Source organism: Papaver somniferum, chromosome 5 (assembly GCF_003573695.1).
Source record: "Papaver somniferum cultivar HN1 chromosome 5, ASM357369v1, whole genome shotgun sequence".
Classification (NCBI taxonomy): domain Eukaryota; kingdom Viridiplantae; phylum Streptophyta; class Magnoliopsida; order Ranunculales; family Papaveraceae; genus Papaver; species Papaver somniferum.
In genome coordinates, this window is record NC_039362.1 from 215,989,505 (window position 1) to 216,060,311 (window position 70,807).

The following is a 70,807-nucleotide window of genomic DNA, read 5'->3' on the forward strand; positions in this document are numbered from 1 at the left end:
GGTTTGTGAAAGTCCGGGAACCTTGTACCCATACCTGTACGCGTACTGGCGTGAGGTTCAGGTCCGGGAAATTCTGTTGAGTTTGGTGGTATGTGTACCCGTTCGCATACTGGAGAACCCAAACTTAGTCCGGCCACTAAGACATGCGTGCCCGTTTACATACTTGAGTGGATGATGTTCTAAAATCGGAATACATTTATATAATAGGGAATGCAATCTTTCGCAAACCGTGGCTATAATGTTTATGACTTGATTCGAGTGAATCGAAATCGATTTTTTTTTATTATGTCTTGTATACTTCTATGAGAATATAAACAATCGAACAACTCTAGAACTAGTTTCATTTGAGTCATTTGAACTAGTTATGGTTAACATAAATGAGGTTGATATGACAGTGTTCATATGACTAACTTCGGTTAACTATTGTTGAGCCAACAAAGGTGTACACGTTTAGTTACTCATATCTAAATGAAGTTACTTTTCATTTGTGTGTAACAAGCTAAGTTCGATCTAACGGTTGAAAGATATTAGCTTGAGTCTAATCAGGTTTTCATCTAACGGTGAATATTGAATGCTTTGCTACCAAGGTAACATTGATTGCAAACCCTAATTTGAAGCCTATATAAAGGAGAACTCTATCAACTGGGAAACCTAATATCCACACCTCATGTGTGATACTAGTTGCGACGAGAGTTGATTCTCCTTTAACCTTAGTTTTTCCTAAAATCCTATGGTCGTGTTTGGCCCCTTGGAAATGCCTATCCTAGGTTGGGTTATCAAGAAAATACATTTAAATTATGTTTGTCTTGTTATAATTCTAGTCTAGGATATGAAAAACTAAATCTTCCTTCATTTTAGGAAGCTAAAAAAGCAAGGTTATGTTATTCTCCAAAATAACCAGGATACCAATATCCTTGCCTGGGTTAGACGGTTATAGAGGTAGTTATTTTAATTAATCAAAATATTTTCAATTTTTTTAACTTTATTGTTATGTTTTTATTTTTTTCTCCGACAATTTTATCCATAATACATAATTATTTTATAAAAATACAGATTTAAAATATGGAGAGACAAACATAATACATGATAAACCCGTGATGGATATAACGGAAATACAAACATCATCTTTATTAATACATCTTGAGATAATCCTGCTCAAGTTAGAGAAAAAAATTCCCTAGCTAAGCTTTATGTAGTCAAAGCTCCCAAACACGGCCTATAGGTTAACGACTTGAAGACTTCATTGGGATTGTGAAGCCAGACCCAACTATTTCTCTGTAGTTGCGTGTTCTGATCTTGATTTTTTATATCATGATTGAGTATTATCTTCTCTAAGATTTTCTCGAAATTTAATCTCCGCAAGATAAAAAGTAGTCACAAACATCTTCGTCTCATCGTCTGTGATTCCACAATATCTTGTTCCGCTACCATACACTTAAGATTATTGTGAGGTGATTGATATTTCTAGATTGTTCTTCGGGAATATAAGTATGGTATATCAATTGGTTCCTGTTCACCTTGATTTTATCAAAACATGGAATAAAACTCATAGGTTTATCTGTGGGAGACATATTTATCTATTCAATAGACTTTTCTGTGTGAGACAGATTGGTTTATCAAGTCTTCGACTTTGGGTCGTAGAAACTCTTAGTTGTGAGTGAGTTCAGCTAAGGGAATCAAGTGCGTAGAGTCCTGCTGGGATTTAGAGACGTAAGGAGCGCAACTGTCCCTTTATCAGTGTGAGATTGGTTAGGGCTCAACCGCATTCCAATCCAAAGTTAACTTGGAGTAGGCTAGTGTCTGTAGCGGCTTAATACAATGTGGTGTTCAAATTTGGACTAGGTCCAGGGGGTTTTCCTGCATTTGCGGTTCCCTCGTTCACAAAAATTTTGGTGTATGTATTATTTCTTTTATGCATTATATTTTGTTATATAATAGAAATATCACAGGTTGTGCGTAAGTTCAATCAATTGTGAATCCAACCTTCGGTTGTTGATTAAATTGATTGACACTTGTATATTGGGTTTTGATACCGTCCAAATTATTTCTCATATTCATTCGGGCTCGCAAATTACTATTTGTTTGATTGCGGATTGAATTGAGGAATTGAGATATAACTCTTTGATATACTTTTATTAATATTGAGTATGACTGTCTAGTTGATTCTGTTGAAAGTATATTGGAGTTCGTCCATACAGATTGCTAAGAGAAATATTGGGTGCGGTTGTTAAACCCCCGCTTTTTCATTAGGCCAGTTGGGTAGATGGCCTTGGGCGTTGCTACGCAATTACTGCGTAATATGAGGGATAATGGCCTAGAGCGAATGTTGCAGAATCATTGTAAATCAGGCCAAAGGGGGATGGTCGAGTAATGTTGCGCAATTATTATGCAATAGCTAGACCGAGTGTTGCGCGATCATTGTGCAATAGTCATAACGAGTGGTGAGCAATCATTGTGCAATAGTCATACCGTGTTGTGCGCAATCATTGTGCATTACAGAACTGAACTCAGCAATCATTAAGGGTTATTCCGGGATGCATGATAACAGCCATGAGTGGTGAAGCAAGCATGTCCATCCTTTCCCCTCTCTTAAGTTGTACAAGTGGTAAGTTAACATATATGGGGAGGGGTAATTGGTTAAAGGTGTATATGCAGACTATGCACCAAGTAAGCATCATAGCTTAGCCGTAATTATATAAATGATGCTTATACCTCATTTATAGCTTCATAGCCTTGAGAATGGAGCATATGATGCGAACGGATCACTATGCCATGCCCTAGATTCGATAATGCGCAACCTTTTTGCATTTTGATGGAATGACCTATGGGGACTAGATTGTTATCATTATTGTTAGGCTGCAGCCTTGCAAATGAGTTTGCCTAAGTTGCTTGTCCATTAGAGGATGAACTACGGTCAGTGTTTGATCCCATTAGAGAAGGGAAGTGTACGTGGCATCCGCAATGAGTTTCAGCATTGCCAGTCCAACACTTTTTCGCTCGTATCATCTAATTGTGAGATGATTGCGACATACTGGATTCCCATATCATATAGCTCGATAACTAGACGGAAGATATGATTGTGGCCAAAATTGATGAAGAAAGTTGCATTCCATCCCTTGGATGCTCATACTTCCTATCAATGTGTTTGACTTAGGCATGTATCACTATTGCATTTGGCATGGCCTCGAAAGTAGGCTACATCGATATGCAAGTTAGCGGAGATTCCATAAGCCTTAGGTAAGTACGGCATGAGCATTATTGATGCACCCTTGGAACGATCAATACAAGTGTATTCTCTCAGCAACACCTAAGCTAAGTGAATAAGGGGTATTAGGCCTGGAACGGTCTATGCTTAAGCTAAAGGAATGTCATTATGCATGTACAAGACTCGGAAGCCAGTGATGCATGTAAGGTGCATCAGCCATAACCTTCATGGCTTTAAACCCCCCGTAGAATAATGGTAAGTTGGAAAGATGTGGAAGCTAAGTTATCTACATCATGCTCAAGGATCATGCTTTCAAGGGCAAATAAACGTGCATTTTCCTAGCTTTAAGACCGGTAGGTAGCATAATAATGGCGCACCGAGGAAGTTATGGCCTGCGCGCCCAGGCGCGCCAGGCTTAAGTTGATATCAGAGTAAGTTCCGAGATAACTCTAGGGACTGTGCGGAGTGGACTCGTCAACGAGTATTTTTCCTTGACTCGTCAACGAGAATAGTAGTAATTGTTTAGGGAAAATCAGACATTATACTGTTGCAGTAACCTATCATACAATAGAGTGATTCTAGAGACTAGTTGTAACACCCCAAATTTTTAGCATGGAGCATGCGCAAAGATGCATCATGGCATGAGATGAAGCTTCATCTCAATCTTATATCGCGTTAAGAGGAATATTGGCCTAGTGTCAATCTTGCATTATCATGATACATTAGGCTAGTAGGGTAGACGGCCTTGGGCGTTGCTGCGCAATCATTGCGAAATATGCGGGATATCGTCCTAGATCGAATGTTGCATAATCATTATGCATCAGGCCAGAGGGGGCTGGCCTAGTGAATGTTGTGCAATCATTGTGCAATAGCCAGAACGAGTGTTGCACAATCATTGTGCAATAGCCAGAACAAGTGGTGCACAATCATTATGCATTACAGAACAGAACTCAGCAATCATTACGGGTTATTCGGGGATACATGGAAACGGCCATGAATAATGAAGCCATCATGTCCATCCTCTCTCCTTTCCTAAGTTGTAGAAGTGGTAAGTTAATATATATAAGGAGGGGTAGTTGGTTAAAGGTGCATATGCGGACTATGCACCAAGTAAGCATCATAGCTTATCCATAATGATATAAATGAGCGAAGGCATCACTATGCCATGCTCTAGACTCGATAATGCGCAACCTTTGTGCATTTTGACGGAACGAACTATTGGGAGTAGACTTTACCATTATTGCTAGGCCGCAGCCTTTCAAATATTTTTTCCTAAGTTGCTTGTCCCTTCAAGGATGAAGTACGGTCAGTGTTTGATTCATTTAGGATAGTTGTAGAAAATATGATATCAACGACTTAATGAACACAAAAATGTAACTCAAACAATTCTTTCTATTGATTTAATTCAAACTCATGGCTCAACATCCTATATATATTGTTTAACAGACTTGACGACTAAGAAAACACTTTCCTAATATAACTCAAACTCTAAACATAGAATTCTTCTAGAAACTCAAAACTCTAAACAAATTCCTAAGCCAAACAAACTCATCGATAACAAAGTTTCCTAATAGTGCCACCTTCTGAATATAAACCAGTTTCCTAAAACTGGCACCTTCCGCATATAAACCAGTTTCCTAAAACTGGTACCTTCCATATATGAAACACTGTCTTCACACTATAAACCAGTTTTCTAAAGATGGTACCTTCCGTATATGAAACACCATGTTCACACTATCTTGGTTGAACCTTCAACATCCTCCCTTAAACCAAGATATTCTTTACTGATCATTCCAAGTTTTTCACGCAATTATATGAAAGTGTTAGACTTCAAAGACTTGGTCAAAATATCAGCTACTTGATTCTCACTTTCACAAAACTCCACAGTTATTTCTTTGTTACTGACAATCTCTCTAATGTAATGATACTTGATGTCAATGTGCTTAATCATTCCATGAAGCACTGGATTCTTTTCTAATGAAATTGAAGAATTATTATCACAAATTATTATTGTAGGTGTTATCTGCTCATGGAAAAGAGATTTCAGCATCATTCTCAACCATACAGCTTGTGTAGCACAATTTCCAGCAGCAATATATTCAGCTTCTGTTGTAGACAATACAACAACCTGTTGCTTCCTTGATGACCAGGAGAAAAATCATGTTCCTAAATGGAATGCATAACCTGAAGTACTCTTTCTTCCTTCTGTATCTCCAGCCAAATCACTATCTGTATAACCAACTAACTTTGGTTCTTATGAAACTGTGTAAAGAATTCCGATACTTTTTATAACTTTAACATACTTCAAAATATTTTTTGATATTGTAAGTGTGACTGTCTTGGTGATTCCATAAACCTACTAACCAATCCAACTGCATACATAATATCTGGTCTTGTAGCATTTAAGTATCTGAGACATCCAACCAGACACTTAAAGTCAGTAGGATTCACAAGCTCTCCTGATCCTTCTTTTGACAACTTCAACCTCTCCTATACTGGTGTTAAAATAGGATTGCAATTATCCATCTTGAACCTCTTTAGTATTCCATCTGCATATCTCTGCTGATTAATAAAGATACTTCTTTCTGTTTGTTGTACTTCAATACCAGGAAAATATGACATTAATCCCAAATATGTCATCTCAAAATCCATCACCATATCCTCCCTGAATTCATTGATCATCTCTGAACTATTACCAATAAATATAATATCATCCACATATAAACAAACTATAATATGATTTCCAAGAGAATCAACTTTCAAATACAGTGTATGTTCATATGGACATCTTGTAAAACCTTTCTCAATGAAGTACGTAGTGCTTGTTTTAAACCATACAAATCTTTATTTAGCTTGTATACTTGATTCTCCTTCCCCTACATAACATGACCTACTGGTTGTTCAACATAAACTTATTCTTCTACAACATTCAAGAATGCACTCTCCGCATCCATATGAAAAATCTTCCAATGTTTCTGAGCAGCTAAATCAATAATCATACGTACTGTATCTAATCTTGCAACTGGTGCAAACACTTTTGAGTAATATGTTCCTTTTTTTTGTCTATATCCCTTAGTAACTAATCTTGCTTTCAATCTATCTATTTCAACATCTGATTTATACTTAGTTTTGTAAACCCACTTAACACCTATTGCTTTATTTCCTTGTGAAAGTTCAGTAAGATCCCATGTATTACTCTTCTCAATAGACTTCAACTCTGCATCCATGTCTTGTATCCACCCTTGTCATTTAGAAGCTTCTTCATAATCTACAGGATCACAATCTCCAAATAAAGCAAAATTAATTACTTCTTCATCAGTATCATCATTTTCTCTTGTTAACACATAATCATTCATGCGTGCTGGTGTAACGATATTTCTTCTTGGTCTTGTATTTTCTTCTTGTTGTGGTGTAGCATCAATTCTAACTTCTTCTTGACGTTCTATAGCATCATTCTGAGTTCTTACTTCTTCTTCAACTGTAACCGGTACTGTTTTGACAGTTTCTTTTGTTGTTGTAACATTCCAATCCCATTGTGAATCTTCATCAAAAATCACATCTCTGTTAATAATTATTTTTCCTGTTTCTGGATTATAAAGCTTGTATCCTTTGGTTACTGAGCTATAACTAACAAGAATACACTTCTCACTCTTATCATCCAACTTCATCTTCAATTCTTTAGGTACATGTGCATATGCAATGCACCCAAAAATTCTCAAATGTCTTACACTTGGTCTTATTCATATCCAAGCTTCTTCTGGTGTCTTATTATTCAAGATATTTGCAGGACATCTGTTAAGTAAATACACCGCTGTATCAACTGCATAACTCCAAAAGTTCTTAGGTATTCTTTGTTCTTCTTATAGTTCTTGCCATCTCCATAATAGTTCTTTTTTTTTTTCTCTCAGCAACACCATTATGTTGAGGTGTATATCTAGCTGTTAACATATGTAGAATACCATGTTCTTCCATGAAACTATCAATAACAGTATATTTTGTTCCTCTATCAATTCTCAATATCTTGATGCTTTTACCAATTTGTTTCTCAGCATATGTTTTAAAACATCTAAAAGCATGAAAAGCATCACTTTTTTGTTTAAGTAGATACACCCAAGCCTTTCTACTAAAATCATCAATGAAAGTTATTACCTCAATGTGATGTAACTTCAATAGGACCACACAAGTCACTGTGTATTATCTCCAAATGCTGTTCAGCTCTTCTATCCTTGTTCACTGGGAATGGATTCCTGTGATGCTTGCCAAATATACAATTCTCAAATTTTGACCCTGGAAGCTATATAGTTGGTAAACCTGACACCATATCCTTCTTAGATAAAACTTGTAAACTATTAAAGTTTACATGACCCATTCTCTTGTGCCATAACCAACTATCATTATGCACATGAGTACTGAAACAATTCTCTTGTGTCATCTGTACTTTTGCTATCAGTCTTCTTCTTCTATCTCTAACGAAACAGATATCATTGTAATTGAAACAGATACCATTGATGATTTTAAGTATATACACCCAAGACTTTCTACTAAAATCATCAATGAAAGTTATGAAATAGTTATTACCTCCATGTGATGTAAATTCAACAGGACCACACAAGTCACTGTGTATTATCTCCAAATGTTGTTCAGCTCTTCTAGCTTTGTTCACTGGGAATGGATCTCTGTACTACTTGCCAAATATACAATCTCACATCTTGTATCTGGAAGCTCTATAATTGGTAGACCTGACACCATCTCCTTCTTAGATAAACTTGTAAACTATTAAAGTTTACATGACCCACTCTCTTGTGCCATAACCAATTATCATTATGCACATGAGTACTGAAACAACTTTCTTTCTGATGTTGAATATTCAAAGGAAATAATATGTTTTTGGTCATCCGTACTTTTGCTATCAGTCTTCTTCTTCTATCTCTAATGAAACAGATACTATTGTAAATGTTCATAGAGTATCCTCTCTCCGATAACTGCCCAGTGCTCAGAAAATTCTGATGTAAACCAGGTACATAGAATACATCCATTATGTATGCCTTTGAACCATTCGTAAGAGCAATTCTTATTCTTCCTTTCCCCATACACAAAATTCATTAGCTGCCTTGGGCGCCTACCCCTTAAGATGACCCTGTGCCATACCTTGTTTGCCAACGCCAAATACACAAAATTGTAACGCTGTACATTGTTTTTATTAATTTTTGAAGCAAAAGTTGATTACATTAATAAGAAAAGCAACAAAGTCCGCCACTTGCAAATGATCATCTACCATTATGGCCCGTGAAAACAACACAATGCTTAAGGGAAAATTGACTAGAACCACAAGCAGCACCCCTGCTATCAAAGTTAACACTGCAGTAGACATACTATCCACATGAACTCGCAAATCTTCATCTATGCCCAACTCCTATCTGTATTCTCTGAACTCGGTCGGATTGGGTCAAAAGTCCCCCCCTCTGCAGATGTAATTTTCCTTCTTATCAATGTATTTATTTCTTTCCATCAAAAAATTATAGTACAAAAGACTAGAACCACGTCTGTCTTTTCTAAGTTACTCACAACAAACACAATGAAACTCCGATCTGCTATTTTGACCTTCGATTAGTTCTTAGCATATAAATCTGAACTGCAAAATATATACAGCGTACATTTGTTTGTTGTTCCTGACCAGTCATCACTCTGATCTGACTCGTTGAGGGAGTACGAGAAATGGTTTGAAAGTCATGACTAATCCAATCACCAAATTTACATTTAGGATGAAGAATATCAGATCGGTACCTGCATTCAACAAGCAATAGAACACTACTCAAAATCTGATTAAAAGTGCAGTATATTCCATGATATCCAGTCTATGTCGTCAATGCAGAAAGAAACCAAACACACGGTCTTTAAAAGTTATAATTTCATACCAGGTAGAAAGGAAGCATTCATACGCTTTTCCGCCAATGAAAAGCTGCAAATACAAATAGCTTTTGTAATTGAATGAAAACTACTTATAACATGATTCTAAGAGGTAAATTATATACCAGAGGAAAATGACATCAGAAAATGGCTAACAAGTGTAAACTAGTTCTTGTTCAATATCCTTATACGACTTTGAGAATACGACAACATTAATATACTTACAGGACACCACCGCCAGCTGGACCGAATACTTTGAACAGAGACATTGCAGTTGATGCAATTCCATTTGCAGCTCCTCTTTGGCTCTGAGACTGTTACCAAAATATTGAAGTCACAAAACCATCTCATATAACAGTTAACTTTGAAAGCCAAAAAGAAAAAACATGATAGAAAGGGTGGACGAAAGACGTACAATTGTGCTGTTTTGTAGGATGACAAACCCAGTGAAGATAGATGTCTGTTTAGTCATTAAGAAAGAATAAGAACCCAAAGTTAGTCGTCGTCTTAAGGAAAGATTTTAAACATTCAACTTTCAGCTTGTACTTACCGATAAAATACTCTTCAGAAGTGATGCAATGTTTATACACAATAAAAGGCTTGTCCCGGAGAGTTTAGATATGGAAGGGTAACTTGCCAGAACCACAATAGATAAAACCTTCAAACAAAAATGCAGTTTCAAAGTAAATGAAACCAATAATCGGAATAGAAAACATTAACTTCTTCAAATCGTATACAGAGGGTGCTACTTAAATCATACATACCGCACAAACTCGAGCTACTTTGAGGGGTCCTAGGATCCTTTCGACCTTTGGGAATATTGCAAGTTGAAACAGGAAAAGACCGGCACCTAATAATATAGTTGACGTAGTACGCAAGTGAGTATAATTAAGATATTCAGAGATTCAAGTCCAGTGGAAGAGGATTGTGAGATATGTATATATATACCTGTGACTGAAAGAACTTCGCCGACATTGTCAGTGCTATAGTTCAATCCACCAAACTTTTTAGGACTCACAGCCCATAATGAGAAAATCTGTCGAAAATATTGAAATAACCTTAAATTTTACTAAGAAGTCACAATATAAACATAAAAACACATGACATTCATCTTACGGATCAGTTACCTCACTGTAGGCCATATTATGAAGTGAGAAAACACAATACACGATAATACATGACATTAACGGCCAATTCTTGAAAAGGTTTTCTGATTTTGTTGATCCTATCTCATCGCTTTCTTGTCTCTTTTCAGTGACACCGGTCCCGTGAGATTCTTCATTGGTTTCCTTATGCTTGTGCAATGTTTCCTGTCAAATATGAAATTATATTACACGAATTAAAAGGGTTCCGAGATTATCGATCGGTTTACCATGACTCAAACTAGGTTTCTTTCCTGAACTTTTAGAAGAGTTTCGTGAGTCAACTGTAATAGCATGAAAGCAAGGACTTAGAAACATACCGGAAGCCATAAACAAGCAATAGTCGCAGCTGCTGTCCATATAGATATACAGAGGCATGGTAAGAAGTACGGAAGTCTGCATGATTTATGTCCCGAACATTAAAATATATATGTTCGAAAAATCATAGCATTAATTAATTACTGAACTGGTTCAATAAATAATATGCATGCGGTAATTCGTACCTTGCAAACAGCGAATCCTTCGAAAATATATTCGGATATTTCACTGCAGGCTAAAAGAGCAATAATTCATTAAGATCGATGGCAACCAATGGTTTTTGCTAATATGTACCAACAAAAGAGGAAAAACATTTATGCGAGATTGCCAGGAAATATTCTTTCTAAGATACCTCAGCAAGGAAACCTCCCATAGCAGGACCAATTATCATCCCTATTGCCCATGCTGAACTAGTCTGAAAAAAATAAATATATATGTCCAGTGTAATCAATGGTCGAGATTATGGTAATGTTGATATACGTGAAAATTTTGGAAAAACTTACGAACGAAAGGGCCAAAGTTTGATGTTCTTCTCGGCAAACTTCGGTGGCATAAGCCTGCAAAACATTCATCATATGCCTTCAAATAAGTAAATTGTAAAACACAAGTGCAACAAATGAAGAAACAGAAACACATACCTGAATTGGACCAAATATTGCACTGGATGCCCCTAGAAGCAATCTGATTGAAACTGCCATCCAAAAGTTTGTACTGAGACCAAACAATGTGGTCAAAATAACCCTGGTACAGAATATCGTGCAATATATATTATCATGATTGATCTTGAAAAATATATCATGGTCGGAAATCTAAATTTGCAATGCAATACTAACATTGTTGTACAGCAGAAGATTATAACTGGTTTTCGACCATATCGGTCTGCTACAGCTCCCCATAGCACCGAAGTTAAACCTCTTCCAAGCATGTAAGCAGATGCTAAAACAAAAGAAACAAAAAAAGTAAAGCCACAAGTAAAATTGGTTATAAGCATTCATATATTGACGCAAACGCATTCGATACTTAATTAATGACAACTATAATGCTACTGACCTACACATCCTGCATAGTACCCAATATCTTCATCCCTTTTCGTGACATTGAAGTCTTTTACCTACAATGACAACATTGGCTATAAATTTCGGCATTCTCATTCGAATAAAACTCGTAACTTTCAAGTTTTGGAAGTTATATGAACGAAACCCTTGCTTACCAGAAAATACAGGTATGGATACAATGATGATATTGGAAGACCTGAAAAACAAAACCCAAAAAGAAAATGTTATTGCAGGCTTGAAGACATCATCCAAGGTTGTTATTACTTTCCAATGTCAATGTTTACTCGACATTAACATGGTCCCCGATCACTTACCAACACATAATGCGATAATCCAAATATAGAGTAATTCTTTGTAAGGTGCTCCTAAACATGTTTCCTTGCGAAGGTCCATTCTGCAACCTGGGCAATCCTTATCATAAAAAACATCTATCGTACTCTTTGGCAATAGTGGTTCCGTATTACTATTCTCTCCCGCCTTCGGTAAATCCTGCAATACCGACTTCATTTTTCTTTTCTTTTCTTTTAAAAGCAGTACTGTAGTAACAACTTCAACTTTGAACTTGGATATTAAGGTATCAAATCCCTACATATATATAGTACCTAACCAAGGTTTAACATGACAACACTTAGCTTGTCGCGCAGCACACACGCACACATATTTACATATATGGTTAATTCCTAACCACATACATATTTTAACAATATATGATCGGCTGGTATTGAAGTAGAATATGTCCAATTATTATATATCAAAATTGTTTCTATATATGGTATGTCGAAATTAGTGACATTATGTCTCCCAATCCACATTCCAAAGCTACATTTTGAAAAACAGTGGACATATGGGGGAGGGAGAATGGATATGGTGGCATGGTCTATTGGCAATTGCCGGTTTTGCACATTTAAACAGTGGTCAGCTGTAATACATACGTCTTATAAGAAAGAAAAATCTGATAGAACAGTAATCACGGCCGTGTTGGACTGTTATAAGGGTGCGAACTACGTCAAAATGGCTGTTCACAGCGCTAAATACAAAGACGTGGCAAAAGTCCTCCCTGGTCAAGGCACATGACCGTGGCCATTAAACAGCATTTTCCTGGACGATTTTAGAACACTGCAGATCCATAGTGTACTCGTTTAACTTTTTTTTTCTTCGTTTTGGGATGGCCATTGATACACAACTCGGAATCTTTCTGTTAAACAATACCGTAAAACCCAAGAATTTCATAGAGACAAACACAAAATTCCAATCGGACAATGGCCACATGTAATTAAATTGGATTAGTTTGTAATGTTGTCTCTATTAGGCTATGAAGGAGGTTTACAAATAAAGTGTCATAGATCTGTTGTCACTAAACCGACATAAATTAGAAATTATAAACAGTGTATAATGTCAAAACTATTGAATTGTAGTGGGTAAAATTTGTCCTAATGTATTCCATATACTATTTAATTGCAGAAGGTAGAGTTGAAACTGGTTAATTTATTAATTTTCCTTTTATTTTTGACGAAAAGGTTGAATTTGTATTACTTAAAAAGAGATGAGATATACAACCATCAGAAGTGTCCAACTTGATTCTGATAGGAAATTATATTGCTATTCAGTTGTCCTTTATTTAGTTTAATGATGCAACTTATTTAATCTTTGTTGATGCATCGCAAGTGGACTTTAATTGGTAAATCACAAGATAATAGTTTGTTTACGACTTGTGGTCAGAACTCATCTGCATCATAATTACAGATCAAATGCTACACTCTTCTGCATCTTAATCACAGATCAAATGCTGCAGATACATACCAAGTACTAAAGGAACCTTGTCCAAACTAAAAACAACCTAAGCTATATCTAAGATATAACCTTTGAAGTCCACCATTATGGCTAATAAGCAAGATAGATAAACAATTTGTGGAAACACTAATGATGCCATAGGAGAAACCTCTCCTACCTTACATCTTTCATTTTCAGAGATGGCTCTTGTCCGTGCTGCATTAAGATTCCTTTATGAGGTTCAGTTTCACTACCTTCACATCTCAACCAACAGAAAATGACAGTTATAAAGAACCTTATCAAGTACTATTCGAAGAAAAAAAAACACTAAATTATGAAAAGCTTAGAATCAGTGAAATAATATTCGGTACCCATCAATGAAGGAAGAATATTCAGTAAAAAGATAAAACAGAGTTAGATTTTAGACCTTCATTTCTCAAAATTTCTAATAAAGTTTCTATTCATGGCGACATACCCAAATTATTGTTACCAATTACTATACCCAAATTGTAATTTCGACAAACTAAAACGTCTTAAATTCATTAAAGGGATAAAAATAAAAAAAAATGTTTGAAGCAGTCAGGATGAGATAAAACCTGGGTGCTTCTCAACTCTGAGAGTAAGACAAACATATATATTTTTATGTCACGGAAGTGAAAGTCGTGCACCAAACGTGATAAGAAGGAAACGTGGAATACAGTTATATACAAGTCTTACGGAAAAGAAAAAATAACTAATTCTGTATCCCTGATAAACAAAATAAATAGTGTCCGCACTATAGTGTGTGGATACTAAGGCACATTCTACACAGTAAAGATGTTGTTGGGTTGACAGCCTTCCGCATAACCATGGGTCATCTTGAACCGTTAGCTTGGACCGCAGAAGAAGAAAGCTATCTTCGGTATGAGCCTGGTGAATAACAAGTTGGCTCAACGAGAGAATCAGTCATCAAAATATATGCAGGAGAATGCAATGCCACGAGTTCGCGAATCCCATCCTGAGCTCTAGTCACCAGGGGATGAATTCCAAGGAAAGCAGTGGTTGCAGGTGACAGGGGGACCAGGTTGTGGAAGAAATCTAGGTTCAGGAAGCGGGCAGGTTTCATTAAGAAATCTAATATAGGATGAACCTAAGCTATGGGACAATGGGCTTATAAATCTAGGTTCAGGAAATGGGCAGGTTGGTTTAGAAATCTAATATAGGATGGACCTAAGCTATGGGACAATGGGCTTATATGTAACCGTGTAGATAGGTTTAAATCTTTCTTTGTTTAATACGAAAACAAATATATTGAATTGAAAAAATTACACGTCGTTACCCTTATGGATACATTGTGTCCAAAACGGAATATTGTTTGACCATTCTTCAGCTGAAACACTATTTATATCATGTTTAGCCAGCGAGTGAGCAACATTATTTGCATCTCTATGCACATGTGTGCATTTCCAAGTTTTAAAGGAATTCAAAATAGTACTACAATCAATAATTAGATTTCTTGTTTTCCACTTGATCGCATCTAATCCACCATTCAAAGAAGTGATAATATTTTAACACACCCTCCAAATGCAATGCTTGTACTCCTTTATTTCTTGCCCAAAGTGCCGCTTCCAATAATGCTTTAGCTTTAGCCTGTTCAGGATCTATTGCTTTGGTCCTATAATATCTAACTCCATCTGTATTACCTGCAAAATTTCTTGAAATTAGACCTACGCCAACATCATCTGTTTCATCTTTATATGCTGCATCAAAATTCAGTTTAATGTAAGGATTTTCAAGCCTTTCCCAATCTCTATTATTCTGGTTTCTAGTTTGAGCACTAGGTATGGAATTTCTAGTATTCATTCTAATCCAATCTGAATAGTTTAACTGTATATGATGGACTACTTGGTTTATGTTAGGTTGTAAATTATCAAAAACATTCCGAAATCTATATTTCCAGACACTCCACATAACAAAACCAAACAAAACCATTTGAGCAGATTATCTTTTACTCCACTCTGATTGTTCACCTGAAACAAACCACAAAGCCAATCAATAAAATCAACATTAGCCAAACTTGCGCTAAACTAAGATGAATAGCATTCCAAATAGCCTTAGTGAAACTACAGTCTATGAAGATATGTTGCATTCTTTTATTATACATACTACGTTAAGGGCATATAAGATCAATCTTTTGACAAAATCTAGCTAACTTATCACCTACAGCCAAACAATTCTGGAGGCATTTACACAAAAAATGAAGTATATTGTTAGGAAGATTAGTTTTCCAGAAATGCTTCCATGAAATAGGAACAGTATTAGATAGGTTTAAATCAGGAACCGTTTTTTGGGCACATCCTTTTTTGGTGGGGTCATTATATGATAAAAATATCTACCTTATAATTATAAAGGGTGTCCTAAAGTGTGGAAATGATTAACCTATTCTTAACTTAATTTAATTTAAAACCAACTCAATAACCACTTATCAATACTTCTCTGTATAAAGGAGAATGTTTATGCTGACATATGGAAACCAGATTTACTTTCACGGCTCCAAGAAAGTTAAGAGTGCCATGTGGCAGGAACAATACGTGAAAAGATACGACTCTTAGCTTGGAGTCCCTTGAGAAGGAAACTTTTCGCACAATGCTTTTCAGTTTAAGTGTCACGATTCTTCGCTTTGAAAACCATGTATAGTCACCATAGATCTCTCGATATCATCAAAAAGAAGTTTGATATTTGATGACAACAGAGTTGGCCAGTCAACAACAAAATTTGTTGCAACTTCGTGATCAAGTTCTGAGATACATGTGCACTTCTGCAATCCGTTCATGTTGCAAGTAAGAACCTTTCCCAATTTTCTTTTTCCTATATATGAACCTGAACGTTTAGATCACATTGTTATAATATCTTTGTTCAAACTCTTCTCCCCGTTTGCATCTTACCTTCAATCTTTATCGAAAAGAAAGAAAAAAAAAATCACACTTGAGGATTTATGTTTATATTGTTAACAAAATTTCCAATGGTTGACTGTACTATTTTGCTTATATATAACAATTGAGTACAAGGATTGTAAAAATTTAGGTTAAACAAATTCATGAAAATCTATTAAGTAGAATTCATCTTTCTATTTATCTTTGATTTGATTTAGGAGTCTGATTTTGTTAAAGATCTAATTCGTTCCATATGTTTTTTATACTTTGGTCATTAAATTTTACAAATGGGGATGTGATAAGAAGGTTTAGGATTACTTCTCGATATCAGATAAGTTGTTAAGGTGTTTGCGAAAAAATCACCAAGAAGATAAATGTGGTAAGATAACTCAACGTTTGATCTTGGACGAGGGTACAAACTCGGTTATATGGTAAAAGAGATTAGGCAAGGGAAAATACCTCTGGTGGGAGCACATCCGAGCGTGCGTCCATCCAAAAATCGTGGAGGCTGCAAAACTTACAGTATGTTTCTCTTTATTATTACAAGAACGCAAATTCAACGTGTCATCTTTGAAGTTCTTTTCATGCACATGGTTGATTGTTAGGCTCTGTTTCTTATTAACAAAGTCTTCATCTGCATCATTGTCCAGTGAAAATTGCGAGAATGCGCTTGAAGAGCAATATCTTCTTGATGGTTATCAAGGTGTTGTTACACAAAAGAAGCTCAGAACGCCCACTTGGAAAATCTGCATTTTAAACACTCCCTTTGAAGTGAGCCCCTCAGTGTCATCTTCTTGCAGTTTTCATGGGTCGTTTATCTTATTTTCTTTTCTTGGTAACTAATGTAAGTATACAGGTGAATGGCGTTCTAGATTACCAGTGCTGTCATAGTGTCATTACTCCAAGTGGGGGCGGTACTGCTTGATCCTCTCCAAATGGTGTTGTCCTGATTCATATTTCATATTTACGTTTTTTCATTCTTACATGGCTGACTTATGTTCCAATTTTTTCTAAATGTTTTCTTCCGAGTTGTCTAAATCAAGCTATCAAGGATGCTGTTCGAATGTTTTTAAATAATCATGCTTGGGCTCCCTTCACATTTTATTTCCATTTTATATGTTTACTTAATATTTTGAATTCTGGTGTTCAGTCCAGTATCCCGACCTTTTTCTAAGTTGAAGTGCCCTTGAACTGATTTGTTCGGATTTTTCTTGCTTGGGTTTTACACTGTATTTGAAGGCGATGGAAGTTTGGGCGCATGAAGGGTGGATGAAGAGTTACATGTTTTGGATACCAGATACAAAGAAAAAGATAAATTAATGTGATCTTTCAAATAAATGTTGTTCAATCAGAAACCAGTAACTATATATTCCTGTAATATACTGTCATTCACCCAGACCTTGGCATTTTTTTTATCTGATGGAATGCGCACTATCATTCAATTTTGTTTTGGTACTTTTCCATCTTTCTGTCAAACCCTGGCAGAGATCAGAGTTGATTAGCATTATGTCCATTTACATCCAATAACCTTCGCATCTGTTTTGGAGAAGAAGTGATATGGGATTTATTCTTTTGGTTCACTTAATGAACTTGCCCGTCCATTTGGACGGGTTTGCTGAATTTGGGTATATTTATATAACCACCTCCTCCCACCACCAACGTCGCTCGCCACCACCGACCACCAACTACCACCACCACTGCATACGGAATCAGTCAGTTCTACGAGTTAAAGTTTGCGAGCATCCAACTGATCAATACCAATTGGCAATATGTGGAGTGTCCCTTCCAGATTATATTCAATGTTTATTAAGGGGATATTAGTAATATGAGACTATTATCCTTCACACGTCCCCTCACATGTAGGGAACTCTTTGTGGGACTCTAACACATGGACCATTGTTGTATGGGTGGCCGTTGGGCCTACTCACATACATTTCTGGCTATGCGGGGTGGTCTTTCCAGATTATATTCAATGTTTATTAACAGGGATGTCATTGGATGACTATCTGTGGGATATTTAGAAATCCGTATCCGATAGGTTAAGCGCTATCGGATATTCGATATCCGATAATATCCTATAGGATATCAAAAATCAAATATCGGATATCGAATATTTATCCGATAGGCTAATTAAGATATGAAAAATAATAAATACTCGATTGCCTGGGAAGATAAACAGATACGAATTTTACAAAATCAAAAAAAAAAACAATTGAGAAACCAATTAAGGTAAACAGTGTACCAAAGCATATAATTCCAAGTCTTCCACTACCTAATCAAAAAAAGAAAAGTGATAATGGATGCTGTTGTAAAATGGATACTCTTGCTTAATCAACTAAGCAATCAATTACATAATTAACTAAGCAATCAACTGAGCAGTAAGGTGTATAGCTACTGCTATTATATAGCTTGGGAAAACCAACTTAATATGGTGAGTAGATGCACAGTGAGTATATACGTGTATAAGAAGGAAATGGGAGAAGCATTTTTATTACTCTCTCTTAGCCATTTCTACTCATTACAAAGGAGACTGGCTATGTCCTTTTATAGTACTCGATTAATGATAAGTCGGTACAAGAACTGTCAAGACACTGTACATGTGGCAGGATATGAGAATAGAGGGACTTGAGCTATATCCGTAAACGAAATTATCTCCATGGATGTTTATCTCAATCTTGACCAGGTCAAGCGGTGGGTCAGCCACATCGAACCGGATGTATACACCACTCACTCTTGGATGACCACCGATTAAAATTATGTACTCGTTGAAGCTTTATAATGATGATGGTCTTTTCCCCTCCATAAAATTGTGCCCGAGAAACCATTGAGGAAAAATTTGATTTTAGAGCGAGGGCGGTTGCTGTCACGCAATATTTTCTTTGATAAAACTGCGTCAGGAAAACCACTTGGGAAAAAATCTGAACACCATGCGCTTTGAAAACCACTTTGGACAAAATCAGAGTGCCTGATGACCGCATTTCAAGAAAATCTATGGATATATACCCTTTTTAGGTGATGATCACCATTCTAAGATTATTATCCCATTAATAACCTAGTCAGGAAAACCCAAAGGGAAAAAACCTGAACGTAGGAAAACATGAGTTCTCAGAACAATGATAAACCCGCTGATGTTGCCTCGTTAAAACCTTGTCTGGAAAAACCCAGAGGGACAAAAACCAAGACGAAGGAAAAATAGTACAACATGTCGAACTGCGGATATCATTGGACTCGCATGCCTCGTTAAAACCTTGACAAGGAAAACCCAGCGGGACAAAACCTTGACTAAGGAAAAAGAGTACATGACGTAATGTCCAATGTGCCTATATCCATAATCTTCCATGGCTTTACTCCCCCTGATGAGTAGCCTACCTGGTTGATCATTGTGTCTGATAATACTTCATAGAGATCACGAACCATCCTTTATTGTCTTCAGCGGCTTCCTTTGCTTGAGAAACTTGGTCTGATTTTACTCTTTGCAATTTCTTAATGATCATCCGGTTGTATCAGCTTTTTATTCTCCACTAGCTTTGTCTGAACAATCATAATTGATCGGAGGTTGAACAAGTATCCTCTACTACCAGACTATTAGCTAGGAAAATGTTTTGCTTCTTTATCAAACCTGCCAAAAATCAAAACTTAAACAACATGATTAGATTTTCTCTATGGGAGACATCTAGCGATCTTTTATGCGAAAGATCAAGCTTAATGGTACCACGAAGATGAAGGGGTTTTCTTCGGACCAATGTCTCGATATTGGTGTTGGATAGAACCAGACTTACATGTTTCCTACAGACCCAATATCAGGTACCTATAACATATCTCAGTTAATGTACCATTAGTTTACACATCTCCTTGGTTGAGATGTAAGTCGATCAATCTTAAAAATAAGAGATCTGGTTAGCTTGTCCATTTAAACATGTCTAAACCTTTATGGTTGACGAAATTAAAGGACTTCTAGCTACAATGCTCAATCAAATTGAGCCCTTGTTTTACCGAGATTTTCCATCTCGAACTCCTGCTTTAAGCATTTTTTTGCTTTGGAGAATTCTTCAGGAATTCCAATAAAGTAGATGTTCTATATATCAAATCTAGTAAATGCACAGTTTATGAGCATATAAAATGGTTCACATATCTATGGGTAATATAAGCATTCACTTAGACGATTGATCACTTTCTTCCTTATTGAGTAAATGCTATGACATGGTAATTCTACTGGAAAAAAACTTCAGGAATTTACATGCAGTTTTTTGTATCTAGTCTTTCATACAGATCCGCAGTAACCACATCAACTAGATGCATATCGATTCCTTAAAGACTGCCAGAGAAATACCATAAAGGTATATGCATCCACAATATGGAATATGTTACAAAGAAATCCATCTCAAGTTCCTGTAAAAGACTTTGTGCCATTAGTTGACTTTACTTTTCTCACTATACACATGCACCCACCTGTAGCCATTAGGGGTTACATTATCGGATGTCGGAACTGCAAACACCCGTTTGTGGCCAAGAGTAGCTCACATTATCGAGAGTTCGGGCTACAATACCAAATTTATGCATTTTTTTTGCGAAAAACTGTTCTTCTGCTTTGATCTCTTCTGGTTTAACCAATCATACCTTTGATGACATTCCCATAGAGAGTGGTTCAAACCAACCAAACCTAAGGTAGTATCAGTGGATACTTTGACTATGTCATCAACAATTAGTGGATTATGACCGCAAATTTCTCTATTGCATGCATGCCTTATGGAAATCCTCTCATTTTGAGGTTTCACAGCCTTTGCAGAGACATTCTCTTATTAGGAGAACTATACTCATAGAAATTAGATCTTCCACTGATAGTCTCTTTGAGAGCACTATCTTTCAATGATTGTGACTGGCTCTTCCCTTTAAGAGGTGCAAAATATTTCAAGTTAACTAGTCATCCACGCTGAAAGTGTGTTTTAAATGACACACTTAATACTACATACACAGCTTCTCATGGAGAAACTTGATTTGCAATTTCAGAATATATCAAACCTTCTGCATGTCTTTCATTGATGAAAACATCAAGATGAGATACATCCTGGTTTATCTTGTGCAAACCAGAATGCTTCACGCCGTTTTTCAGGCGACATCCTTTCCTCCCCCAAACGGTGGGAAGACTTTCTCATCAAATTTGCAAATCTTGTAGTAGAGTCGTAGCAATATTGGAATGTGGCACGTCTTAAACAGAAAACATGACAATGGTTTCATAAGTTCAAAATTCTTTATGAGTGAAGTAACTAGACCATTCAATGAATGCACAAGAACATCAAATGTGCTCACCATGAATGCCCAAAGCATTACTAGGATGATACAACATCAACGGATGACAAACAAGAGTTTCATTTAAAATCTATATGAGTATAGATACACAACCACCAGGTGAGATGTCGAGTCATTTATGACTACCATACCGTACTTCCATCAACCTGGTTAGTGTCTGCGGAAACTCACTTTCAAGGGGTGGCGCTGCATAACAAGCGACCTCAATTAGTGTTCTCACTACTCTTTCACATAAGCATCAAATTTGTGACTGATGCTAAGACTAAGTTTCAAGAGCGTACACAAGGGAGAAAACACTTCAATATGAACTAAGGTCCATATCTTCCAATCATATAAACTTTTTCGATAATTCTTTTGCAAAGGGGATATCTATCCTTCAGTAGCTACTCTGAATATTATCGACAACCAGTTAACAATCAGTTAATAATGATCTCACATCATTCTTTCGAGTATGAGGATACTCCAATCCATTGGTACCAAATCTGAACATGCAGATATCCTTCTCCTTGAGATATCGACGCAGACTTTCATGGATGTGCTCCTCGTCAGGAGAGATATCAACTCACAACTCAAAGAAAATATGGGCGTTATCTGATTAGATTGGCATACCTCGTACAAGAGATTTTTCGTCTATGCTTCTAAACATTTGAACGAAATAATCGTTCGATTCTATGGCATGCCTTGTAGGGACTTTAATTTATACCGCATCAAGCAAGCGTCATCTTGCTAAATCTAGCAACAGAGTAATCTCCAACACCTCAGGCATTTCTCGGTGTGAGAATTTAGATAAGACATAATTGGAGTTAACCAATATCGTCGACGATTCTCCCCCTGATCCTTAGGAGGGATGTCTCATCAACGGAACATCCAGTTCCGCATTACTCTACCTATCAAGGGAGCAACTGGGTGTAGAAAGCGATAATAATACGCAACCAATGAGAGATAACTGATCAAGTTTCCTCTCTCGTTTACTGTCCAGCTAGAATAAATTAAAGAATTTACATTTCCATGTAAAATTAACAGTAAACTGTAAACGAATTCTGTGATCATAGGCATTATCTCAATATCAGTACCAGTCCTGCCAAGACGACCGATAGAGATCAACAACAATGAACGACATTTCAAATGCGCGTATCGTGTCTTTTATGTCACAACTATAGAAGAGCTCTTCCAGGCTCAAAGATTGCTTATTCAAACCATTCATTATGCTACCGTCCCGTATATTTCCACTTCTGGTGGTCAGGGTTTTTACCAGATTCTCAAACCTGATAACTATTGTGGTTCTCATATTCAAAGATGCCTACCAAAAGTGTATTTTCCTTCTTCGCCAAAGATAAAGTTATTTGCATAGGTACTAGTGCAAATTTAATTCACCAAATTCAAGATTTTAGGTAATAGTTCGGGCGACGAGAAGACATGATATTAACTCTAAATATCATTTACAAAAATGCAACACTCATTATCGCTCGACGTTTGTATATCTACGAGGCGCAATTAACATTTGCAGCACTCAGTGTTGTTGACACAACATATACAAAGTGAAAATTAAGCACTAGCTCCTTAAAGCTCGTCGATGCATATAATTGGCGCATATAATGCCCGCCGTAAAGCAAGCGGGAACATATAAGGGAGCAAAATATGCGACTCTCCTTATTGCTCCGCAATATTGTATACGGTGCATATATCTTCTCCAGAAAATTAAGCCGAACTATTTACCATAGAAATCAATAGTCAAACAAGGAAGAAAACATTCAAAATGTAATATATACGGTTCTGACATAATACCGTCAAATCTCCAGTTTCGTCTATTAGAGTCGACGAAATATTAATTTATCAAAGTTGAAATATGAACACATTCTTTTCATTAAAAGAAATTGTCTCGATATCAATTGTGGTCATTTCACATACCATAGGTAGAGACTGGCTAACCATGTAAATTCGGTGTCCATTTTTCATCGCATTCCGACCTTTGGTGGAACGAATTTGAATTCTGGAGATTATTATAGCAAAGCAATATTAAAATTTTGCTATCCCGCAAGATACAACAATTTCTCGCTCCGCCGATATTAAAACCGTTAACAACACAAAATCATTGGTGTACCAACAAAGGTAATTTTACTCTCTATGCTATCCAAAAGGATGCAGAAAAACCTTATGTTGGTTGGATAAAGAGGAAAATAGTAAAATGTTACAGAACTCAAATATTTGGCTAAATTCGGAAAAACGAATTACATCAAATATGAGTCGGTTCTAATACGCACCTATATTGGATACCTCTTCTTTTTCCACAATAATTATTTATGCTATCAATAGCACAAACAAGATATGATAAGATGTCTAACTTCTCCTTTAACAAGTCTTAATTAAAACTGAAAACGAGTTATAGATAATTAAAATTGCATATACATAACTACTTAACAACAATTAATTAAATATACAAAGATCAAAGAGAATTATTCTTTTCCATATCGTCATCCTTTCCTGTTGCCGTAGAGCAATTTGTGCTATTGTAAAATGGATACTCTTGCAGCCTTGCTTAATCAACTAAGCAATCAATTACTTAATTAACTAAGCAATCAACTGAGCAGTAAGGTGTATAGCTACTGCTATTATATATAGTTTGGAAAAACCAACTTAATATGGTGAGTATATGCACAGTGAGTATATACGTGTATAAGAAGGAAATGGGAGAAGCATTTTTATTACTTTCTCTTAGCCATTTCTACTCATTACAAAGGAGACTGGCTATGTCCTTTTATAGTACTCGATTAATGATAAGTCGGTACAAGAACTTTCAAAGATACTGTACATGTGGCAGGATACGAGAATAGAGGGACTTGAGCTATATCCGTAAACGAAATTATCTCCACGGATGTTTATCTCAATCTTGACCAGGTCAAGCGGTGGGTCAGCCACATCGAACCGGATGTATACACCAGATACGCAGGCACTTGAGAGGATTTATTAAAAGACAAAGTGACCAGATTCAAAACCTAATTTCTCTGTCTCAGCTCAAGAACTCGTTGAATCCCTATATTTCTCATAAACCCATCTCTCTTATTTTGTGTTCTTCACCTGCTATTCGATCTCATCCTTGTTTCTTTGTTGTGTTCTTCTTTACATCAGACTCAATCCATTTAATCACCATCCAATTTCAAAACCCTAACTCAATTTCAGAAACTCTAACAACGGATGGCAGCATCAACATCTTCTACAGTTCAATTCTGATATCAATCAGTATCAAAATTCCATCCCAACCCTTATCAATTCTACCATCATCTTCTTCCAATTATCTCTCAATCGAACCAGAACTTTAAAATCAATATCAATTTCTCTTGTTATATCTCATCGTAACGCTTAAGTCCTTGTTTTAAAACAGATAAAATATTTAAGATCACGAATGATTGGAAACAGATTTCGAATATCGTACTGATATTGACAGCCTTATTTATTAAGGGGATATTAGCAATGTGAGGCTATTATCTCCGCACTACAGGAACTGGCACATGTCAGCTTCGAACTGCCTGAGGTTATATTTCAACTAATGTTGGGTTGGTATGAGATGGGATAGATACAAAGATTGGACCTAGATGAATGGGTTTACGAAGTGGGCTTAGGTTGACAGAAGAAGATGAATTTATTCCTCTCTTACTGGTTAATCATCAGTGTAAGCACAGTGCAAAATAACAAATGCAGTTTTAGTCTTTCATTTTTACAGTTTATTTTTGAACGGTTTTTTGGGGACCAGCTTTTTTTTGAGGGGACCATTGTTTTATTTTGGGTAAGATATTAGAAGTAATTCTAGGTCACCCCTTATCTAAATATTTATATTAATACCAAAATTACCCTCCTGATTATTTTTGTATAATGATTAATTAGTGTGATTAATCATTGATTAAGGTTAATTTAATAGATTGATTTTTTTTAAGAAGTAGAATTATTGAGTGACTAAAGTGATAGAAAAAGAAGATGGAGAAAAAAATTATTTTGAGATGGGTGAATATGGAGAAAAAACATCATCTGATTACCGAAGTATGCTTGTAACTTAGTGAATGTTGCTATAAATGGCCTAAAATATCTTCAAAATCAAAATTGTAACAAAAAAATGTCAACCAGGTCAACAAAGTTCGGTTATATTATATGAAGAACATGTAACCGAACTTTCTCCAAATGCAGTTCGGTTAATGAATCCAAAATCACAGGCAACCGAACCAGAGCTTTAATGGAGTTTTTGTTTGTTCGGATAGCTAAATGTAACCGAACTACTATGCTTGAGTTTACGCAAAAAAAAATTCGATTAAACCGAACTCAACATTTGGCTATCTAGAGAAGAGTTCGGTTTTGAAATTATTTTTGCTAGTTAACCGAACTCATTATATAGGTTTTCATAGTAAAGTTCGGTTAGGATTTTTTTCTTTTTTTGTTTGCGATTAAACCGAACTCAACGTTTGGCTATATAGAGAAGAGTTCAGTTTTGAAATTATTTTTGCGACTCAACCGAACTCAGGTGTTCGGTTAGGCAAAAAAAAAATTCTTAACCGAAGTGTTCTTCGTGTTCTTCATTTTTAAAATTTCGGTTATAAAACTAGGGTTTTTTTCAAAATTATCCTAACCGAACTTACTACTGTAGCCTCCAAATTCAACATATTTTGATGATTACGGCTCAAAATTTCAATCAAAAATGAATTATAAGTTATGGGTTTGTGGGAAAATACTTATGGACAGGTTTGTTTATAAAAGATTAATTAATCGATGATGAAAATTCAATGAATCGACGATGATTTTGATTAGATTTGTATATGATCAGGTTTAGACGATCATAAATTGATGAAGAAGAGAAGAAAAAAAATTATAGAATAGAAGAAGAAGAAGTTGTATGTTAGTTATAATTTTAATTAGGTACAAGGGTCAACTAGTCATCTACACCTTTGAGGACACCCCTTATAATTATAGGAAAGGTGGCCTAATCAAAATATGGTCCCCTCGAAAAACCCATGGTCCCGAAAAAATGGTTCTTATTTTTGGCGATGATATATTTATCTTTTGAAATAGTGGACAAAAATTTTTAGGAAATTTGAAGACTTTGGTGTTGGATTATCAAGCTTTTTCTTGTCAAACCGTGAGTGCAACAAAAAGCAACTACTTTGTTGATGCTACTTCTACTGACATGAGGAATCTGATTGCTGAGACAATGGAAATGGAGTCAGTTTCATTCCCTGAAAAATACTTCGGAACAATCTTGATCAATAAGAAAGTTAAAACTGTTAACTTGCGGTCTTTGATTGAGTTGTTGCAAAAAAGACTAGTCACATTGATTGTTAAGTTGCTTAACTTTCGAGCTAAAATTATCCTTATCAAATTTGTTCTTGGCAGCATTCCTATCTATAATAACGTGTCTATTTATAAATGCAAAAAGAATATAACATATGAATTTGAGAAGATCAATTGAAGTTTCTTATGAATACCGGCAATGTTGAAGATAGAAAGTTGTTACTCTTGTTTCGAACAAAAGACTTGGGGATGTTAATAAAGCAATCTTGATGAAATTGTTGTGGAAGATTCAATTTGCGGTTATTAAATGAGCTAAGATCATCTTAACAAAGTAAAAGATAAGCATAAAAACTGGATTATTTATCATAGACATGCTTCACTTTTGCTTGATATAAAATAGTTGATAAATGAACATAGTATATGGAATGTAAGACTGACGAAAAAAATATCTGTGGAATGATAGTTGGGTCCTTCATGTTGTTATCATTAAATATTTTCATAATAATCTATTCATTATTCAACACGTCAACATGATGGTAAGTAATTTAATTTGTGAAAACCAATGGTGAAATGAGGAGGGGAGTACACCACAATCTTTTTGATAGAAACCTATAAGTCTGATACCTTGTGTGAACGTTTATGGACAAAGTCGATACACTTGATAATACTTACGGTATAAGACCGATATTATATTATCAATATCAAGTGTTGTTGGATTAACATACAGTGTATTTACTTTTAATTATAACTAAACCAATAATTATAATTGCGAAAAGTAAAAGTAAATCACACGACAAGATTTTGTTAACTAGGAAACCGCAAATGCAGAAAAAACCCGGGGACCTAGTCCAGTTTTAAATACTCTCAAAATTAAGCCGCTATATAAAGACGCTACAACCTTCATATAGTTGATACCAAGTAAACTACCCATACTGACCTAGTTTCCTCAATATCCCTACCCCTACAACCAATCTAGCCAACGCACATGAATCTTAAGAAGGATTCCACTATCTTAAGTTGCTTCAGTCTTTCTGAAGACTTTAAGCACTCAATCCTTTGGATCGTCTTCCAAACAGTGAATGACTAATCTGTTTGGTAACCACTCTTCTATCTCAATGAGTCAATCAGAGATATGTATGTTGAGTGTGACAAATGATTTTATGTTTAAAATAAATTATACTTCTTTATCGAGTTTTAGAATCTTCCAATATCTGGATTAAACAAGTTAACCAGATCAAGTCAAACAAAACTACCAGACTCGGGTACTGAAGAGTACCACCAAATGATAGCTTGTCGACCTAAATATGACTAGTCAATAATCATTCTATCAAAAGATAAACCAAATTTAGTTGGATCTCAATCGATAAAGATTTTGCACGAAGCAAATCACGAAGATACAAAACCAATAAGAAAAATCTTTTTGTCTTCAATCTTTAATAGTCTTTTGTACCTACATAATAACAAATCCTGACTTATGATCTATCACGCACAGAACGGAGTCTTTTAACAATGGATGATCACAAGTCAATGTTATACTTTTGATCTGGTTTGAGTGGCCTTATGTCAGAAGATAAGGTTCTCAAGAATAATCAAACTAGGTGAAAATCAAGAGATAACTACCGTTAGTCAATCAAATCAATAACTGAAACCTAAAATAACAATGTATTCTAGTTTCCCACCAACACTACTAGTAGACGCTTCTTGATCCCAAAGAAGTCTTTAAACTAGCGGACGTAAGAGATTTCACCTAATTAGTTACTCTCCTCTCCAAGATAGTATTACAAGAATACTATTTGTCGGCTACACCAGAAACATCAAAGATGAAGTTTTTCTGGCTTAGGATAACTTTGTAAGAAGAACAAACTTCACTATTTACATACCAAGGTAGTTTGGGCACCAAGGAATTTCTATAACCGTAGATATTCAAAAGATGTGCAACAAAAGCACTTATATTTGGTTTTACGAATTCCAATCAATATGCAACTATATACCCGAAATCTCACCTTGAGTATCAAGGAATATCTTTGAACAATTAATAAATAAGATTTCTTTACATGTTCAAATTACTCACTATGTCAACATCTTGAACTTATAGAAATCAGTTTTTTCCTATTGGGACAGATTCTATCATGATACCTAAATCAAGTTAGGATCGGTTCTAACTCGACTTCCAACATAAGCTAGTATTAGTTCTACCTTGATTCCCTATATAGGTTAGGATTGGTCCATACTTAAGAACTTCAATGGAAACCAAAACCATAATCCTTTATTTCCTTTCGATGATGAAAGAAGTTCATACATATACTTCCTTAAACTTATTTTTTCTTTTGGTTCCACCTTCATCAGAATTTCTAAAGTAATGCTACTTTCCGATTTCAATTTTTCCTATTTACCACCTACAACTATCACTACACCAAATATGGGGTTTAGCAACTCAGATTCGCAACAGTTTTCAACTGTTACAAAACTCGCAACTGCTGGAACCTGTTACAATTCGCAACTAAATCAGGTTGTACGCGTGCTACTCGTGAGTGTGGCTGCACACACATTTAAGCTGACTTGATTTCAGCCCATTCAGATGTGAAACTGACTCGGGTTAGCCTAATATTATCATCGAACTCTATTCTATCCATTCTCTTCTATCTTTCTCTCCCGTTCTCAGTCTCTCGATTCTCTTCCATCATGTCTGAAATTCGAAGATTTCTGAGATCTCAATCCTAAATCAAGGCAACCTATTTATTTTTCTCCTCAGGGTATTGAGGTTTACATATAAAAGTTATTTTAGGGTTCACTCTCTCTCTAATCTCCGAAATCTCTCAAGACCAGCAGCACAAAGAAGAAGAAAAACCATAAACTTCTAATTTCCTTGCAAGTATAATAAAGTATCTCACATTATTTCATTCCTATGTTTAATTTTTTATTATGGATTTAATTGAATCTGATCTTGTGTGAAATCCCTAAATTTCTAGGATTTCTGATTTGAGAGATCGTGAAGAGGAACAATGCTTCTTTCCTCATCATAGAGTTTGAAAAAAGAAATCAAATTGTTCAGTTCAGTAAAGAACCTAACAATCTATACAACATCAACTCCTTCAAACACTCTGGTAAGCTAAATCAACACAACTGGTATTCTATTTTTTAGTTCTGATTTGGGTTTGTTTTGATTTTGTCAGGTTAGATTTTTTAGGGATTTTGTTAATGATGATTTGGGTTTGAGGTTTTTTAGGGATTTTGTTTTTGATTTTTTGTTGTTGGTGATTTGGGGTCTTGTAGGGTTAGCAAATGCAAAGACTGTTTCAGTCAAGCTGGAAAATATTAAGGTGATGTTCTTTCTACTACTAAGACTAACAAGCAAAAGAACCCTTCAAGTTTGGTGCACAAAACTGTCATGAAGAAGGAATTCAGTATAATGGCTAAGGTTGTTGCCAACCAGGTAAGTTAATAAAACTCCTTTCTTTTTGTTATTTGTTATGTAAAGTTTTATGATGCATACATGGATAGCTTGATTATGTTTGTGTAGATGAATTTTTTGATCTGGTAATATATATGATTTGGAAAGATGTAGAATGGTGTCTATTTTTTGTAAGAATATGAGGTCATATTGTGATGATTGATGCTGGAATTTGGAATAAGTAAGTAGCGGGGTCGCACATTCTGGTAGTCATTTTGTAGTGTGGAATACCATTTGACTTGATTTCAATCTGGGTAAACCTTGAATATGATTTGGGTACTATATACAAGTAGCTGACACCCAAGAACATAAATAATTTTTTAATAATTTGTGTTTTCTAATTGTTTGGTGCTCAATGGTTGACGTTAAAGAGCTAAAGGATGGGCATCCAGATTTTGCTCTCATTGTGAAGATGAAGGGTGACAAACTACCTCATCTTTACGATTTGGCGTACAAACAAGTCGCTCTGCCTGACTTTGAAGTTGGTTCATACGTCTTGGTCAGGGCTGACGAGTTCTGTTAATATGCATTTGATCTTCTGTACAATAACTCTTCTTAACTTATATTTTATTCTGTTGTTGCTCAATGTTCATATGATAGTCCCTTACTTACAGAATTGGATAAGCTCGTCTTAGCACATTGTAGTATGTCAGATTCTAGCATGGAATAGTTTACTAACTCTTAAATCATATAGGTCCATCTTAGCCTTGATATCTTCTTCTCTCAATATGCTCTAGTCCAAAAGATAATTACATGGCAGTTGTTTGTCTTTCTGCATCAATCCCTAGCCAAGTGTATCTGCAATTTTTCTTTCTTTGCCTGTTTACATCAAACTCAACCCAAGTATACCTGCAGTACTTATTTTGTTAGTTGGTAATTATAACATTAGCTTCAGTTGCAGTCTGTTCCAGTTGATGGCAAACTTTCGCAAGGGAGATCAAAAGTTACAATTTAGCATTTGACTGGTGAAGCCAAACCTGGAGAGATGAAAGGTAGGGATAACATCCCTGCTGGTGCAAGTAATTTGTATGTATGATGATAGTGAAGGTACATTCTCCTACATCTGTTTCAAAGGTCCATCAGTTTCAAGTCCCATTTTTTTTTTACCATGTCCATCTTGTGCAACTATTACAGTAATATATAATAGGCCCTTATCTATAAATATCATTTTGATCCATTCTTTCAATGTTGGTTCATTTAGGCGACGAAAACATGGAATGAGTCAACATTAAACAGGATTGACCAGTAGAGGAATGGAGAAGTATGCACATGGGGATTAAGTAGGTGATTTCCGATATTATGTGTACATTCACATCCGTATTTGGGCATTGTTTTAAGTTCACCTTTGATCCTGTCTTACTATAGAGATGCTGATCATTAAGGTTTGTGATGTCCTCAAAGACTGAAACTACATTATAACGTTATTATTCTTACTTGAGTATACTGTTAATTGCTACAGGTAAGTCCTTCTGCTCGAATGTGTCCTAAAAACCATCACTAATGTCCAGCAGCTTTAGAGACCTGGTGACAGGCCTGTCACATGTGTGCAATCACTCTCGAAAATCTCAGGTGTAACTTCGATACCGTGTCTAACATTGAGTTTTATACATTGAAGGCTTCTTTTATTTCTGTATCATCTGTGTGTGCACATCAGGATTTGGGAGGTGTTGTTGTTTTGGAACTCTTAACTTAGCTCATCTATTTTCTCCCCATTAATTACTCAATTTGTTGCATCAACAAATGATTATGACTCAGACTCGACTAATTGGTGGGTGATTAAAATGTAAACAACCTTGATTTTTTTAATTTCGGAATAGTTTTGAGTGTTGGCATACGGTTGAGTGCATGATTTCTACCACTTTTGCAGTTTCTATGTTTTGGATATCATTTTGGAGGATGCTGCAGTCTAAATCCTTTTGTTGGAATCATCCAACTATATTGGTAAGTAAAATGTAAATAGCTGGACATTGAAATTGATTTTTTTTAATTCAGGAATAGTTTTGAGTGTTGGCATACGGTTGAGTCACGATTTCTACCCCTTTTGCAGTTTCTATGTTTTGGATATCATTTTGGAGGATGCTGCAGTCTAAATACTTTTATAGGAATCATCCAACTATATTGGTAAGTGGGGAAGACTTATATCTCAATTTTCTCAGGTAAGTGGTGCTGGATTTAAGAAAATGCTTCATCTATTCATGTTTTTTTTTTTTTTGCCTTTTTTTTTCTTCTAAAGCTCGAATCTAGTTTTGCAAGTTTGTATCCTACACTTTAGTGTTACTAATGTGTTTCACCAGAAAATGTGTTGAGGCAAATTATTGTGTAACATTTAAATATTGAACAAAACAAAAATATCCAGTATCAACCGGACATAACAATTTTGGTACACTAACACAAACTTTGAATGCATTCATCAGTACATAAAAGGGTATGGTAAGGGCAGCCATTTCTTATACCAAGAATACTTATACAAGCAATATGTTATATGTAGTTCAGAAGTTCCAAACTAAACAAGGCTTGACAATGATGGTTTGTCTTTGTTTTCCGCAAAGCTGGAGTTTTGATAACAATATAGATTAAATCGAGGAATTTGATCCCAAATAAGTTTTAAAGTAAACAGTACAGCTATGAAAACTGAATCCCCCTAGAATTCATTTTGTTTGTTAGTGTATTTGAGCATCTAATGTTACAAAAGTTCATTTTGGTCTATTGAATGTATCTCGATCCTCTTAAAACCGTTGACTTTTGTGGCGAAAATATTGGCATATATTTTTTGTGGATGTGAACTGCCCTTATTTGATTGTTGCATTCATTTTTATCATCTTGAGTTGGTGTTGAGATAACAAGTTTTTAAATTTTTTGTAGAATCAACACCAGCATATTTCTGGTACTAAATTCACGATCGGTCAAATTTTTGTTGAGACTTCTGCATCCAAATCTCCTGCTGACAAGAAGGCTAAACTGAGTACGTCCCAAAAATCTGGTAATGAGTGTAACTTTGGCGTATGTTTTTTGGTGTCCTTATGGTATATGCTGGTTAAGTAAAATTCTAGTTTGTAGTTTCTTATATTGTTTACTGATATGTATGTATTATGTCCTTTTGTATGTATATATTTTTTTTCTTATATTCTGCTCAATAAAGTACAACATTGATGTTGTATTCGAGTATATCATAAACTTCAGCCTCACAACCCATGGTGACAACCTAAACTTCAACCTTTTGGAATGCCTTATGCAGAACGAATGTTCACCGAGGTAGCTGGTTTCCGTCGTTGCAAATATAGTTCTTTGTCTTCTACTATTATAATCTGTGTCTAATACTATAATCTGTTAATGTTACTATTTATAGTTCTTTGTAATCATTTTTGTTCATAATCCAGCAAGTGAAATATGGTATAATTTTGTAATATATCTGGACAAGCTGATACGTTCGACTTGTTTGTAAAATGGTGATTTGGCGTACATGGTATCCTTGTTCTCTATGTAAAATGCTCCCTTTTCTTATTCTTATCTTCCGTGGTGGGAATTGGATGTTGATTTGTTTCACTTTCTTGTCTCGGGAGGTAGAAGAGAACGGAGAATAACATGAAGAACAGGGAACTCAGGAAGAAGAGGTTATTGAGGTCGAAGCTGACTCCACAGATATGAGCAATAAGTGACAGTTAAGAAGCTATACTTGTTTGAGCATGCAGGTAATGAATGATGTTGAGTTTGTCTCCAGGTCTTGTGCCTTTAAGATTTGTATCTACTACTGTTATTACACTTAACATTACAATTGCAGAATTTGTATGTTCTAAAAACTTAGGAAATGTTTATGTACTTGTCATTTTTTTGATACTAGTCACAAAATGCAGGGAACTTGATTTTTGATTTCCAAATAAACAAGGGAAACTTGATTTTGTCACAGCGGAACTGGTGGTTTTGACCAGGTCAAAACCAGATTCTGACCGGTCAAAACCACTATTTTCCTTTTGGTGTTGCAATATTTCCTAACGCAAAAAACTGTTACAAATATTTCGCAAAGCCGTTTCGCAACTGTTTTCAACTGTTGGGAACATCTAATTTCGCAACTGTCAAACAGTTACAAAATTTATACGTCGCAACATTAGTAAACAGTTACGACCAAACATTTACAACGGCAGTATAGACGTTGCGAAAAATTGCAACACCGCCTTTTGTAACAGGGATGAACTATTGCAACCCCACTTTTCAATTACCAGTTACCGTTGCTAATAACCAAATTTGGTGTAGTGTATCACCATTCTTATTTGTATTTTCGCTACTGATTCTTTTTTTTTTTTGATAAGATGGCCTTCTTAAAAAGGACTAAGAAGAGCCACAAAAGATAAGTCTTGGTGAAGTAACACCCATTACATCGTTATTAAATTCAAATCTAATAAAACTAGGCATGTTTCCAGACCAACCTTCAAAATCTCTAGCAGCACCACTTTTAGCTAATCTATCAGCAACATGATTAACTTCTCGGTATCTCTGATTGAACTTCACTTGCACAAATTTGTTCTTGAGCATGTCGATGTCTTGGACAAGTCTGTAAGTGTCTTAGTTAGGTTTCACTTCGCCCTTGCACAATTGGATTGCATAGCACGAATCAGTCTCCACCTCCACAAGGTTAAGACCCAATTGATTAGCCAGTCGAAGTCCGTCTCTGATTGCCCAGACCTCTGAGACATTATTGTTGTTCTTGTGAATGTGTTTGCAAAACCAAGCAACAAAATCTCCATCTCCATCTCGGATAACTCAACCAATTCCTGCATTTCCATAATCATTAGTAGACCCATCAGTATTAATCTTGTAAAATCCTGTATTCGGAACCTGCCAAGCAATCTGAATTTCCTCCATAGCCCTTTCATTTGTGGAAGAAGCTGAGTTAGCCTGAAAGTACTCATTTGCCATCCTAAGAGCAGTTTCCAGAACCCAGTTAGCATTGAATCTTACATTTTCAAACACCTTCTTATTTCTATGTATCCAAATACTCCACAAAATGAACGGGCAAACATCAATCCATTTAAACAGATCTTCCCCTCTACGCCAATCACGAGTTTTTCTCTATTCCTCTCGTATATCGTCATCACGCCCTAGCATACCAATACTAATATCATAGCAACACAGCTTCCTAACAAAACTAGGAGAAAGATATTCAAACTCAAAATTCACACCAGTCCAACTTCTGATCTTATCCCATATTGGCCTCACCTTAGTACAACCAAAGAAAAGGTGAAAAACGGTCTCAAAGTCACTGTTACAAATATTATAGCCAGGATGGTCACACAGTCCTTTTTTGTATAAAGATTCATTCACACTAGTTTTGACAATCACTAGTCCTTTTTTATAGCCAATCACTAGTTTTTATTCATTCACTCTGTTTTGACATAACTGCCATAAAAAGAATTTGTATTTATAAGGGAACTTAAGTTTCCACAGAAACCTCCAGTCCTTATTGGCGATGACATCTTCATTAACTTTCTTGTTCAAGAAAATATAAGCATCTTTAACAGTTACATTACCATATTTACTAGCAGACCAGATCAGAGTACCAGCATTATTAGACAGATTGCAAACAGGAAGAGCAATCACCTCCTTAACAATGTTTTCAGGGATGTTATTCTGAAGTCTATTAATATCCCAACTATGATCACTAAAATTTATAAAGTTGCTGACAGGTTCTTTAGGTAGACTGGTTTCATCTAACTGCAATTTATGAGCAAGAGGCAAGTCGTCAACCCAAGGGTCCTTCTAGAAATCTATACTAGTACCATCCCCTACATTCCATCTGAGGAATTCCCTAACAGCATTCCTACCCTTTATAATGCTTCTCCAGCTAACGGAAGATCCTTTAGTAAGATCAGCATTCCAGAAATCACCAGTCTTAAAGTATTTGGTTTTCAATAGATTAAAGAGAACAGACTCCGGGTTAGAATATATTCTCCAGGCCATTTTAGCAAGAATAGCAAGATTATTAACTTCAAGGTCTCTAATATTGACACCCCCTAACTCAATGGGCATACAAACCTTAGACCATCTAACATTATGCATACCCCTACCATCCTTACTACCACTCTAGAAAAAAATTCTTCTATATATGTCAAGCTTTTGTATTAAACCTTTTGGGAGTTTAACCACAGACATAACATGACTAGTGATTGGGTCCACAGCATACCTAAGCATTGTACATCTACCGGCCATGTTCAGACTCCTAAACTTCCAATCCTGAAGTTTGTTACACACCTTCTCAACAATATCGAAGTAAGTTTTCTCACTACCCTACCCAACTGTAATGCAATACCGAGATACTTACCTGGGTTAACAGCAACTTGAACTCCTAAAGCATTAGCCATTCCTCTCGTGAAGCTCCTACCCAAATTAGCATAAGTAAGAAGTGTGGACTTACTCTTGTTAATTTTCTGTCCAGTCCAAAGACAAAAAAAATTCAATCAAGTACTTCAAATTGAGAGCATTTTTATAATTAGCCTTCAAGAAAATAATACTATCATCAGCAAACAAAGAGTGAGTCACCATAGGAGCTCCTCTGGCCACTGTAAAACCAGACAAAGACTTGTTAGCAATTCCAGCGTTAAACATTCTTGTAAGGGACTCAAGGCACATGATAAACAGGTAAGGGGACAAGGGGTCCCCTTGTCTCAGTCCATTAGAAGGTCTAAAAGTAGTACTAGGAGCATCATTTATGAGAACCTGAAATGAAACTGTAGAAATACATTTCATTACCCAATTGATAAACTTTTGGTCAAAACCATTGCACTTAAGAAGTTTACCAATAAAATCCCAACTAATCATGTCATAAGCTTTATCCAGATCAAGCTTAAGAGTCATCCAACCTTCTTTACCTTTTTTAGTTTTAAAAGAATGAATAATCTCATTACACAAAATAGCAGAATCAAAGAGGGAGCGAGCCGGAATGAAGGCATGTTGGTTATAAGAAAAAATCTTATTCAGTAAAGGTCTAAGCCTCTTAGTTATGATCTTAGTGATTATTTTCATGCTAAAGTTGCACAGACTTATAGGTTTATACTCTTTAATAGTAGTGGGGTTATTAGTCTTAGGAATTAAGGCAATAAAAGTTTTATTGAGCCTATCATCTATGACTCCACTATGAAAGAAACTCCTAATAAGATCAATAACACTAGGACCAACATGATTCCAGTATTTGGTATAGAAAATACCTTGGAGACCATCCGGGCCAGGATCTTTGAGAGCTCCTAGCTGCTTTACTGCACTAACAGTTTCATTCACACTGACATCCTTGCAAAGATCTAGAGATATGATAGGATGAAAGAGATTAGACAACTCACTATCACAAATATAAGAGGCAGAAGAATTAAACAAACTATTAAAATGGTTGACAGTATGATTTTCAATCATTTTATCGCTATTAATACATTCTACCCTGTCATCTTTGAGCATGACTATGGAGTTCCTTTTTCTCCTAGTCATTGTAGAGGTATGGAAGAACCTCGTGTTCATATCTCCTTCTCTAAGCCAGGATATTCTAGATTTTTGCCTCCAGAAAGTTTCCTCAAGTTTAACCAACCTAAGATACTCAATAAGGCACTCTGTCATAGTCTGTTTAGCTCTTTCAGATGGCCAGCTATCAAAATCATTTTGGGCTTTAACAAGACTATTATGAGCTTTATCAATCTGAAGATGGATGTTACCAAAAACATTTTTATTCCATTTTTTAGTCTCGCTCTGAATCCTAGAGATATTGTCTAAGAACTGAGTACTACTAAAACTAGTAACATTATAAGTCCAAGTATTCTTAACCACATCTTCATACCTAGAATCCTCAGCCCAAATGGCCTCAAATCTGAAAGGTCTTTGCTTAAATCTAAACTTAGGGTCAAGATCAACAAGAATGACCCTGTGGTCAGAATTATAATAAGGTAAATGAAATACTTGAGCTTTGTTGAAGCGAGTCTGCCAATTTGAGTTGACAAGAGCTCTATCTAACCTTTCTTTGATATTTGCTGCTCCAGCCCTCTTGTTGTTCCAAGTGAATTTAGGACCATTGGATCCTAGATCAATGAGACCACAGAAACTCAGTACATCTTGGATCTCGGTTGTAGTAGTAATTCTACCTCCTTGATTCTCATGACTTCCACAAAAAGTATTGAGGTCTCCCACCACCATCCAGTCAGCATCGGGAATGTCGGCAATGGCACTGAGCTCACTCCACATCCTTTTTCTGGTAGTTTTGTTCGGACTGCCATACACAGACAAGAGAATCCAAGGTTTCTAGAACTTTGCAGTAACCACAACATGCACTTCCCATCTCGAATTGTTAGTAACTTGGATCTCAACTTCACTTGCATTCCATAACATACATAAACCCCCGAGAGAAACCATGGGGATCAACAATAATAGAATCCGTGAAACCTAACTTGCTTACTATTTCAGAAACATGCTTTTCAAGTACCCTAGTTTCAAGCAATACAACAATGGTGGGATTGTGTCTCTTGATAAGCTTCTTCATAACTCTAATAAAGGAGGGTCTAGCAAGCCCTCTGCAATTTCAAGATAAAATCTTCATATTAAAAAACGAAGGAAGACACAAACCAGGATTAAGCTCATGTGGCTTCATGGGTCTCTGAAAGTCCCTTCATTCCTCCGTTGATTGCTGGTCCATCATCATCAATGGGTTGAACACTGTCCTGAACATTCTTTGATCGTTCACAATCCTCTTAGAGTCGCATCTTGGCTCTTCCCTCTCTTCTCTTAGAAACTCCTCTGGTGCTAGATGATTCCGATTGGAATTGGAAAGCTTTATGAGTCTCAAGATTTTGTTCACCTGCTCCACTATTCCATCCTAATTCACTTGGTTTGGTATGTGCACCAGAGTTGGTAACATGGAATCCAACCGTCGATGCAGTACTTCTATGTCCTCCACCAGTTGTTGAAGTTTATCCCTCATCGATATTTGTTCGGATATCACCTCCATTAAGTCTGCCTCCATTGCTGTCAATTCTTGTTGAGCTTGGTTCACCAGCATGTCCTCTACCATCCACTCCTCCACTAATTGCACCTGCGACTCTTGTGAAAAAGATGTTGAGGAGTTCGGTTTGATGCTCCATTACTTGCTTCAGTTGTAGCAAGTTTCTTGCCAGACTTTCTGTTAGTGTCTCTATTTATATTTGCTTTAGTCTTGAAAACCAATGTTTCATTCCTATCATTACTTCCCTCATTATTTTGGATGATTCCTTTTCCTGTAACTCCCGTTGCATGAGAAACGGATCCCATAACATGAATAGATTTACTATCTTTTCGATTATTTTTTTGTAACTGATCATTATTGCTAGCATGAATATGCTTAGTGGAGCTTTTCATTCCTCTCATAATTACCTCTTGAGCGCCAATCTCTCCATTCTCCTTCCTACAGTTAACAATTTTCTCATTAATGTCATCATCATCAGCATTATGAAGGGACGCGAAACTGTTTGAAGTCTCAGCAAATGACCCTTTAGTCATTGAACCACCCTGTCGACTACTGCTTTGTCCATTTTTCTGAGTCCTTCTAGACACCAATGTCCATTCCTTACTGGTCATTTGATTATCCTCACCACGCTTGCCCTGACCATCCCCAGAGCCATTATTTCCATCATTCTGGTTAGCCTTCTTTTTCTTCCTATCCTCAACCAGCAACCATGGCCCAAATCCCTCATTTTCCTCGTTGACATTTCCCCTAACACCTGCTGTTCTTGAAAGATCAACTTCCACAATATTCTTTCCATTCTGTTCAAGATCGCAACTTCTTTGCTTGTGGGTGATTTTCCCATGTTTGACACCCATTTGATTAAGACCTTCATATTCTACTTTCTGTAGACACCCACCAATCCGTATGCACGGCACTAACGCTTTTGAAGTATCAATTTCGACACAAATTCGATCATACCTTCCTCTAGCAACTTGTTCAGTTGTTGTCTGTCCAATCTTGTTTCCAATATGAAACAAGATATCTCTATCAAAGTATTCAAGCGGGAGCTCCGGTAGCCTTGCCCATACAACAGTCTTCTCCATCTTAGTAGTTGAAGGCCTAAAATTTGGACTCCATCTTTGGAGATTGAGAAAATGTCCTAAAATGAACCAAGGACTTCCAAACACCACTTTCTTGTAATCCTCCAAATTTCCAAATTTGAATACGGTCGGCGACTTATGACTCTGAAGGTGTCACCATCCATCCACAAAAAATCCATGAAAATAAAAGTAACACAAAAACCCCAAATTTCAATATTGATTTTATTAAATTTTATTTTGGTTTCATCAATTTTTGTATCAATTTTTAAAAATTTGGGGTTTTTGTATCAATTTTATTTACGATGGAGTTTTAATGGATCCCAACATTTGAATGGGGTTTTTGCACCACAAATTTGGTCAGCTTTAGTTTTTATGACTAGTTTTAATTTGAATAAGAAGAAATCCTTACCTAAATCCAAAATATTAAGAGGTGAGGCGTGGATCTTCTATCCCGAAATTTTCCTGTCTCTCTGTTCCAACTAATAAAATTTCGACATGTGTCTTAGTTGAAACTAACCAAAATAATCCGTATTTTGGTTGCTACACAAAATAAGGATATCTATTATCAAAATAAAAGAAAATACATATTTAGTAATTTAGAGCAATAAAGCCAAATCCGTGAGAAATGAATTAAAAGTGAAATAATATATTCAATGAAAATAACTATATATATTTCCTTTTATTTTGATAATAGATATGGTTTCCTTATTTTGTGTAACAATCAAAATACCGGTTATTTTGCTTAGTTTCAACTAAGACACATGTCGAACGTTCATTAGTTGGAACAAAGAGACTGGAAATTTTTGGGACAGAAGATCCGCGCCCATTTGGTTAACCTTCTCCTGCATAAATTTGAACCCCAAATTCTTCCCTTGAACTTTCCCAATAATACACCACTTCCATTTTTGACATATTTTCTTCCTAGTATCCAAATCGATACTAATAGAAGGAATGTTAGGATTTGAATCATCACTCCCTACAATTGAATCAATCTCACACTCTGCCATAATGTATGTGACATCATTCAAGAAAATTTCCTCATTGAGAATCCCTTGGTCTGCAAAGAACATGAGTTTTTGCTTGAAAGAAATTGAAGAAAAACCCTCTCCACATCGTTGCCCAGATTTCAGATGATTTTTGTTTTCATTCTCCACATCCATTACTTCATGTTGTTCAACCAAAGGGTCTAGGCCCCCTCTAGACCCCCCTCCTGGATCTGTACTCTCCATGTTTTCAGAAAAAAAATTGAAAAAAAAAATCAGATTGAAAAAAATCGCCTTCCGGAAATACGCTTAAAAGATCATCAAAAAGTATTAACCATAGATTAGATTCTAATTATGTTTAAATTTATTATCTCTTTAGCTTTTATCATTTGATTCCTCAAATTAACGATTTAATTTTTCAACTGTGAAGATCATCATTCAACATCTTGTTACTCTCGTCTTTAATTCGAAATGAACCCAAAAGACATAAGAGTGAATAAAACAAAAGAGTGAATAAGACAAAAGAGTGAATAAGAAAAAAGAGTTAATAAGGCAACTCAAAATTTGCAACAAAAGAAACAACACAGTATAGCAACACATAATCAAATCTCATAGTGTACTGCAACCAGAGTCCAGCTTAGGACTACTACAACTCCACCAGTCGGCCAAAACTGGACCACTGATTATTTTTATTTATTTTTTGTTTACTCATCATCGGCTGATACATATACCCGACTAGTTTATCTGATTTTTCTTCATCACATTGTGAAAACAAAATAGAATATAAACATGAATATCTATATACATACTAAAATTACAATTAGGTTTAGTTTTACCTATTTCAGGTTTTGATATTTTTTGAAAATTACCAACTTTGTTTAGATGCGTCTTTTGATACACCATCAATAAATTACAAGGGAAAATCAAAGAAATGATGAGTGAAGGTGGTGGTCAGTGGGTGGGGATGAATAGAAGAAAGTGGTATGTGGTGAAGATGAAGAAGAAAAAATATTAATTTGTTACTTAAAGTCAAGAGGTGTCATTTAGGATACATAAAAACATATGTGGGTGGAAAATAGGATAAGTAGGGATGGTAATTAAGATAAGTGGCAAATAGGAAAAGTGCATGTGGCAAAAAGGTGAAACCTTTTTTTTTCTCTTTTTTGATAAATGCTTTTTATATTTGTCATGTTGGCTTGAAACTAATAAATTTTACCTAAAGGTTAATGTTAAATCGACGTAAATATTCTAATCAATATTAAACTTAAGAAACTAAATGAAATAAAATAAAAAAAATCTAAGAAAAGGTAGAGGAAATCTTTGCATTTTAGGTAAAATTAACGGAGAAAAAGATAAATATTTGGGTATCCGGCGGGTAATACCCGTTAGGACCCGAAAGCTTATCAATGCATGACGTCTACATGTTGGGTAGCGATAATGCTAATGGGTCCAATTTTAGGACTCGATTCATCCGGGTTCGTTTCGGTTCCGAGAAATCGCGTACCAGTTCACAGCTTTACGTCCCTCAATGCCGCACCACGCGGGTCGAGATTCCCTGATGCGCCACTCTGACGCAGTCACAGGGCCGCGAAGCTTCAAAGCTCACCAGGGAAAGGAATGTTGCTTTGCGTTTCCAGATATTCTTTGCAAGCATGATTCCTTCCCGATCGATGCTTGTTCTGGGTAGGGTGCATTGGTGTAAAGGAGAACGGTGATGCATATTGCACGCACCACATATTTCCAAGTAATGTATAAATATTGGTGCATTACCGACTATTGACGTGCATTAACGTGTTGCGCTCCTCCCTTACCACTTACGAGTAATGTCTAAATATTAGTTGTCATCGTAAGTGGTAAGGGAGGAATGCAACACGTCGATAGTTTTGGGGACGTGTTTCACTCCTCCCTTACCATTTTTTAGAATGGTTCATCACAGGATGGGGTTTTTGTTAAACGTAACCAATTTGGCGTATTACCCGGTATGGATCGTACATTGAAAATCCTTAGGGATAAAACAAGGGACCATAGTAAAATGCAATATCATTTCTCCTTATGATTATTCTATGTTTTTTATCGTCTCGATACGGAATGTAGATTACCTCATCCGCAGTCATTTTTTCCAAGGCAACTCGCATGTTGATAAGCTTCCCTGACATATCCTTCTCCTGACAACCAATAAAAGTGTTCCTGCGTCCTCTTGGATTGATCTTCGGAAGATCAACATTGAATTTGATACTGGGATTGGGTTTCACCAAGGACGAGAATGCTTGTATATCCAGATCTATGCAAATACAAATTATAGTAACAATCTCATCTTACAAGCATTTTGCGAATACAAATGATATAGACAATTGAATTACCTGGAAGAGACTTAGATTCCCGTTAACTTGTTTGACTAGAGCCCTTGAAGCCTTTGTCAACTCTGCATTCAAGAAGCCAACCACCGCAGTACCCCATGAATACCTATGCATTTCATCAAGGGGATGCAATAGTTGAAGATACTTAGCATCGACCAAGTTTTCGGAGCTGTCGGGGAAGATACAGTTGGCTAGGACGTATAACAAATAAGATGACGCGGTAGCATTGATTCGCACCAAGTCCAAACTTCCTTCCTTATCATAGATTTTCTGGGTCCCAGAGTATGCGTCTCTCAACTGCTTCAGACTTAACTTCTTTCTTCTATAACCATCCTTCATCACAAAGATAGACTCCGACTGCTTATCATCCAAACCGAACAAGAGCTTGGTCAATTTGAAGAGATCCTTCCAAGAAATTTCCTCATCGTAGCCATATTTGGTGGCTTTTCCATCAACCTAGAGGCCTAGAATTTGATGGCAGTCATCGGGAGTTATTTCCAGCTTACCGAATGGGAATAAAATTGTATCCGTCTCCCCGTAAAACCTCTCACAGAATGCATATATGGTAACTTAATTTGTGAAACTCAACAACTGAATTCTTCACCGCAGGCCACAACCCAGAGTTCTTGATAATCTCTTTTACGACGTCACATTCCTTGTCAAGTGGCCATTTCTTCATCATAGTATTTGAAGCTTGATGCCTCAAAAGACGGATGGCATTCGTATGATCTTAAATAACATAAACCAGAACACAAATTTACAAGAAAACATACAAACACTTGAAGAAAATTTAAGATAGATACACTTAAATAAAAAAAAGGGAGACTGAGATTACTTATGATAGTACAATAAACTTCATACACCCATGATTCTTTGTATCTAAAAGAACATGCCACCATCTTCGGGTAATCCTAGGAGGGACTCACTATCTTTCTATTGATTCTTCAAGTGAGAGGGAGGCACGTGGGAATCAATATGTTTATTGACAACCTTCTTTTTTACGGTTGTTGTTGCAGCCTTAGGTTGTTTTTCAACCCAAACCCATGTTTCTTGACCATTACCTTCTTCTTTTTCATCTTCTTTATCCTCTTCAACGATTTCACCTTGTCTATCATTATTCCCATCATCATTACCTCCTCTAGCAGGTGGGATGTCTTGATTATCATCATCATCATTATCTCCTCCACCACCCGGAGTTCCTTGAACATCATCATCATCATTACCTCTTCTACCAGATGTAATTGATTGGTCTTCGTCTGGAGTTTCATCAAAATCACTTGATTTAGGTAGACCCTGAGAATCATTCTGTTCACGGATCTTGGATGTTCCCGAATCATCGAATGCCTCTCGATGTGTTGCAGTCAAGAGTTGTCGCCTACGCGAGGAGGTTTTGAAGGAGGAGTAATAAGTTTCTTCTTTCCTTGCTTGACCTTTTGCATCCTAAACAAGAAAAATAAAATATTTTTCAACTAGTCGTCAGAGTCAATATTCAAAAAGTGGGGTCTAACGACCGTATACGTAGACTTTTTCTAGTCAACGGCGTTAAGAAAGAACGGACCAAAGGCTGCTAAAGCAGTCAAAAGTTCAAACCCAAACGTGCAGAAGGGAGAAGATATAGACTTACGTGATAATTAGGGAACAAATTAACAGGGAGTCCTTTGAAAGAAGCTCGGTCTCTGCGGGAGTTTGTCAACCAAATCATCACCATTGTGACCAGAAAGATTGCATCTACTGACTACTGTTTACATAAACTTATTCGGGTCAACGGTATGAAGAAAGAACGCACTAAAGGCTGGTAAAGCAATCAAAATTTGAAAATGAAACATGCGGATACTATACTTAGTCTGATTCTTAGGGAAAGAGAAAGAAGCTTAGTCTTCAGTGATGCGGGAACTTGTCAACATATCATCACCATAATCAGGCATCACGAGTTCAAGATATTACATGTTGGAGTTATGTCCCCGGCACCTTAATAATCCCTTGATGCTGATGTTCTGCTCTGCTGACTACAAAATTAAGATGTCTAGAGACTAGAGACTCTAGAGGGTTGTGCCGGCTCGTTTGACTGAATATTAAAAATAAAGTCAATTGTATCAGTTGACTACTCACTGAGGCAACTGAATTAGACCGAAAAAAACACTTTTAATGTGCGGTTAGTGGGTCAGAGCCAACCTGGTGTAGAAAAACTGTCTTTTCACCTGAAATTGACCAAAAAATCTAGATGAATTTCTAACTACGTTTATCCTTCCAATTTCTTTAAGTACCATTGCAATCGATCAATAACACACTTATTAAGATACCTTAATTACTAACTTTAATAATAACCACTTAATCTTTTATATCTTCGAGTACAAGAACGGTTTGTTTTTTATATAAAACTTGCCAGTAGGAAGTTTCTCAGGTGGTAGTAAAACAATTTGTGCAGCCATTTCCGCAGCTGAATCCGCCGAGTGGTTTCCTTTTCCAGCGGTCATGTCTGTCTGAGTAAACCCGGGGCATAAACAATTGACACTTAATCCCAACCCATCATAACGTTTAGCTAAAACTCGAGAGTACGCGTTCAATCCTACTTTAGACACTGCATAATCTGTCCATACTTTTGGCCATCCTTCTCCTTCCCAAGTACCAGCAGTAACATCTTCAAGAAATCGATTTACAACAAAATCTATACGTTGTTCGCATAATCTGTCTTCATCTTCTAATAACTCCCTTATGACAGGATTACTCACCTTCTGCATTTAAGAAAGTAAACAATATGATTTGCGACTGGTTTTACATCAGATAAAAACTCAACGACATGCGACCCATGAATTTATCATGGATGGGGAAGCTCTCAGTCTTAACCAAGGATTTTTATTTTTTTTTATCAGTAAAGAATTTGGTGTTGGCTTGAACTGAGGTCATCGATCACACAGTGACTTTACCACTATGCTACAATGATACCGGTATTAACCAGGAAATTAGTCGGGTGTTCTAAGAGGGCTTGATAAGAGGCACCTCAAAGAAAAATGACATAAGAATAAAGATGTGGGACCCGCACAAAAAATGTGCCAGGTAGAGGGGACCAACCAAAGTGTCCCAAAATATGAACATTCTGCTTTTGTTGTATGAAATGGCTTTATTACTCAACATTGAAATGAATGATTGAAGTAGTCTAAAGTTGTACTAGGTTAGTTTTTCCACTTACGTTCAATAAGCCAAGACGCGAGCTAACATTCAAAATCCTGCTTACGGATTCCGAACGCCGAAACAGTGGTAGCAGAGCTTCGGTTAACAACTTTGGTCCATAGTAGTTGGTCTTAATGGTGGTTTCGGCGTGTTGCACAGAGTTCTCGTTGATCTCGTTGAACGACACAGCAGCATTATTCACCTAAAACGTATACACGAAGAAAAGTATGCACAAAATTAGCTCTTTGGAGATAATCCTGAATCCAATAATAAATGTCCAAAATTTTCAATCAAAACACTTGACAAATTTTTGAGAAAAAGTTTTATAGATATATGCAAGTGGAGTCACATCTTCTGCGCACAATAAATATAAAGATAATGTTTGTAGACTCTAGATTTTGTTTCTATCAGTTAATTCAATTCTGAAATGAAAGATAACCAAATGGTTTTTCCTTCTTTTTTTCCTATCTACAAAGGCAAAGCTAGAAATAAATATATATTGATAAGAAAAGTAGAAATGAAGCAACAGAAAAGCCAAATTCAACCAATAATGTCATATATATATATTGGACCACTTGACATGATTGAGTGTTGCATGTGTTCTCCATCAAACATGGCCAACTCAACCAACCCCATGATCCATGATTCTTTTGACAATTATTTGAGTTTTGATTAGTCTGAAAGCACTTTATAACATGAAATCGGATAATGATATCAACTGACATATCATGTGGCCTTGGATAATTGTCGTTCAACAGTTTTTGGGAAGTCAATTTTCATGAAAGACTTCGAACATTGAAACAAAACCGCGTAGATATACGAAACAAACACACCGAGAGCGACCACCTTAAAAAAATATGATGGATGCAGTGGTGGTAGGGTTAATAAACGGAGATTTGATTTTACTTACAAGAATATCAAGACCTCCAAATGCTTCCTTCAACCATGAAACCAGCTCATTGATGCAAGCAGTGTCCATAACATCTAATCGGAAGAATCGAACATTATTTAGCCCTTGAGATTTGAGTGATTCGATTGCTTCTTGACCTTTAGAATCATCTCTACAAGTTAGGATTACAGTTAATCCAAGCTCGGCGAGTTTCTGAACTAGAGAGAATCCGATCCCTCTATTCCCTCCGGTCACCACCGCTACGGTGTTTTCCGACCACCACCTACAACATCCACTAGATTATTAGCCATGTGACATCTCCAAATATTTATAAGAACATACATGGATACAAATTCAGAATCAAAGATCGATCAAGAAGAGATAGAGAAGTAATTATATATGTACCTTGTTAAGGAAGCAGAGGGCTCGTTGACTTCTTTTAATGCCATCGAAAGAGATGATACAAGTTGAGAGACAGAGGAGAACTGTATAGAATAAGAGTCTAGAGGGTAGCTTTAATGCCGATGAATGAAGTGAAAACACAAGTTGACAAGATATAGAATGAGAGTGACGATTGAAATCAAATAGAATATATATAACTTGTGCACATTTTTCAAACTAACTAAATATATACATATATATTCACATTTACTCAAGTATATTTGGATGGGTGACTGGGTGAGGACTAAGTCGAGTCCCTAGTTAGCAATTCGGCGAATAATTCGCGAATAATTCGCGAATTATGCCGTATCAATCGGGAACGAATCATACGGGCGACCCATTGAAAGACCGACCCAGGTACGCGTGTTATATGAAGATCCCGAATTATTCGCGATTTTTACGTCCCGAATCAACTTTTATTCGTTCGGACGGGAAAAATAGGGTTAGGTTTGGACTTTGGAGAGACTGTATAAAATCGAAATAGAAACTTTGGAGAGAGAATGATTTTCTTCTAACCTTCGTTACCTTCCTTCTTCTACTTCTCAGTCTCTCACAATCACTGAACAGATCGCACCAAAATTGGTTCTCTGATTTCCTATCTTCAAATCCTTTAATATCTGCTTTTAAGGCTGGCGACAAGGTATGGCATGTGTTTTCAATATGATTCAATTGATTCTGATTTTTTGGTTTTCAATATGATTCAATTGATTCTGATTTTTTGGTTTTCAATATGATTCAATTGATTCAATTGAATCAACAGTATATCTATTTATGTTTAATTTATATTGGATTGTATTGAATCCATGATTGGTTATATCCTTAGGTTAGATATTTTGTATCTGCAATTTTAGTTGATTAATAATATTATGAATAATGAATTATGTTATAGATTTATGAATAATATATGAGCTTAATTTGGATTCGTATGTTTATAAATCAATATCGTTATTCGTTCAAGAAATTCTCTTTCTCTAGTTTTGTTGATACTTAAAACTAGTTTCAGTGTGTATTTGGTAGGAGATGACGAAGATAAAAGATAAATTTTGGGAATATGCCGAGAAATTGAATAACCGTTTCAAATGTAAGTACTGCAAAAGAGATTTTCCTGGAGGAGTAGCAAGAGTGAAGTCTCATTTATCAGGTATTAAAGGCCGTGACATTGCTGTTTGTGCACAAGTACCTGAGGAAGTACAAGCATCTGCTGTTATTGCAGTTGGGGAGGCCGGTGTTAATGTTAGTGGGACTAAAAGAGCTAAATCATCTAGTGGGAGTGTTGGGGAGAGCATTGTTAGTGTCTGTGAAGAACCAAGATTGCAACAAACTTCAATACCTGCAATGCTCAGCAAAAAGGATAAAGATGCGGTGGACATGAAAGTAGCTCTTTGTTTCTTTTTGAATAACATTGCTTTTAATGTTATACAGACAACAGGGTTTATTGAGATGATTAAGGCTGTTTCAGAATATGGTATTGGATATTCATTACCTAGTTATTCTACTCTGCGAACTAAGTTGGTTGTCAATACTAAAGCAGATGTGGAACGTTATGTAAATGAAGTCAAAGAATCTTGGAGTTTAACTGGATGCACCATCATGTCAGACATATGGACAGATATGAAAAAACGGTCGTTTATAAATGTGATTGCTTACTCACCAAAAGGGGCAGTATTCTTAAAATCAGTTGAAAGATCCGGAGAGTCGAACACAGGTTTATTTATAAGGGAGGTACTTTTACCAGTTATTGAAGAGATTGGTGCTGAAAATGTAGTGCAAATTGTGACCGACAATGCTTCAAACTATGGACTTGCTTGTAACCTGATCATGGAAGAGTATCCCCACATAATCAAATCAAAGTGTGCTGCTCATGGAGTTCAATTGCTGTTTGAGGATATATATGATTCTGTTGATTGGGTTAAAGATATTTTTCTCAAAGCAAGAAAGATATATGACCATTTCTATAGGCATATCATTCTTTTGGACTTAATGAGAGAGCATACCAAGAAAGATTTGAGAAAGTATTCTAAAACCAGGTTTGCGTCTCACTTTCTTATGCTTCAATCTATTTTAGATGTTGAAGATGGTTTGAGAAACTTGGTCGCATCGGTTGAATATAGAAACATGTTGTACAGCAAAAGAGCTGTTGCTGACATAGTCAAAGAGCTTATACAAGGAACACCATTTTGGGAGGATGGGAAAGAGCTAATTTCAGCAATGGAGCCATTGGTAAAGGTATTACGGTTAGTCGACGGTGATGGGTCAACTTCAGGCTACATTTATGAAGCAACAGATAGAGCACGAAAGGCAATTAAAAAACGATGTGAAGAGGATCCTGTTAAGTATATGCATATATGGGAATTGTTTGAATTCAGAGTGAAATCTAACCTGCTTCATGAGGTTCATGCTGCTGCCATGTATTTGAACCCTCCTTTCATGTTTGATGGAAAGATTTCATATACTAATGAAGCTGTGCAAGCTGCCTTGTCATATATTTATGACAAACTGATTGATACCACTGAAAGAACCAAGTTTTCGCAAGAGCTTTTACTCTATAATGGAAAACATCCAAAGATCTTTACAAGCATCTCAATAGATCAAATCAGTAATTGTCATCCAAGTAAGTTTTTTTTTTAATGAATTTTCTTTTTTCTTTTTGGATAATTAGTCGTATATAGGGTGTATTGTTTATCTAAGTTTATGGCCTTATTATAGGGGTGTGGTGGGAAGCAAATGGAGGCTCTGTTCCTATACTAAGAAAGGTTGCCATTCGTTTGTTAAGTCAGCCGTGTAGTGCTTCAGCATGTGAACGTAACTGGAGTTCTTTCGATGCCGCACAAACAAAAAAGAGAAACAGATTGGCTCCACAGATGTTGGAAGATCTGGTGTACATAAGGATGAACTCGTTAATGCTGAAAAATTCCGTGAACTTTGAGTTAAAAGATAGAGACCCAATTAATCTTGAAAATCTTGCAGAGTGGGACACTGAACTTGTTGATGGCAATCTGGATGAAGCTATTGATGAAGGTTTTGTAGCCGATGCTCAAAGTGACCTGAATGTTGCTTGGATGGATAGAATGTGTAGCAGCATTGGGACATCTTCGAGAATGAATTATCGTCATCAGTAGGTATTTAATACTTGGAACAAATTAGGCTCTAACTGACACATCTAATTGCTTAATCTGTGTCTATATTTTGATTTTTTGTGGAGTTAAAACATTACTCCAGTAACTTAACTTGTTATATATGCACTGGGACAGGGTATAAATAGACTGTAATGTATCTATGTCTGCCAGAATCTAAGATATATATTATATATATGTATAAATATTTTGTATTTCGAAGTTCGAACTATGTATTTGCAGGATTATATATAAATTCTGAATATCTGTTATTATACGTGTGCCGAATTTTCGGTGACGAACTCATATTTGTAAATCGAATTATATACGTACGTATGCCGTTACGTATTACTCCCGTATCACGAACCGTTGACCGGATTCTTGACCGAATTTGATTTTTACAAATCCGTATAATACGCGTACGTATCCCGTTCCGAACGTATCCCGTATTGCGAATTGCTAACTAGTGTCGAGTCTTGATTTGTTTTGGATAATTTTATTATACTTTTATTTTATCATGGGTTGAAGTTGAATTATTTTGATAAGACCCATAGAAATCAAATCAGTATAGTTGAATATCATTTTTCAAATGAATCGAGGATCACCATTAAGGCACTAAGAGAGATCAGTTTTAATTATTAATGGTATGATACTTGCTGGGAAAAGCAACAAAATTGTTCGGAAACTTTTATTTCTACGTAAAAGTCCTAAATTTTTCGGAGAAAAAAAACCTCAATCTTTTTTCACCAAGAGGAAGTAAAACATCCAGCGATAATCACGATATTCTAGAAGCAACAGGCTAGCAGTTGAAGAAGAGATCTCTAATTTGAAAAAGTTATTCAGAAAATGATTAATTAGCTTAAGAATCTTTCCTAAAACAGTGATAGTGTGGCAGTGGCACATGTGACTGCTTTGAATGTTCTCAATAATTATAATCTTAATTCATCTAATCTTGAGTTATTAAATACAAGAGGACATCAGTCCACATATCATACAGAAATGGTTCATTATTATGATGAATTTCTTATATTATACAGACTGTGAGGAACATGGCATCATGTTTAAGGGTTGGTTGTGAAAGCTAAAAACCTAGTTGCACATAACTTTCGTAACCAATCTAAAATTTTGTTGTAATAACGTTTTACCTGATGAATTTTCTTAATATAATTTGCCAGTCAAAAAACGGTTTTACCTTAAAAATATTTAAGATCCACCCCACCGATCAACGTAGGAGAACTCATGATCAAAGGGAAAACAAATTCAAGATAATGTTGTACAATTAGATGGTACTTAAAGACTCGTTGATAATTTTGTCACATGAAGCAGATAAAATATGTTGGACCAAATTAGGTACTCCAAACTCTTTGAAGTCTTTCCCTTTCCTCTTTGCAAATGCACCTTTAATAATGGCTCTCAAAAGCAGAACAAAGTATATATAAAAGTTTCACGAGTGTGATTTGAACAGAACACTCTGTATATTTAACAGTGCTGCAAGTATTTCTCCACTAAGTAATCAGCTAATCAAGTATGTTTAATTAACTAATGTCGTGTGTTCGTTTTGCGGCTGTTGTACGATCTCAATCGCTTAGGACGGTGGTGGTTTGGATTACTTAACCTCAAATTGATTATGCAATGTGATACGCAATGAACTATGTTTCCTAGTTTTAAAATATTCAAACCATGCGTTAAACAGGTTAATGGAGATAGATTAAGAAATGATTTTTGTTCAGTTAGGCCAGTAATTAACTAGTGTTTATGCTGCTCGGCATGTTTCATGTTTGGCACCTGAGATTCTTAAAAGGTTTTAGGCTTTTAGCATCACACTATTATTTATATTTTTCTTTTTCTCGGTTCCAGTATAAAAACTCCTGGTGATTTTTTCTTTAACATAATTATGCGAGTTTTGGGTGCTGATACTCATGATCCGAGTCTGAAACCAGTAATTCTAAAGATCCGTGGCCGGAGTTCTCATCATGAAAACTTACTCAGCAAAGATGTATGGTTATGCTTTCACATCTGAAATTTACTTTCGTGAGATGAGCTTTACTTTAGGGGTGGGAAAGCAAGGTACGAATGATGTACACTCCTAAATGTGGAGTTATTGGTGGGAAAGGAAGGTGGGATTACGCAAACAAGCACTACAGCAAACCGTTTATAAGAAAACAAAACAAGATTTAATAATACAATACTTGGTTTAAAAATAATGTCAGGATAATACACATTTTATTTTTAATTTATTTTAACATTATTTACTCAGCTAAAACGCATTCTGGAATGTCTGCAGCAGATGCATAAAGAAGGATCGGAAGTGAAAAACTCATTTAGATTGCCCCAGTTTTTCATGGCTCGAATTGCATGTTTTCGCATTCTTCTCTGACTGATTCGAAGAGAACAGAAGAGAGATATCTCTCGCCACAACTCGGAAACAAAACATGCAACGTCCGGACATAGTATCAGCTAACAAGATAATTGGTTAAAAAGACTCAAAAAAATAATCAGAGATTAACGTCAATGCCTGCAAGACCAATAACAATGCGGGAGAAAGTAAGAAATAAAAGTATCTAATTGAAGTGTTGGTTATTTTAAGATTAATCTTTTGCATCTAGAATGTTTACAGTTAGATGCCCTCTTTGGGTTTGCTGTTGTTGTCAGGCTGCTCGATTCCAGAACTCGGGCCTGACCAGATCTTTTGACCAGTAGAGTACAGACACTAAGTACTGCAATTGTATCAACATCGAGAGAAAAGAAAAGGACCATTTTACATCTTTAAGTTTACTTGAATCTATTTATGTCTTACTTTTAACAATTAAACTTGATAAACATTTTTTCTGAACAGAGACTTCACACAAGGTTCAAAACTTAAATTTAGAGGAAAAACTTGAGCTTTTGCACGAATGAAAGTCAAGACCCAAAAGGTCTCCATCGGCTGATTTTCCTTTGTAGTACAAGTATTCTCTTTGTGTTTACTATGTATACTCTTTTATGAATGAGACTTGGCTCTTATAGAGTCTTAAATACCATATTCAAAACCCAAGGAAGGAAAAGAGTGAAGGTCCTTACCGCAATAAGCTTTCCTGCATTCTCAGGCCTCTTTGCAACTTTGACGGCAGCTGCTGCAGCAGCGCCAGAAGAAATTCCTACCTGCGTGACACATTGAAATAAAAGCATTCAGGTATAGCAGTTTCTTTGCATGTATCAAAGATCCTCCACAGAAATTTTGTAGCTCGTCATTCAAGAGCGGTCATTTTCATAATTTCTATTGAATTTATGTAAAGAAGGTCCATTATTGCCCTAGAAATAGGTGAATAGGTATACTTATTCGCCAAATGACAATGTATTGCTTCTCAAATCTCAAAGAGTTTTTGATCCTCCAACTATAACAAGAATAAACCATTTGATTGAACTTCAAGGAGCTTCCCGCAGTTAAATTCCTTAATATCATCTACTTTATGTACCTTTCCTGTAAAATAACTAAACACTTTAATCTAGACCTGACATAGTTAAATGTTTACCACATGGATTCAAGAACCCATATTCAACTAGATAATACAAAATCAAGTCCGAGACAAGAGTAAGTGTACAAACCATTAGGCCTTCTTTAAGTGCCAGCTGTTTCGCTGTTTCAATAGATTCATCACTTGATACCTGTTACATTAAGAATTATGAAATCCCAGAAAACAAGACTGCGTGGTCTTTACAATAATATGCATGAGAGAAGAATTGAACCTCAATGATTTCATCAACTACGCTCAGGTCTAAATTCCCAGGTACCAAGCCTGCTCCAATCCCTTGAATTTTGTGCGGACCTGTATATTTGATAGAAGCATGGGGAAGTATTTAAATAATATGACAATGAACTTTCAGTGAAAGATGCGAAACAACCCAGAATATCTCTCCATTGCTTACCAGGTGTTCCCCCTGAAAGTATGTTGCTTTCTGTTGGCTCGACACCAATAACCTAATACATCATGAAGTCAATTGAAATTTCACACAATAACATCCTATTCTCAAAACAAATCTTGTTTTCAAAATAGTTAATCTCATAACTGAAAGAAAAAACTTAAGGTACCTTTACGTCAGGATTTTGTTTCTTTAGGTACCGACCAACCCCAGATATAGTTCCACCGGTACCAATTCCGGCAACAAATATATCCACTTTGCCTCTTGTATCTTCCCAAATCTCAGGACCAGTAGTCTCAAAGTGAATCTATATGCCCCACATTAAAAATACTTACTTAGGCAACATGAAATTGTTCCTCCACTCAAAAGTAAATTGATAATCTCATAACCCAGAGTATTGTTATATTTGAATGCTACAATGTCCTACCCATCTCACCACGAGGCAGAACTTCACAACAGAGATGGTCAAACGTGTAAGATTAGTTTAAGGCGATACCTTTGGATTAGCAGGGTTGTCAAATTGTTGAAGCATGTACGAATTAGGTGTCTTCTTGAAAATCTCTTCTGCTTTTTCAAGAACTCCCACCACACCCTTGGCAGGATCTGTAAGAACTAACTCTGCTCCAAATGCCTTTGGAACGACTCGTCTTTCCATACTCATAGTTGCAGGCATTGTTAAGATGAGTTTGTATCCTCTTGCAGCAGCAATAAAGGCAAGGCCGATACCCGTGTTTCCACTGGTTGCTTCCACCAGGACACTCTGGAGAGAGAGAATACAAAGTTAGATATAGCAATATAAGGTGATGAGCATATCAAATTTTCTGAAAAGCTATAACAGTCACCTTTCCAGGTGTTATAAGTCCCTTTTCCTCAGCATCAATTATCATACTGTAAGCTATCCTATCGAATAATTGGAGAAGAATGACGTCAGAAAATAAAATTTCATTCGCTAAGTGTCAGTCTCATAGTATCGTAATTTACCTGTCTTTGACACTGCTACAAGGTTCCATCATCTCGATCTTGGCAGCAACACTTGCAACACAACCCTCGACAATATGATTGAGGTAAACCATAGGTGTCTTCCCAATAAGCTGTTATATAGCAACCAACATCGACATTGGATAACCTAAATACAAGTATAATACCATATGTATCATTCATAAACATTACAATGAAGGCTCACCAGTCAGATCGTATTCTTAAATTATGACAGTACAACTTGGTTTAGTCACTCAATTCAATCTAAAAGCACAAAACATAAAGCCCATGTCTCCATTTTCTGTTTCTCCCTCAATCTCAATTCTCAACTTGACGGAATAGCAAACACGAAAAAGGAGGTAGCCTGAGCTACCCTTCTACTTTTGAGAATTGGCCATTCAAAATCGGAAGGTGTTCTAATAAAACTAACTACAACACAATTTATATGTCACATCAAGTATAGACTCTATCTGGGTGGCACCGGCTTCCCAGGGCTGAAACCCCTCAAATGCAGATAAATCTAATTGGGAGTTGACCCAGGATACATGTAAGCTCTAATGTTTTTGGTAAACAAAAACACCCAATTGACAGCAGTAATCAGTGATATGCAACAAATTGAAGACTTTTGAAACAGAAATTCGAGTAAATGACTGGATAAAACCAATAAAAATTCAAACTTTATTTCAAAATGAATACAAAGAAACAAAACCCAGTTTGTAATTTGGGTTGACTTAATGATTGTGAAATGCATATACCTGAGTAACATCTTCAGCAATGTAAACACCTTCAATTTCAGCAGATGGTTGGGGTTTAGAAGAAGAAGAAGAAAGCCCTAATTTGGGGATAGAAGTCAATGGGTTTGAAGACATTGTTGTTGTTGAGTGGTTGGAGATTAAGAGTAGATGATGAGTCTGAAACCAACAACTCTAAAGATCCATAGGTTTCATCACGAAGTTGGAATGGCACAAGAAACAACATTTTAACTGGTAGTGAAGTTGATATCAAAGAGGATGAAAGGGAAAGGCAACTTCGTTCATATTATTTTAACCAAATAATCCCCACTTTTGTGTGAGGGGTGAGTGAGTGTGAGTTCAACTTTGGTGCAATGTATTCAGTTCCGGACCTTCCGATGTCGTCTTGGTCGGGTTTGGGACAGTAGGACGTCTTTATTTCAGAGAGATTGTAGGTGGAATCTCAGAATTTTTGGAGTACTTCTAAATTCGTGGAAAATGAGGGGTTTAAAAGCCTGGCTAGATTGGGTTGGGTTGGGTATACACATTTTGTTACCATTCAAGGCGGTGTATTAAAGGGTGTTTAAAAGATGTTAAAAGACCAAATTACTCTTACTATTAATATCCTGCCGATGGATCACCCAAATAATTTTCAAAATGTATAGCGATGAAATAAAAAATCAAAACGAAACAACTAAAAAAAATTGTGGCTACGGGATTTGAGATTAGGTATGATTTTGTACCCAATCTCGAATCCCGTATGATTTCACATTTTCACAAAAGTCGTCGGGTATGCTTCTTGTCGACCTTGCCGACTAGTATCAGTCGGAATGGTGTTTTTTTGTCGACCTTGTCGACACGTATTAGTCGTTATCTTCCTAGGTTGAATATCGTGAAAACTTTTCGTCTCTGAAATTAGCATTTACAGGGTTGTCACGATCATCCTTATACCTTGCCGTCTATAATTTAGTCGGCAGGTTGTGGTATTAATACCTTTCTGACTAATCATGCATTTGTAACACCTTTCTCTGTATGTCAAGAATCCTATAGTCGGCAGGGTATATTTTTTGTCGACCTTGCCGACTATAATTTAGCCGACAAGGTAAGAAATCAATAAGATGCCGACTAGTGACACGTTTACAACAGTCTCATGTGTGTCAAAAATAATAAAGTCGGTATTGTTATTTAGGAACAAGCATGCCGACCAAAGTTAGTTGCCATCTTATTCATTCGTCGACCTTGCCGACTTTTCATAATTTCAGAACTGGAAGTGTTGATTTCTTATTTAATTCTAAATAATGATTTCATACAACAACTTTGCAATCCCCTTTTAGAAATGTTTGGGTAGTGTGCTTTCATTTACGTTGCAAAAAAAAAAGTTAAAACAATTTTTTTCATCAAAAATCTTCCCACATAAGTTCAATCAAAAATAAAATTTCATAACTTAAATTCATAAGTTTTAATCTACTCAATTAATTAATCTAAACTCAATTGATTAACCTAATCAGATTTTTTTAGTGTTAATTAAACAAGAGTATATTAGTCATTTAAAAAATACATGGTTAAGAAATATCTTGTTTTACTTCAAAATAACCAAGATTTTGTATCACTAGGTATTCCCCAATTAATTTGGGTAGTACCCAATCTCGCCAGGTTTAAAAAGGATGGGAATTTGGGGCTGTATACGGTCATGAAGTAGCAATTCTTATAGCCTTATCATACAATTTTATACGATTCCCAGTTTTCCCTCGATTTAGTTAGCGTAGTTATCATTAACTAAATTAATTGTGATTGGTGAATGATTAACTAAACTAATCATCCGATTAAATCTTTTGAAAATCAAAAAATTTAAGGATGACTTTGATGATTTTTTTTTTTTTGAAAACTCAAGAAGAAACTGATGAAAAACAACCTGAAAATAGTCAGAAAAACCTTCTAAACCTCCCCCAGTCACAATTTTGTTGATTCAAATCCTTCAGAATCAGGATCAAAATCTAGATTTTTCAACAATTACGGCTGAGATGTAGTACTCGACCTAACCGTGAATACGTTTACGGTTAGGAATAGAAGGATTTCAAACCGTAAAAAACTGTTTACGACTGGAAAATGAAGAACTCCTAGCCGTATTCTTTTCTAGGATCACCTGAGTCTGCATTACGGCTAGGTTTAAATCACGGCGAGGTTTTCTTAGCATTTTTCCCATCCCAAGCTCATGTTACGACTTGGAATATACGATTGTATTCAACCTGTGATTTTTTTTTCTTGTTATCAGAACCAGTTACGGCTAGTATTTCCTAGCCGTAACTAATAATTCTGGCCGGGAAACCCGGACGATTGTACTACCAAGGCTGGAAAATCTAGCCGAAATCAGACCTATGTTTTTTTCCTGTGATTATCAAAATTATTTATGACTGCTAGAAAATCCTAATTGTGAACAACTAATTACGACATGGAAATAAAATCTTCCCAACCGTATACATATTTGACGGCTAGGAATTGTATTTTTATACCCGTAAAATATGATTTATGGTTGAGAAATAAGAATTCACAGCCGTAAACAGCTTCATAAAAAAGATGTTCTTTTACCCGAATATAATCGAATCATATTTTTTAGTCATTCACAAGCAAAAATAAATAATGAGTTTCCTTTATTTTTTTCACTTTATGGTCATCATTTTCATCATGATGAAATTATGATCATCATCTTCATCGTGATTTATGAATGAGACGAGAAGGAGGAGAAGATAATAGTTATGGTTTTTTATGATCATCATCATGATGGTAATGTCATGATCGTCATCTTCATCATGAGTTGTGAACAAGAAGAATTAGAAGATAATAGTTTTAGTTTTTTTTTATGATCATCATGATGAAATTATGATCACCATCTTCATCACAATTGATGAATGGGAAGAGAAGGAGAAGAAGAAGATAACTGATTATTTTTTTTAATGAAAGTGAGATTTTGGTTTATTTATGTTAGAGCACTGCTCGGTCGAATTCGCAAGTGTTGCTATCTCTAGCTAGTTTGTCAAGTTTAGTTGCCAAAATTATAATTCTTGATTTCTAGTCTACTTATAGTTAAGTCTCGGATTAGGATAGTAAGTGTAGTTGAACATTAGACTTCACCGGATTCATCGATTGAAGACGAAGAACTATTAAGGGGAGCTTGTGGAACTTCATCAACAAAAGGTATGTGGAGACTTCCACTCACCTATCACTCAAAAGTCTATCTACTCTATCTCATATTTGAGACAAAAGTCGTATAGCTATATAAACTTCGATTTTACACATTTGATATTTCGAGCTGAGTTTAACTCGCATACATATTTCTCGAAATATGTCCTGGTAAGCTTTCGCTTTAACCAAGTTCATCTTATATTCTTGACGAAAGTCAAAAGATGATCATGTGAAAATCACCTTGTAACATCTTACATGATTTGTGTGAGACAGTCATTTGATGTAGACTCAGAATGTTTCGTATTGATCATTCGATCACTTGAAAATTTCTTTGAATCTAATAGTTTGTGTGATACGGCTACTGTCGTTTTCTAAGAATGTTTCAATGGTTGAAATGGGAGTTTATAAAAAATAACCATGATTGGATATAGCACAGTATGCGTGCTTGCATATGTGTAGTCCAAGATCGGTCGGGAATCTAGTATGCATACCCGTATGCGTACTGGTTGGTCAGTTGAAGTCCGGGAGCTATAGTATGCATACCCGTATGGGTACTTGCGAAGTCAGTTCAAGTCCGGGAACCTTGGTATGCGTACCCGTACGCGCACAATATTCAACGGAGTTCGGTTGTGAACGACATTATGCATACCCGTTTGATTACTGGCGAACACAGTCCAAGTCCGGCTACCTAGGTATGCGTATCTGTTTCCATACTTGAGTGGGTTATGTTCTAAAATCGTTTTTTCATGAACTAATACATTTATATAATAAGGAATGCAATCTTTTGCAAACCGTGGATATAATATTCATGAACGGATTCGAGTGAATCAAAATCGATTTTGCTTCAATTGTGTCTTGTATACTTCTATGAGAATATAAACAATTGAACAACTCTAGAACTAGTTTCATTTGAGTCATTTGAACTAGTTATGGTTAAGATGAATATGGTTGATATGAAAGTGTTCATATGGCTAACTTCGATTAACTATTGTTGAGCCAACTAGGTGTACACGTTTAGGTACGGTTACTCATATCTAAATGAAGTCACTTTTCATTTGTGTGTAACAAGAAAAGTTCGATCTAATGGTTGAAAGATATTAGCTTGAGTCTAATCAGGTTTTCATCTAATGATGAATATTGAATGCTTTTTTACGAAGGTAGCATTGATTGCAAACCCTTATTTGAAGACTATGTAAGGGAGAACTCTAGCAACTAGGAAACCTAATCCCTACGCCTCCTGTGTGATACTAGTTGCGACTAGAGGCGATTCTCCTTTAACCTTAGGTTTTTCCAAAACCCTGTAGGTTAACGGACTTGAAGACTTCATTAGGATTGTGAAGCCAGACCCAACTATTTTCTCTGTAGTTACATGTTCTGATCTTGCTGTTTTCTCTCGTGATTGAGTACTATCTTCTCTAAGATTTGCTCAAGATTTAATCTCTGATAGGCAAGATAGAAAGTAGTCAAAAACATCTTCGTCTCATCGTTTGTGATTCCACAATATCTTGTTTCGCTACCATGCGATTAAGATTATTGTGAGGTGATTGATATTTCTAGTCTGTTCTTCGGAAATATAAGTCAGGTATATCAATTGGTTCCTGTTCACCATGATTTATGAAAAGACGGAACAAAACTCATTGGTATATCTGTGGGAGACATATTTATTTATTCAATATACTTTTCTGTGTGTGAGAGATTGGATTATCAAGTCTTGGATTTTGGGTCGTAGCAACTCTTAGTTGTGGGTGAGATCAGCGAGGGAATCAAGTGCACAGAATTCAGCGTGGTTCTAGAAGCGTAAGGAACGCGACTATACCTTGATCAGTGTGAGATTGGTTATGGCTCAACTACATTCCAGTCCGAAGTACTTTTAATAAAATCATAACTGTTTTGAATCCAAGACGGAAATCAAAAAGAATAGCTTGAGAGAGATGAACTCACATATGTGTTGAGTTGACGAACAAAACTTGAGAAATTATTGTGTTTGAAATAAACTGGTAAAATTCTCTGTGAGAATTCTAAGGGATCCATTACGATGAAACTGTTATTACTTCTTCCCCATACTATCCACAACTCTGTGAACGGGTCATTCACCATATCGTATGTCTTCAATACAAATGGTGCCGCTGCCGTCGCTGCTGATGTTGAATTACTACTGCTACCTTCCATTCTAGCTTACTCTTTTTTCTTAACCCAAGAACCCTAAACTCTTTCTCTCTTTATACCAATAGATAACATGTGTTTTTTGTGATTTTGTGAACCATGCAGTACTAAATTACTGATAGAGCTAGTTTGATCCTACTTCGATGTAGTTCTACCTATATATGAAAGGCCAAAAAAGTTAGAAAAGGCATATCAAGATAGTCGAATGCATCTGTAAAAGGCATTCAAGATAGTCGAATGCACAGAAACACAAATAGGACTTCATTTTAGACAGCCTTAGCTAAGTTCAGTATAAGTTGCTGCAGTGATCTATATACTTTTATTAGTGAGAATTAAAGGAACAACATAGAGACAAATAGTAGTTTGTTCTCATAACTTGAATTGGGTTAGTATTACATCAGTACATCTTATCAGATATGCTTCCAAAAGCACTAAAGAGTAGATATATACAGACACTAACTCACTTCAGTTAGGAATGATCTTTCCCTTCACAGTACGCAGGTTTTTAAGCATGTATATAGGATTGGCTTCCATCTTCTTGAATGTAGTACTTCATTTATAACCCACAACGGATGCACCATTCCACATAAATCTACCGCTCGATGAAAACAAAGAGTAGAAACGCGAAAATCTAAACTACCGAACTACTAAAAAAATATACAGGATAAGAGGAATTTGGAAATGAGCAGGCTACTGAAACTAAGACATATTTGAAGTTTTTTGTAAAGCTTTGGTTCAAAGTTTGTCATACATCTAGATGTGCCACCAAATTATAGTTTTGTAAGATCTAGTGACTAATAATGGTACAACAGAGTTGAGCCTCATAAATGGATTGATTTGCATACTCTTTCCAGATAATGATCATAAGAAGAAACCCACGTTAGGGTTCTTCTGGTAGCCGTGAAGATCTTGGATGGAACACAGGGTCTTGGGAAGAAATGACAAATGGAAAAGGGGAAGTAATGAAATTACCTGCAAGAAATACACAGAGGAAAGACTGTCGCTTAACAGCTACCCAGAGGATAGCAGTACCTTTGTTAAACTCGTTGGGTTTTCTATCAGAAGTGAGTTAGTATTTATATTTCTAATTACAGATGCTTCTAAGAGCATTGAAATCAATTAGACGTAAAAAAATATTATAATGCACTTCAGCTAATAGTTGTATGAGGAATTACACTAGCATTAAGATAGAAACTCAAGACTCAAGAGCCAACCTGTAGTGCAGCGCGAAGAATTATGGGTGATGCACAACATATGCGCCACCATTTGCCTCTTTGATGCTTAATTTCGATTATTGGTCTTGTAAATGCCATCCATCTCCATCACACCAAACCATTTAAACATGAGCTTCATATCCGTTCTTCATAAAAAAAAAATCAGAAAGTTGAGTTAAAAAGCAAGTCAAATACGGAGCAATCCATAACCTCAAACTGGATACTTACAGCTGGAAACAGAAAATGGGAATAAATACCCACCTTGCCAAGTTTACCGGGGTTGGAGCCACCATTAGCAGCACTCCAAAGGCTGTCAAATCTACACCCATCAAGAATACAATGCAAGTTGACAAAATTGAAATTAGCAGCACTAATTTAAGAATATTAGAGTTTTCTTCCATACGAACCATACCTGAAGTCTAATTTTGGAACACACAGTTGAGAACAACTAAAACTTTATGTCCAAAAATTGTATATCCAATTTGTGAGAAAATAATGTTGATAGAAGAAAAATAAAGGAAAAAAATAAGTCATGGTATATATCCAACAGTTTGTATAACCAAATGAATAATTAATTGAGAATGACTAAAATCATCCGAGTGATACCAAAAGATTTGTTGAGTTACCTTAGCGTGCAAAAATCCCATATCTTTAAAAAGAACCCTAATCAATCATAATAAAACAAAATTAAAAAATTAAAAAAAAAATAGATCAGTGAAAAAGAAGATCATTTAGGATGAAATAAACCAAGAAAGCAAAAATCAAAATAGAGCAGGAAAAAGGTCCAAAAGGAGCAAACCATAATCTTCGTTAGTTAGTAATTGAATTGAAAAACCCTTCCTAAAAACCCTTGCATTCAAAACCCGAGTCCTTCATTGCTATCTAAACCTAATGTCCTAGCACACTTTCGTCTGTAAATTCATGTGATGTGTACACCTCATGTGCAACCTATTATATGTTTGCTTTACCATCCGTCTTCTTTAAAGGTAACATATCCTAGGTATTTTGGTTAGTTGTAAAATCGTTTTGTCTCCTTGATCTATCTAGGTATTTCTTTGTCTCTCCTACGGCGTTTTCACCATATTTTCCTCTTCCAGTTCTACAGACCATTGAATATATCTTGTTTTACCACCTCTTCCAGTGGTACACGCCATTGAATATATCTTGTTATGAACAATTGCTAGGAAAACTTGTTAGATGATGTCGATATAATTAGTCATTGTTGACAATAGAATCAGTAGCGGAGGTAGAGAAAAGAGGCAGAGAAGACGATAGTAGTTGTGGCGATAGAGAAAAGTGGCAGAGAAAACAGAAGAGAATAGATTTAGGGTATCGGCTTGTTTTTGCGAGTAGGTTAGATAATAATAGGTGTCGATCACCTGCCCTTTAAATTCTCTTAAGTAGGGCCAGAAGCTCTAGAATTCGAGCTTTGTTCAGCTTTCAACCACAGCTCTTTAAATTGGACCCAAATTATATATACAATGTCAAGATAATACACATTTCATTTTTATTTTTAACATTATTCGGTGTATTTTCAATTATACCTACAAAATAATGTAACAAAACCCAACTCATTACTCAATTTGAGTAAAAAAGATAAAACATATTGTGGAATGTCTGCAGGTACAGTAAGAAGTGGAATTAACAGAATTACCAAGACAATGGAAAACTCATTTTTCATGGCTCAGGTTGCATGTTCTCGCATTCTTCCCTGATTGATTGGAAGAGAACAGAAGAGAGATATCTCTCGCCAAAACTTGGAAACACAACCTGCAACGTCAGAAATTGTTATCAGATTAGAAGAGAATTGGTTCAACAAAGAGAAAAGAGAATATATCATCAGAGATTAATATCATGCGTGAAGGACTGATATCATTGTGGTGGAAAGTTAGAATTACGTATCTAATTAAGTTGCTGGTTATCGTAATTAGTGTTTGCACATGTAAGGTTCAATACAAGAAGCACTAGCCAACTGCTGTCAGGACAAAGTCGCTTTTAGAAATCAGATTCCAGACCAGTTTTTTTGGTCGATCGAGTTGGAACACTAAATGCTGTAAGAGTTTCAACATTGGGGGAAAAAAGAAGACCAACTCATATCTATGTTTAGTTGACTCGATTTATGTCTTGAACTTTTCACTTAATAAACATTCTGTGTGAATAAAGACTTCACGTACGATGGGACCCCTACGTAATGCATAAGGTTCAAAACTTCAGACTAAGTGTGTAGAAACAATACATATCACATATTCGTGTTTGGGATCACTTAAGTTTACGCAGGACTACAAGCCAAGCTAGCAAAATGTCTCCAACGACTTTATACTACAAGTATTGGCTCGTTGTGTTTGCTAGGTGTACTCTTTCATGAATTCAGACTTGGCCCTTATAGAGTTTCAAATACCACATTGAAAACCCAAGAAAGGAAACGAAAGAAGGTCCTACCGCGATAAGCTTTCCAGCATTCTCAGGTCTCTTTGCAACCCTGATAGCAGCTGTTGCCGCCGCACCAGAAGATATTCCCACCTGCGTACGACATTGAAATATAAGCATTCTGGTTTAGCAGTTTCTTTATCAAAAATTCTCCACAGAAAAGTAGTCACTCGTCATCAAAAAACGTTCATTTTTACCATTTTATTCTTGTGCAAGTTTCAAATTTCTATCGAATTTATGTAAAGAAGGGTCCATTACTGGCCCTGGAAAAAAATTTGATACGTCTACTTATTTATATTTTGACAATTTGCTGCTTCTCATATCTCAACGAGCTTTGTATACTAAATCCATCTACACAAGTAAAAACCATTCCACTATTCCTTTGCACTCGTCTGTCTACTCAAGATACCATATTCTAGGACATAATACTAAATCAAGTCTGAAACAACATTATACAAACCATTAGGCCTTCTTGAAGTGCCAACAGTTTCGCTGTTTCAATAGATTCATCACTTGATACCTGTGACAAAGAATAAGGATATGAAATTCCAGAGAGTAGAAACGGAATAAGTAAAGTTGCATCAAACTAAGAAAACAGTATGAAGACTACAGAGAGGTTAGAGATTATAAGGGAATATTATCATGATATAGAACAATTTCCCCACATTTTCACATGTAGATGACAAAACATGATGAATAACCGGGAATATGACTGGACTCGACAACTGAAACATAAATCAAGCAAAATTTGTTTGTCTAACTGGAATCAACAACTATATTATCAAATAATAAAGACATTAAAGTAACATCGGAAATTATTTCTTGGGTGATGAAATATAAAAGAGAATCCATAAAATCCAAACTTGGATGGTGAAATAATAACCATGAGATAAGAATTTGAACCTCTATGACTTCATCAACTATGCTCAAGTCTAAATTTCCAGGTATAAAGCCTGTTCCAATCCCTTGAATTTTGTGAGGACCTGTTTTTTGACAGCAGTATAAGGGAAGTATTTAGACAATATGAGAGTAAACAAAATTTTCAAAGAAGATATGAAACAACCCATATTATCTGTCCGTTGCTTACCAGGTGTTCCCCCTGAAAGTACGTTGCTTTCTGTTGGCTCAACACCAATAATCTAATACATCATGAAGTCAATTAAACTTCACATGGTAACAGCCTGTTCCTAAAAAATATCTTGTTTTCAAAATAGTTAAGCTCATAACTGAGAAAGAGAACTTAAGGTACCTTTACGTTAGGATTTTGTTTCTTTAGGTACCGACCAACCCCCGAAATAGTTCCACCGGTACCAATTCCTGCGACAAATATATCTACTTTTCCTCTTGTATCTTCCCAAATCTCAGGACCAGTTGTTTCAAAGTGAATCTATATGCACCACGATACGAAAATCAGATAATACGAAATGATTCCTCTCCTCATATGGCAATTAACAACCACTCAAATGGTCCAAAGTCCCGACCATCTCACCATAAGGCAGAACTTCACCACAGCAAGGGCAAAATGTGAAAGATTAAGCTCATACCTTTGGATTAGCTGGGTTGTCAAATTGTTGAAGCATGTAAGAATTAGGTGTTTTGTTTACAATCTCTTCTGCTTTTGCAAGAGCTCCCTTCATACCCTTGGCGGATTCGGTAAGAACTAACTCGGCTCCAAATGCCTTCAGAAGGACTCGTCTTTCCATACTCATAGATGCAGGCATAGTTAAGATGAGTTTGTATCCTCTTGCAGCAGCAATAAAGGCAAGACCGATACCTGTGTTTCCACTGGTTGGTTCCACCAAGACACTCTTGAAAAGAGAGACAGAGACAACACAAATTTAGATTTTAGATATAGATAATAAGGTCGCATGTACCACTAAAACTGGAGCCGTTTCTTCGAAAATAAATAACAAACAATGACCGATTTTGTTTAAGGTAACTTTTACCTTTCCAGGTGTAATAAGTCCCTTTTCTTCGGCATCAGTAATCATACTTAAACCTATCCTAAAAAGTAGGTAGAGACAAATTATGTCAGAAAATCAATTTACATTCTTTAGCTGTCTGGCTCATAGTATGCATAGCTTACCTGTCTTTAACACTGCAACAGGGTTCCATTATCTCAAGCTTGGCAGCAATATTTGCAACAGAACCATTGGCAATATTATTGAGGTAAACCATAGGTGTCTTTCCAATAAGCTGTTACAGACCGACCAAAGGGAAGATTAGATAACCTAAATGCAAGTTTATAGTGTATGGTAACAGTATAACTTCGCCTAATCAATTTCAACCTAAAGCACAAACAAAAAGCCCTTTCTCACTCAATCATACAATGTTCACCTGATATAACCTCTAATGCAATTGGAGATAGATAACTAAGTTCTAATTATCCTCTTAAATAAAGTTTCAAAGATGTACATAGGACAATGCATGGAAAATTTGATTTAACCTCGAGTAGCTTGTTAAAATGAATAGCATTCTAGAAAATGAAGGAACAGAAAACACAAAAGAGGAGGTGGATTGAGTATTTAAAAAAATGCAATCCATATTAGAAAATGGAATTTGTTGTTCTAATTAAACAATCTACAAAACACTATTATCAATTTATTGTGGCACATCAAGTGTAAATTCTATATCATCTTTATCGGCTTCGATTAGCACCGGTTTCCCGTAGACCCAAACCCCACCACCACCACAACCACAACCGCAATGCATATGGCTCTAATATGAAGTGAATACAGTTGACCCAAGATAAATGCAGTCCTAAGTTTCTTGAAACAAACAAATATATACTGAAAAACCCAAATCACTACAGTAATCAACGAAACCTAACAAATTATGAAACAAAAATTGAATGAAGAAAACCAGCAAAAATTCCAAAATTAGTCAAAACCCAGATTGTAAATGTTGAAATGTATACCTGAGAAACATCTTCAGCAATGTTAAGACCTTCAATTTGAGTAGATGGTTCAGCAGAAACAGCTTTACAAACAACAACAGAAGAGTGTGAGAGTTGTTTTCTAGCAAATTGAGGAGATGATTTTCTCAAATTGACGAAAGAAGATTGAGATAGTAATTGGGGTTTAGAAGATGAAGAAGCAAACCCCAATTTAGATTTGGGGATAGAAGTCAATGGGTTGGAACAAAGAGAAGAAGAAGCCATTGTTGATTTTGTTAGTGGATGCTGGATGGTTCCTACTACCAGTAGTACCAGGTGTTAACTTATAAACCTCACAATGATTTTAGATTATTTTTTCTTCTAAACTTTGGTGTATTTAGTATTACCTCCTCGAAGCTCTCGTTATCTATCTCCAAAGAAAAAAACACATTTCATTTGTCTTCATTATTGCTCCCGGGCCCTAAGAATATTCCGATCAGCGCCATGTTTGTTCTATGGTCTGAATCTGATTTCTGGGCGTTTGTATTTTTATTTTTCTCATGTCCAACTCTAGATATGGCTCGGCTCATACATCTGGCTGGGAGTTATTTGACTCGGGTATGATTTTATACTTGACTTGTTGGCACATATTTGCCTCAAATTTGTAAAGAATTACATTCAGACATGGTATATCGGATTTAAATGAGTTAGATCTGAACAAGTTGAGTTAGTTGAGTTAGAAAAATCACAAATAACCCACAAATTATCGTGATTCGTGATCACTATCTTATTACCGATTTGTTAAGTGATCCGATGGTTAGGATGTGTTAGGATTTATTTTTCCAGAATGTAATAGTTTCACCCCACATGATGGTATCCGTTTATAAATGGTGCTTATCACCGGGAACAGGTAAGGGATAACAGATGGCTAAAGGCATGGTAGCACAATTTTGTTCTATAGCCATTATTAGCTCATGAAGGGGATTTGCACGACCTCTATTGATCTTCTAGCGGATTTAAGTGGCTTCTTGATAAGAAAAAAAACGACGAGGCAATGAAAAAAAGGGCGTTTTTAGGGACAATTCAAAAGGATTTAGAGGCGACTAATAAGACAAAAATGGATCACCCAAATCTAAAATGAAGCCACCCCTTATAAAGGCTAATTTGCCCTTTACAGTCGGTAGTTTAATTAGAATCGGGAGAAATAGAATTTATGGTTAGTGTTAGGTCCATTTTTTGAATTTTTGAGTTTTAGAGTAGAAGAAGAAGAAAAGAAAAAAAAGTGGGATAAAACCATTTTTTTTCTTAAATCAACAACAAATACGGATGGTTATGAAGAAGAATGTGAGAAACATCATGAAGAATATCACGTTGAAGGTTCAATAACGATTAGAGAGACTATTGAATGCATTCAACGCCATAAATGTCCCCGAATCGGTAGATAATGTAATAGAGAAGCACAATCTGTAGATAAGTGATGTTCATTATCTACCGATTGTGATAGTCGTCCCAAATCTAGTTTTCTCAAAACTAGTGGAGTTTTTGAATTTCTCTATTTTTATAATCCGTAGATAACTGATGCTCATTATCTACAGATTGTGATAGTCGCCCCAAATGTAATTTTTTTCAAAACTAATAGAATATTGAATTTCTCTATTTTCATAATCGGTAGATAAGTGATGTTCATTATCTATCGATTATAACAATCACCCCAAATCTAGTTTTCCCAAAACTAATGGAAATTTGAATTTCTTTATTTTGATAATCGGTAGATAAGTGATGTTCATTACCTATTTATCGATTGGGACAGTCACCCCAAATATAAATTTTTCAAAGCTAATAAAATTTTGATTTTTTTTTATTTTCATAATTGGTAGATAGGTTATGTTCATTGAATAGCGATTGTGATTGTTGCGCCGATTGTAAATTTTTTCAAAGCAAATAAAATTTTGAATTTCTCTATTTTCATAATTTGTAGATAAGTGATGTTCATTATCTATCGATTG

The 70,807-nt window shown here is 35.9% G+C and overlaps 7 protein-coding genes and 1 long non-coding RNA gene across 9 annotated transcripts; 2 read left to right on the forward strand and 6 right to left on the reverse strand.

Moving 5' to 3' along the window:
• Nucleotides 1-8,497: 8,497 nt before the first annotated feature.
• On the reverse strand, nucleotides 8,498-12,167 carry LOC113280812 (protein ZINC INDUCED FACILITATOR-LIKE 1-like). The gene is made up of 17 exons (XM_026529389.1): nucleotides 11,942-12,167; nucleotides 11,783-11,823; nucleotides 11,623-11,683; nucleotides 11,406-11,508; nucleotides 11,211-11,313; nucleotides 11,076-11,129; nucleotides 10,925-10,987; nucleotides 10,758-10,807; nucleotides 10,575-10,650; nucleotides 10,240-10,422; nucleotides 10,061-10,148; nucleotides 9,877-9,962; nucleotides 9,663-9,770; nucleotides 9,528-9,572; nucleotides 9,338-9,426; nucleotides 9,121-9,164; nucleotides 8,498-8,989 (listed from the first exon to the last, which is right to left on the reverse strand). Exons 1-17 carry the CDS (start codon nucleotides 12,132-12,134, stop codon nucleotides 8,886-8,888), a joined length of 1,491 nt encoding a protein of 496 aa, XP_026385174.1. The 5' UTR covers nucleotides 12,135-12,167; the 3' UTR covers nucleotides 8,498-8,885.
• Nucleotides 12,168-31,121: 18,954 nt separating this feature from the next.
• On the forward strand, nucleotides 31,122-34,108 carry LOC113278616. Its single transcript, XR_003325582.1, has 7 exons — nucleotides 31,122-31,385; nucleotides 31,540-31,622; nucleotides 31,798-31,907; nucleotides 32,206-32,279; nucleotides 32,386-32,494; nucleotides 33,201-33,318; nucleotides 33,903-34,108. It is a non-coding gene; the product is annotated as an uncharacterized LOC113278616 (long non-coding RNA).
• Nucleotides 34,109-35,093: 985 nt separating this feature from the next.
• LOC113280813 lies at nucleotides 35,094-41,611 on the reverse strand. Its single transcript, XM_026529390.1, has 8 exons — nucleotides 41,219-41,611; nucleotides 39,394-40,526; nucleotides 38,696-38,875; nucleotides 36,870-38,574; nucleotides 36,652-36,757; nucleotides 36,144-36,343; nucleotides 35,782-36,044; nucleotides 35,094-35,313 (listed from the first exon to the last, which is right to left on the reverse strand). Exons 1-8 carry the CDS (start codon nucleotides 41,609-41,611, stop codon nucleotides 35,094-35,096), a joined length of 4,200 nt encoding a protein of 1,399 aa, XP_026385175.1.
• A 3,027-nt stretch (nucleotides 41,612-44,638) lies between these two features.
• On the reverse strand, nucleotides 44,639-45,730 carry LOC113284642 (acidic leucine-rich nuclear phosphoprotein 32 family member B-like). The gene is made up of 3 exons (XM_026534156.1): nucleotides 45,562-45,730; nucleotides 45,347-45,460; nucleotides 44,639-45,162 (listed from the first exon to the last, which is right to left on the reverse strand). Exons 2-3 carry the CDS (start codon nucleotides 45,428-45,430, stop codon nucleotides 44,656-44,658), a joined length of 591 nt encoding a protein of 196 aa, XP_026389941.1. The 5' UTR covers nucleotides 45,431-45,460; nucleotides 45,562-45,730; the 3' UTR covers nucleotides 44,639-44,655.
• A 218-nt stretch (nucleotides 45,731-45,948) lies between these two features.
• On the reverse strand, nucleotides 45,949-48,349 carry LOC113284641 (salutaridine reductase-like). Its single transcript, XM_026534155.1, has 4 exons — nucleotides 48,185-48,349; nucleotides 47,801-48,062; nucleotides 46,910-47,092; nucleotides 45,949-46,454 (listed from the first exon to the last, which is right to left on the reverse strand). Exons 1-4 carry the CDS (start codon nucleotides 48,226-48,228, stop codon nucleotides 46,059-46,061), a joined length of 885 nt encoding a protein of 294 aa, XP_026389940.1. The 5' UTR covers nucleotides 48,229-48,349; the 3' UTR covers nucleotides 45,949-46,058.
• An 891-nt stretch (nucleotides 48,350-49,240) lies between these two features.
• Nucleotides 49,241-51,339, forward strand: LOC113280814. The gene is made up of 2 exons (XM_026529392.1): nucleotides 49,241-50,831; nucleotides 50,927-51,339. The coding sequence occupies exons 1-2, from the start codon at nucleotides 49,241-49,243 to the stop codon at nucleotides 51,337-51,339; spliced, it is 2,004 nt and encodes a 667-aa protein (XP_026385177.1).
• Nucleotides 51,340-53,488: 2,149 nt separating this feature from the next.
• On the reverse strand, nucleotides 53,489-57,334 carry LOC113284644 (cysteine synthase, chloroplastic/chromoplastic-like). 2 transcript variants are annotated; one of them, XM_026534158.1, is made up of 10 exons: nucleotides 56,967-57,334; nucleotides 56,215-56,324; nucleotides 56,076-56,133; nucleotides 55,730-55,993; nucleotides 55,403-55,540; nucleotides 55,240-55,291; nucleotides 55,060-55,139; nucleotides 54,919-54,978; nucleotides 54,394-54,474; nucleotides 53,489-53,765 (listed from the first exon to the last, which is right to left on the reverse strand). In XM_026534158.1, exons 1-10 carry the CDS (start codon nucleotides 57,078-57,080, stop codon nucleotides 53,673-53,675), a joined length of 1,050 nt encoding a protein of 349 aa, XP_026389943.1. In that variant the 5' UTR covers nucleotides 57,081-57,334; the 3' UTR covers nucleotides 53,489-53,672. The 2 variants fall into 2 exon arrangements, with proteins under 2 accessions (XP_026389943.1, XP_026389944.1); XM_026534159.1 differs by having other exon boundaries at nucleotides 56,215-56,359; nucleotides 56,967-57,329.
• A 7,618-nt stretch (nucleotides 57,335-64,952) lies between these two features.
• LOC113284643 (cysteine synthase-like) lies at nucleotides 64,953-69,161 on the reverse strand. Its single transcript, XM_026534157.1, has 10 exons — nucleotides 68,844-69,161; nucleotides 68,013-68,122; nucleotides 67,873-67,930; nucleotides 67,471-67,734; nucleotides 67,176-67,313; nucleotides 67,014-67,065; nucleotides 66,830-66,909; nucleotides 66,387-66,446; nucleotides 65,939-66,019; nucleotides 64,953-65,269 (listed from the first exon to the last, which is right to left on the reverse strand). The coding sequence occupies exons 1-10, from the start codon at nucleotides 69,084-69,086 to the stop codon at nucleotides 65,177-65,179; spliced, it is 1,179 nt and encodes a 392-aa protein (XP_026389942.1). The 5' UTR covers nucleotides 69,087-69,161; the 3' UTR covers nucleotides 64,953-65,176.
• Between the last annotated feature and the right edge of the window lie 1,646 nt (nucleotides 69,162-70,807).

Coding starts and splice junctions, on each gene's coding strand:
- LOC113280812 (XM_026529389.1), bottom strand. CDS start 12,134: ATGAAGTCGGTATTGCAGGATTTACCGAAGGCGGGAGAGAATAGTAAT. Junction 11,684..11,782: donor ATCCATACCTGTATTTTCTG/GTAAGCAAGGGT, acceptor TTGTCATTGTAG/GTAAAAGACTTCAATGTCAC. Junction 10,423..10,574: donor TTGCTTGTTTATGGCTTCCG/GTATGTTTCTAA, acceptor CATATTTGACAG/GAAACATTGCACAAGCATAA.
- LOC113280813 (XM_026529390.1), bottom strand. CDS start 41,611: ATGGAGAGTACAGATCCAGGAGGGGGGTCTAGAGGGGGCCTAGACCCT. Junction 38,575..38,695: donor GGTTTCTCTCGGGGGTTTAT/GTATGTTATGGA, acceptor TGTGTATGGCAG/TCCGAACAAAACTACCAGAA. Junction 36,344..36,651: donor TCAAGTTGCTGTTAACCCAG/GTAAGTATCTCG, acceptor CCATTGAGTTAG/GGGGTGTCAATATTAGAGAC.
- LOC113284642 (XM_026534156.1), bottom strand. CDS start 45,430: ATGGTGATGATTTGGTTGACAAACTCCCGCAGAGACCGAGCTTCTTTC. Junction 45,163..45,346: donor ATTTGTTCCCTAATTATCAC/GTAAGTCTATAT, acceptor TTTCTTGTTTAG/GATGCAAAAGGTCAAGCAAG.
- LOC113284641 (XM_026534155.1), bottom strand. CDS start 48,228: ATGGCATTAAAAGAAGTCAACGAGCCCTCTGCTTCCTTAACAAG. Junction 48,063..48,184: donor CCCTCTGCTTCCTTAACAAG/GTACATATATAA, acceptor TGGATGTTGTAG/GTGGTGGTCGGAAAACACCG. Junction 46,455..46,909: donor CGCGTCTTGGCTTATTGAAC/GTAAGTGGAAAA, acceptor TCTTAAATGCAG/AAGGTGAGTAATCCTGTCAT.
- LOC113280814 (XM_026529392.1), top strand. CDS start 49,241: ATGACGAAGATAAAAGATAAATTTTGGGAATATGCCGAGAAATTGAAT. Junction 50,832..50,926: donor AATCAGTAATTGTCATCCAA/GTAAGTTTTTTT, acceptor GCCTTATTATAG/GGGTGTGGTGGGAAGCAAAT.
- LOC113284644 (XM_026534158.1), bottom strand. CDS start 57,080: ATGTCTTCAAACCCATTGACTTCTATCCCCAAATTAGGGCTTTCTTCT. Junction 54,475..54,918: donor CACTTAAAGAAGGCCTAATG/GTTTGTACACTT, acceptor TGTGTCACGCAG/GTAGGAATTTCTTCTGGCGC. Junction 53,766..54,393: donor ATGCAGGAAAGCTTATTGCG/GTAAGGACCTTC, acceptor CGGACGTTGCAT/GTTTTGTTTCCGAGTTGTGG.
- LOC113284643 (XM_026534157.1), bottom strand. CDS start 69,086: ATGGCTTCTTCTTCTCTTTGTTCCAACCCATTGACTTCTATCCCCAAA. Junction 67,314..67,470: donor ACAACCCAGCTAATCCAAAG/GTATGAGCTTAA, acceptor TGGTGCATATAG/ATTCACTTTGAAACAACTGG. Junction 66,910..67,013: donor ACTTTCAGGGGGAACACCTG/GTAAGCAACGGA, acceptor GTCAAAAAACAG/GTCCTCACAAAATTCAAGGG.